Consider the following 72,089-nt stretch of genomic DNA (forward strand, 5'->3'; position numbering starts at 1 on the left):
ATGATAGCAACCTGATTGTTGACTGGTCTGTTTCCTCTTCAGAAATCACAATTCACTTTAAGACACACACTCGTTCTGATTTTCATTTTATTTCTGTATGTGTGTAAGTGCTCTTTCCATTCTCTTGTTCTCTGGCACACTTTGCTTAAAAGAAGCCATCCATACTTCCCTACCATTGTGTCTTCTGTAGCCTCACTCACCTTCTGAATCTTTTCTTCAGAAACAGCCCAGAATCCTTGAGGGACTCAGAAGATGAAGCCAGTTTAACCCCAGAGGACTTTGTTTTTGCTCAAGCATCTGGAAAATTCCATCTGCTATATAATAGTAGTTATAGAGACAAAATTCCATCATATTCAATACAAAACTATCTCAGCTAAGTAAGGGCATTTGCATTTATGGGCAGTATCTTAAGGTGTAGATTAGAATTGCACCTACCATTAATTGATTAACATGGCAGTTTTTGTTTTATTATATTATTCACTGACTTAAAGAATTATTACTAAGCACAGTCCCATAATTCCATGTCATTATTATATAATGAATTTTTCCCTTGTTTTTCGTTTTGTTCACAAATTTACTGTTAGTAATATCTTGCACTTTAATAGAATGTTTCATATTTTAAAACTAATACCTAATACAAAAAGTATTTCTTTTTCCTTAATACCACCTCATTCTGAGTCCCATTTGTAATGGCATTTAAGAAGTTAATGCTTGGGCTGGAGAGATGGCTTAGCGGTTAAGCGCTTGCCTGTGAGCCTAAGGACTCCGGTTCGAGGCTCGGTTCCCCAGGTCCCACGTTAGCCAGATGCACAAGGGGGCGCACGCGTCTGGAGTTCATTTGCAGAGGCAGGAAGCCCTGGTGTGCCCATTCTCTCTCTCTCTCCCTTTACCTGTCTTTCTCTCTGTGTCTGTCGCTCTCAAATAAATAAATAAAAAATTTAAAAAAAAAGAAGTTAATGCTTGAAATATCTTGAATATGCAAAGAATCTTCTCTTCACAATCCTGATATTTTAGTAACCTTGTAATATTTATTTTCCTTCCTAACAGATTGCTCATTCTAATAGATTCCATCATTCAGTTTACAACATGCATATACAAGTAATTGATAAAATGAAGTTAGACAATGCACAGATAAACTTGAGTAACAGTAATTGGAATAAGTTTTAGGACTGGAGAATTCTGAATCACAATTAAATACACTTAAGACAAGTTTTTTTCTGGCTGTGATAAACACATTTTTTGTTAATGGTAAAACCTCAAACTCTTGTTCCTGTTCCTTTCTGTTTAATATCTCAGGACTATCTTCTAGTTTTCTCTATTGTAACTGATTTCTGTTGCTGAATCACAAAATCTCCCTCTTGCTTCTTTCTATACTCAAGTCTCTGCTCTAATAAGTACTAAAGGTTTCCAACTGAAAATATCTCTCAGGCACTTCCAATCCTTGTTCTTACAGGGTGTGTTATGTGAAGGTAAATTATCCACCATAGCCTCATGTGTTTTGAGTGCTTGATCACCAGATGATGTCAATTTGGAAGGCAGAGCCATCCTGGAGAAGGTGTGTCACTGTGGTGGACATTCTGGTTCATTTTTTCATGCCTATGGTTGTACAGTATGTCTCTCCCTCCTGCTCAGATCTCCCAGCTGCTATGCTGAAACTTCCCTTTGAGACTGTGAACTGAAGCAGACACTCTACTTCCATACGCTTCGTTTGCCACGTGTTTTGTCAGAGAAAATAAAGATAACTTCTACCTGGAGAAACCTAACTTTCTATGTGCTTAACACTTGGGGCCATATTCCACATTTAGTTAATTTATGGATTACCTATTATCTGCTACTAGCAAAAAGTCACATTCTTGTATGACTTCCCAAAAAAGAATCAATTTTCCATTTAGAGAAGGAATTTCTTATATTTCCCATCGTGGTCTTGCCTTGTTCACCTTATTTAAATGGACATTTCTTGTTACTTAATATTCTTTACAGAAATGCTTTTAATGAATTAAATGATCATTGCATTGCCCATATCACAAATTTCTTCACATTTTTACCATTTGTCTCAACATGTGTTTAAATATAATAATAATAATAATAATAGTAATAAATAATAATGAAATCCTTGAAAATGTGCTATACATTTTAAAAAATAAGTATATGTAAAAATTAATAAATAAGTCTAACATAAAGCCTTCTACTTCATTGTTACCAAAATCATAGTATATAGGAAAATTGAAACATTATTATCCAAACTGCAATCAGCTATGATTTTTAATCGCTTAAAGAAATTGTATATCATACTTCTAATTGTCCTGGTGTTTTGAGAATTATCAGTAACATTAGAGACATCCCAGCATAACTGCATAAATCCATTTCTCAACTCCAAATGATAAAGAAAAAAAAACTAAGAGTTGTCAAATGGCATGAATAAAGTCACTTTTGTAAAAGACAAGTTTTATTTGCTACTCCATCTGTTGGATGGCCATTTTCATTATTGAAGAAGTCAGTTCCATAAATATTTAATAAGACAATTTGTCAAACTTTGCATAACATCTGGAAAGAAATTGTGTAAAATTGCTTGCAAGTACGTGAATTATCACTGAGTTTACGATTAGTCATGAATTCTTGCTTGTTGAGAAGAATATGACATTTTACATTTGTATATTGTAAAGTGTATAATCAAAGTATTTTAAGGAAATTCATTTTCAAACTTTTAAGAAACACTGGTGCAGGTAGTGGATATAACAATTCCTAAACAGATTCCTTAAAACAAAAGGTGTGTGTGTAACTGTTTTTAAATATATATATTTTACTGACTATATATATATATATATATATATATATATATATATATGGTATTATATATACATATTATATATACATATATATGGTAATATATTATGCATATTATATATAGTATATATACATGTACATATACTATATATATATACATATACTATATATAATATAATACATATATATGGCAATATAGCATAAGAACAACATTTCTCAAGTTGAAAACACTATTCTAAAACACTACATATTCAAAATTCTCTATGTTTATACCACTCAAAAATTTATAGACCATAGAAAATCCATTTTGATTTGAAAATGCAGAGTGGTCTGTCACCTTTTACTTGAAGTAACACAAGACAACAATAATAATTTAAAAATTGATTTTACATCAAATGAATAATTTCCATAACTGTTGAAAATAGTTATTTTTCCCATGGTTATTTAAAAATCATACTAAAATACCAGAGACTACTAGGTTTATATGTGACTGAATTTGTGGTTATTCTAAATACTGAAGATATATAATAGGTTAGTCAATATATTGTTATATGATTTTCCAATAAAACATGCCTCATCATTTTCAAGCGTCTACATGACAACACAGATGAATGGACCATACAACATCAATGGAAGCTAGGTCCTTCCAGTACCCTTCTATGAAATAAGAAGAAAATGGCTAACTTGGTGGAAGATATAAGAAAGTTCTTTTGTTGCCTTCACATGTCATTATATAAATCAGTAGGAAAAGTGATAAAATCAACATCAAATATTCTTGGAAAACATTCATACATATTCTCTTCAAACTGTTGGCTTTGTCAGAGAAATAAGTTAGTTCTCATGAATGATAACATATGCAAACACAGTTTCTTGAACATATATGTATATATTTGAGAAAAAATATATAATATATCATATATATATTGTTTCCTGGAAAAATATATGGAAATTTTTATATGTAAATATGTATGAAGTTATAGAGAAAGAGAGAAGGGGAAGATACATAGAGTCATAAAGGGAGGGAGAGTGTGTGACAAGGAATAAGCATGACAGAAGAAGAGGATTCCTGTGAAATCAATTTGTCATTAATAAAAATTTATTGAAAGAGTTAATTCAACCCAGCAGTTTGAAATAAGTAACAAATCAAACCTGGCTTAATAATTATCGATACATTTCGTATTGTAGACAAATAGACCATTTTCTACTTTAAAATGCATGGGAAGGAGTCAATGACCATGGAGCACAGCCTGTACTATGCAAGGTCCTTTGCTTTCATCTACAGCGTGTTCTCCACAAAGAAAGCACAGATTCAGGAATAATTTACTTTACTGAGATATAGCAAAGTATGAATAAAGTATCAAGTCAACTTCTTTTTTTTTTTTTTTTTTTTGGTTTTTCAAGGTAGGGTCTCACTTTACCCCAGGCTGACCTAGAATTCACTCTGTATTCTCAGGGTGACCTCAAACTCACGGTGATCCTCCTACCTCTGCCTCCTGAGGGCTGGGATTAAAGCCATGCACCACCACACCTGGCTCAAGCCAACTTCTTTAGAAGCATATTATGTGGTTATAAGTGAGATTCAGATCAAAGTGCATGAGGAATTCAGGTAAGAGCAGACACACAATCACTGGGATATGTGATGAGTTTAAGAATATCTCCAAAGATATTCAGATCTTAATTCTGTGATGTATAAATATTACCTTAAATGACAAAACAATGTGATTAAATTCCTAATCTTAGCATTGGTGGATAGCTCATCATGAGTTATCTTGTACTGTTTTAATTGTAATAGCAGAATCATTTTATAGTTTGGTAGAAAGAATCTGACAACAGAAGAAGAAGACGTAATGATGGCTATGATGGGAATAGAGGAAGTGAGATGATGGTGCATGAAACAATGCAGGAGGAAATCATTCAGGCACTAGAGAAGCAAGGAGACTGATTTACCCTGAGGGTATTTGGATTGGGTATCACTCTAGGAAGACCTTGATCCCAAGCCAGGGAAACTGATTTTACATTTTATTTGTTGTCTAAAACATTTTCACGTATGTATGTATGTATGTATGTATGTATGAATGTATGTATATGTATGTATTTATAGAGATAAAGTTACTTGAAAGGATGATGTTTGTATGTTCTGTGGAGGGCAGTAGAATTATAATTAAGGGGATGTGTCAGGATTTTCTTTGCATCTAAACATTTTGGATAAAATTCATACGCTTTTAAAAAAATAAATAAAATAACATAAAGCTTCCTAGACATTTTGTAACACATTGTAAAATGCAGATGGTTATATGATATTTTCTGTTTATTTTAATAATTTTCACCACTTTGAAATAAGAAAGTTTCCAAAAGTATGAAAAGTGACCTAAAAACTATAGCACAGTCATAAATAATATTTAAATTAGAAAAGAAAAGGTTAATAAATTTATTAATACTTGTTTTCAAGTGAATTATATTTGATTAAAAGAATCATGGTGACCATGTTTTTTTTTTCTTTTTTTAAATTTCTAAAGGTCACAAAATTTACTGCAATAGTGCTAATTAGGAACGGAAGAAGACATTTTTAGCCATGCTGATTATTAAAACAAGCCTTTCTAAGGATTCAGAATTCAGATTTGAGAAATAAAAACAGCATGTATGTAGTACAATAGAGTATTTACATTTTCAAACAAAACTCTTATACATACTAAGATATAGTTATACTTTATCAGAGGAAAAGAAAAATGAAAACTTTGTTATAGTAAGAGCTGTTTAAAAAAACTCGATGTCTTAATCAATAACATTATATAAAGTAATTTATATTGTAGAAATCATTAATTAAAGAACATAGAATATCTAAGACTATTTTCTATACAAATAAAAGAGACTAAAATATCACATGACTTTATATTAATCTATATATCTTTCTGTTCTCTCTCCCCACGTGTGTGTGTGTGTGTGTGTGTGTGTGTGTGTGTGTGTGTGTGTGTACATGCAAGCACCTTTTTTTGAGATAAGGTCTTGCTGTTGCCTATGCTGACCTGGAAGTCACCACATAGTCTCAGGCTGCTCTCAAACTCAAAGTCATCCTCCTACTTCTGCCTCTTGAGTGCTGGGATTAAAGACATGCATCACCACACCCACCTATCTTCTATATTTTTATATTTCTATGTGAAGTATCTTCCATGAATACAGAAACAATTTTTATCTTTAAATACAACTAAGAGTTTAGCACTCAACTTGGTACTGTTTTGCATATCTTAATATTCATATTCCAGAACTTAACAGCAGTTACTCAAGAAATTTACTCAGTGAAGAATGTTGTGGAAGGTCTATTAAAAAAGATGTTTTGGTCAAGAGAAGTAGATAATGCATTTGGGGGGTGGCACATGTCTTCAATCCCATACCCCAAGGAGACCTAGGATGAGGATCACTATGAGTTGGAGGCCAGCCTGAGACTACTTAGTGAAATCCAGGTCAGCTTGGGCTACAGGGAGACCCTACTTTGAAAAGAAACAACAACAAGCAGATAAAATGTAAAGGGTACTTTGAACTAAAAATTCTTAGAAAGAAACTGTACCTACAGTGAACATTCCTCAAAGGCTGATTGACTGACTAAACTGTAATGATTGTATGGAATTGGAATGCTCCACAATTGGAATCTATCTTAGCTCCTTTAATAGGAGCTAAAATATTAGGTAAATTCCTTTGTAATGTAGGAAAAGACCTCTAGCATCCACCAAGCCAAATGGTGAGAATGTCCTCAGAAAGCAGAAATGTCTCTATTTTGCCATTTATCCCCTGCCTGAAGTATCCCCCAATGTAGTTAGTTAGTTAGTTAGTTAGTTAGTTAGTTAGTTAGTTAGTTAGCTATTATGTGTTAGAGACAGAGAAAGAGGCAGGGTTATGATATACAGAGACATTTATCATACCAATAACTGTGGGCTAACTCCACAATGCATGACCCATATACCTCAACAAGGAGGGGCTAATGGGGAGGGGGTAGGTCACGGATGAGCCTAATAATGGTACCAAACTGCCTATACTTGCAGAATAGAAAACTAATAAAAATAAACTTTTTTAAAAAAAGGAGAGATAAAGAATGGGTGTGCCAGGTCCTCTACCCTCTGCAAATGAACTATGGATGCAGGAGTGACCTTGTGCATCTGGCTTACATGGGTACTGGGGATTCAAACATTGATCCTTAGGCTTCACAGGCAAGTGACTTAACAGTTAGGCCATCTCTCCACACAACCCCCCATTGTATTTTAAAAGAGTTTTGATTTATTTCTTTGCTGTGTTACTATAAAATCTTCATGAAACTGTGTTTACATTTGAACATCAAATTTGGTGTAATGAAAATTCGTGTGCTCAGGCTATGGTCACTAGTATTTAGCTCCACAATAAGCTCTCTCATGACCTTTGCGGTGAGAGCTGTGCTTCCTCGTGTTGATGATATGATTACCGCCATGAAAAGCTCACTAGTAAGAATTTAGGTCATTACATGTGAAACAGTACGTCATCTCTTCAGGACTGGGCAGGCAGGCAGCCCTTGCACAGCTTTGCAGATCTTCATTTATTTATTCTTTGGGTATAATTTATTTAACTTATGTACATTTCAAACATAAAACCTTGGCATCTGGAAAACTAAAATTTGATCAGTTCAGGAAGACTGAAAAAGTGTAAATGTATAGACTATGTATGAACATGAGGTGATTTCAGCATGTGCTCATCACAACTTCAGGTCACCAAGGAGTATGGCTAACAAGAAAGAGTGTGCCAATTTTTGGCAAGGTGAAAGAACCAATGATGAATGAATACAAAGTGTTACCTTGTATAAAAATGATTTCATTGAACCAATACTTATTATTGTATGAGAGGTGAATGAATCTAACATTTGTATACATAAAATCTTGTTCACACTGATCAGGACGTTCATTATAATAAAGTGCACAAAATTTACATCACCTAAAAGATCATCATGCACAAAACAATTTTAAGACTTGAATCAATTTCACTTTATTTTAAACCAACTACTTATATTTATAAAGCATTTTACCAGCAGTATAGAAGAGTGTTATGTCTCAAATTGTTATTTATGGATTTACTTCCAATCTTTTTTTTTAAATTTTTTTTGTTCATTTTTTATTTATTTATTTGAGAGCAACAGACACAGAAAGAAAGACAGATAGAGGGAGAGAGAGAATGGGCGCGCCAGGGCTTCCAGCCACTGCAAACGAACTCCAGACGTGTGAGCCCACTTGTGCATCTGACTAACGTGGGACCTGGGGAACCGAGCCTCGAACCGGGGTGCATAGGCTTCACAGGTGAGCGCTTAACCACTAAGCCATCTCTCCAGCCCCCAATCTTATGTAAATATCTCTGGGTAAGATAATTTCTCACATCTTCTAAGTTTCTCACAGAATGCCCCTTCCTATATACAAACGTCAGCCTCTCTAAATGTTTTGTATGTAATCTAATAGTATACCCCTTAAGATGTACACTATTCAAGATCCAATCATTACAGAATCTATATTTCCAGTTTAAACATAAAATGTGCAAATAAAACAAAAGGTCTAAGTGAGAAAAATTGACTCTTAACTAAAATGTATATACTATTTGGCTAGAAACTGGGTGCCCTCACTTCACCTACTAAAATATAATGTTTTCTTTTAAATGAAAATGTTGGGGGTTACACACAAAGACATCATTAATTATTTTAAAATTGTCAGTTAAGATCTCAGCAGGTATTAATTAACAATCCAAAACAAAAACAGATTCCAAACTCTATGCTTAGAGTAAAATGAGGTGTTCTACAAAAAGGAAAAGTCACCTTTTACTGAAAGAATGAGAAACCATGAAGTATTCACTTCAAAAATTTGATGAGGGTAGTTGCTGCTATAGTGGTGAGCATAGCTGACTTCCAAAAATATGATGAGGAATTATTCAGCTACTTAATTATGCCATTCAGGGCTTGATAAGAAATATTTCTTTTCTTCTCTTATTTAGGTGATTCTTAACCTAAATGCCGTTAGTATTATGAAACTCTGTTTAAATACATATATCTAATCTAATATATGATATATTGATTGCTATAAAAAGTTTGCATATGTAGATCCTTTCTCTCCCACCCCAGTTCTGCTCAGGGTTTTCAGTGGCATTATTGGTATTCGTTGTGGATACCAATAGGCCTCAGTCAGTTTCTGCAGGGATGGGGGAAATGTGTCAGGCTATTCCCACCCACCCTAGGGCTCTGACAGTCTTTCTGCCCCCTTTTCTCTGATGCTCCCTGAGCCATGGTAGGCAAGATAGAGGTCTGATTAAGTGTTACTTTCTCTATTCACTATGGATCTCTGTGTTGATGAAGTTTTAGTGACCACAGGGTCTGTTGCCATTTCCCTGGACTGGTTTTCAGACTAGCTGTGGGAGCAGTATTCATGTCACCACTTCCCCTATAATGACTTCCAGGTGTCTAATAATACCAAGAAAGATTCAAGGCTAAGCCAAGTCAGACCTTGAGTAAATATTACTTGGAGGTCTATACCAGCAGAAGAGTCAGGTAATGGTATCTGGATAATTTATACTTGGTTAGCTGGGGTGTGAATGAAGCTGTGGTTAGATAAAGAAAAACGAACATATGAGCAGAAGAAGAAATGCTGTGCAATAAAGCCAACAGGATCAGATATCATTTAGGGAAGTAACATGGCCTACATATTCCAGAGCTTCCCTAGGCCTGCCTATAGCTGTGTGTGTGTCGAATAAATGCAGCGGGAAGAGCATGTAAACGTGGGTGAAGGCCATCATAAAGTGTATTACCTTGAGATAAAGGAGATGAAATACTCCTATTATTATTTTCTTCTTCCTGACAGTTTCATGACCTTGGGCAAGTTATATAGCATTCACACAGACCTCAGGACTGCATCTATCTGCACTAGTGTCCAGGACTAGGATGGACACTGGGGACACAAAAATGAATAAGGCATAGACATAATAATATGGCACATGCCTGAAGGAAGCAAAGTATACCAAAAGAAATTGTGAATTTCCTTTACACTAATAATGTGAGAAATTCAATAAACACATCTTTTCCTTACTGTTTTCTATACATTTGGTTTGGCTTGTAGAAAACTTATCACAATAAATTAGAAACATTCTATTACCTAGCAAATCAACTAAGAAAGGGTATTTATATTTCTCTATCCCATGTAATAATTTCCTAAAATTCACTTTTTTAAAGTTAAAATTAATACTAGGTAATAAATGATTCCTTAATAGGAGTCCAGGATAGGAAAAAAAAAACATATTCTATTTCGATTTTGAAATTATTGGGTGTAATGTTTTTTGTCAGTTATAATTCACGTCTTATAGAAAGAAAATTTATATTTTTAGCCATGTTTACATTATTAAGCTTTATTCACTAGACTTAGAAACAAGGTCCTTATATGTTATTATCATTAAAACCTGTTATCGTTGCTCTCTATGTGTTTTATTTCCTGCAATTCCCTTCTGGCTGAGTGACTGTCATCTCCCAAGTTGGTTCCATTCATTGTCATCAATTCTTCAAAGAGAAAAAAAAAAAAAAATGGGAGGAAAAAAGAAAATAAGAGAAAAAAAATGGAGATTTGCTCTAACAAAATCCAAGTATTATCATCTCACATTAAGGCTGAAAACTTTTTAGCTCGTTCCTTTAAATTTTTGAAATACACAGAAATTTATACATGTGTGAAAAATTGACATTTTGGAGGACTGAGCATTTAACTCCATTGGCAAAAAGCTTGTCAATGTCCAGTGACAATGGGAAAATTCTGGTCATCCTGGCATTTCTGTACCACCAGCCAGGAAGGGAGAGATGAACTCACTGACTATCCAGGCTGACCTAATTGATGAACTATAGGCCAATAAGAGAACATGCCTCAAAGAAATTTAAATGGGACTTCTGAAGATGATACTGGAGGTTGTATTTGGACCTATACAAGCACACATGTGCCTCCCATATGCTTATACATGTGTTCATACACATACACGCATATAAAGAATGCTGTAAGGGATGGAGGGATGGCTTAATGGTTAAGGTGTTTGTCTGCAAAGCCAAAGGACCCAGGTTTGATTCCCCAGGACCCATGTAAGCCAGATGCACAAGGTGGGACATGCTTCTGGAGATCATTTGCAGTAGATGGAGGCCCTGGTGCACCCATTCTCATTCTCTCTGTCTAATAAGTATATATATATTATATAATTTATATTAATTTATATATATACTTATTATATAATCTAAATTTATATATACTTATTATATAATTTATATTAATTTATATATATATTCATATATATATATATATATATATATAAATGCTGCATAAGTTAATAAACTAAAATAAACTAAAAATATAACAATGACATGTTATCTATCTTCTTTATCCTTTGTAAAGTTGGTATTTGTGATTATCAATATTTATTGTGAACTTGACCAGAATTTTAATCACCTAGAAGGGACACTTCTGGGCATGCTGGTGAAGCAGTTTCTAGATTGGGTTAATTGAGGTAGGAAGACTCAGCCTTATATGGGCAGTGTTGTACTCAGTTTCCATGTTACTCGGATGAACATGCAAACCAGATACAGTTTAGGGCAGGAAGGGGTTCATTTCAAGCTTATAGGTCCATGGGGAGGATTCATCAGTGGTAGAAGAAGCTGGATTCATACATCCAAGCAGAGAGAAACAATCAAACAGCCAGCAACAAAACAAAAGCAGCAGCAGGGAACTGGCAACAGGTGCAGCCCAGGAAGAGCCTAATCTTCTCTGCATACCTTTGGGCTGAAAATCAGATCTGTCCCCACCACACCTTAAGGCTAGACCCCAGGATTTGCCCTCAGTGACACTGCCTCCAGCCAGGTGGCTGGAGACCCAAATTATAAGCTTAAATAGAACATTTGAGTCTAATGAGGACATAAATTCCAACTGCTACCTTCTGCCCTTGGCCCCCCAATCGACTCATGATTATTTTACACTGTAAATTGAATTCAGCCCAACTTTAAAGGTCCCCATAGTCTTTACCAACACTAATACTATTCTAAATTTCAAGTCTCATCTGAGATTTAAGACTGTCTCTTAACTGTAAGTCCTGTAAAATGAAAACAGGTTACATTACTTCCAACATATGATGGCACAGAATAAACATTTCAATTGCTATAAGACATAACAAAATGTAAAGTCAATAACCATCAGGTAAACATCAAACATCTGCAGTTCAAGTGTGATGTCCAAAACTAGTGGTGACCGTCTCTGGATTATCCAATTCTACCCCTCCAGCTGTGCTGAGTAACCAGGGAATGCCAAGCAAACAGTGCTCTATGATAGCTTCTGCACAGAGCTAGCAAGTCTAAATCATCTTTGAGTCTCCACTGAAAATGGTGATCAATCTTACAATGGCCTCACTAGTCTCTCAGGCATATTGTGCCCTGTCTCATTTTCCATGTCTCAGCAGTGGCTCCTGGAACCATGTGAATTTAATTACCCACTTCCATGCATTTTTTATGCTTCCAAAATCAATACCAGGTGTGCAGCCATACAGACATATTTAATTCAGTGTGGAATAAATCCTAACCTTGAAGAGCAGGTTTTATTTTCCTTTCAAAAGAGTTTGCATTTCTACCACTCAGTCCTTCCTGTATGGAATCATCTCAGGCATAATTTTCCATGTTTTTAGTTTAAGCACCTTAATGACAGTAAACTGCTTGACAATAGCAGCTTCAATCACCTAAATCCTATCTCTGTGCCTATAATCTTAAACATCTTTGAAAATTTTCAACTTTAAATCAGGTATCATTCAGTTCTATATCTTCTGCCAAGCACATTAATCCATTAGTTTCAAATTTAATCATGACCAAACTCTCTGAGCCTGGGCAGCAGAATGTAACCAGCCTTTATACCAGTAACCCAGTTCCAACAAAGTTCTCACATGTCTCTCTTTCCCCTTTGATACTTCATAAGCAAAGCCTCCAAATGCACTTGTCTCTTCATTTAGCATTTTCAAACCCTCACCGAAGTAGCCCATAAATTTTGTCTTATACACTATAAGCTTCTGGAATCAAAAGTTCCAAGCCCATGTACATTCCTCCTCCAGCATATGAGTTCCAAAAGACAAAAACGTATCCACATCTCAGATTAATCTCAGCAAAACCCCACTTCTCTGGTACCAAATTTCTCTTGCAGACATTACTGACATGAACATTCAGACTAGGCAGGCACAGTTTAGAGAAGGAATGGGTTTATTTCAAGCTTTCAGGTCAGGGGGGAAGATCTGTCTGTGGTGAAGAAGCTGCGTGCATGTGGCCAGGCAGGAAGAACAATGAAGCAGCCAGCAAAAACCTAAAGCAGAAAAAAGAAATAAAACAGCTGCATCCAGGGATCCCTGCACAGTCAGGCTGCTCCTTCCATGTATTAGGGCTGGAAATCAGAACCATCCCCAAAACAGCACACCATCAGGCTGGATTCCAAGCTCTGCCCCTGAGTGATACTTCCTCAAGCCAGGCAGAAAAGCATTCAAATTACCAAAAACAAAAAAGTACTTTTTTTCTTTTATTATAATACTGTAAAATGCCTAGCTTCTAAAATAATTTTTATTATGACCCCTCTATTGTAATTTAAGTCCCATAAACTACAAACAATACCAACTATTGTTTTCACAGGCTTTTTGACTGTTACCCACATACTTTAGTGCATCAGAAACATTATATTCAGAAGTAATAAATAGAAACTATTGGTTAAATGTCTTGTCCCTCTATACCTTTAACATTACCTGCATCCCTAAACACAATTTAGTTAATACTGAAGACTAAGAGCACAGATATTGTACAGTATAAAAGGAGCCCCAAAGTGTGTGGATTTTTTTTTTTTTTTTTTTTTTGGCTGAGAAATGTGTTCTTGAGAATGTGTTCTTATCTCTTTCTTTCCTGGATAATTAAATACTTCAAGAGAGACTCCAAGAGAATTCCTCAGTTCTGAGATAACACCCTTTTCCTACAAAATTTGTCGTCTTACATGATGAATGGTCCTTATCTAGTGGTGTGGAGAGCCTGGATTTTCCTTCCCTAAAGGAAGTCTCCCTCCCACCACAACCACAGTCAGAGTCTTCCATTGGGTTCTCCTCTTCATTTCTGGGAACACCTTGTCCGGACAGGACATTTTCCCATTCTCTTCTGCTCTATAATAAAATCTTCCTACATTTAACCCTCTTCTGGTCTGTGAAATTCATTCCTAGAATTCATAAGTCAAGAACTTGAAGACCACTAATTCACTGGAAGATTTGTTCAGCCCTCTAGCTCTTGAGTTCTTGCCCACTCAAGAGCCAAGAAAGGCTCTGATGATCTCAATTACTGTATAAACACTAACAACATTTCACATGTAACTGGTACTTATTGTTAATTACCTACTTTTGGTGAATAATATAAGCAAGTACAGATGGAAGACCAGAAAATATCCAGTGATATTTTACATTCCACAGTTTAATATATATTTTAAATTTGCTGATAGGTTTTTTTTTAATAATGTTTTATTTTATTTTTATTTGTGTGGGGGTGGTGGCAGATATAGAGAATGGCTATGCCAGGGCCTTCAACTGCTGCAAGTGTACCCCAGATGTATGTACCAACTTGTGCATGTGACTTACATGGGTCAAGAGAAATCAAACCTGGGTCCTTTGGTTCACAGGAAAAGTCCTTAATTGCTAAGCCATCTCTCCAGCCCTGCTGACAGGTTTTTTGTTTTGTTTTGTTTTGTTTTTGTTTTTGTTTTCTCAAGGCAGGGTTTCACTCTAGCCCAGGCTGTCCTGGAATTCACTATGTAGTCTCAGGGTGGCCTTGAACTCATGGTGATCCTCCTACCTCTGCCTCCCAAGTGCTGGGAGTAAAGGCATGTGCCACCACACCTTTCTCTTCTGATAGTTTATAATTAGTTGTTTGTTTTTTTCTCTTTTTTTCAAATGGCAAGGAAGAATATTGAATTGTAATTGAATGCATCCAATTTAAGACTATACATTTCAAAAGTAAGACAGTGAATAAAACAAAGAGAGGACAAAACAAAGAATGAGAAGGTGAGTGAAAAAGAGAGAGCATGGAAGGAGAAAGAACATTAAGAATTAAAGCATTTTAAAAATATATAATTTATTATATAAGACCCAAGTGAAGCCAGGGGAAGAGATTGAGTAAAGGAAAGGGGGTGGTGGTAAGGCTAATCAAAATCTAAGAAGATATAAATATGTCATATGGTAACCTACTGGTTTGAACAATGGAACACTCAGGAGCCATAGATTGTTACTAAACATATTCTCAGTGTCAGGGATGGGATACCTTCCAGTGAGTTGTTGGCCAGGAAGGTCAGTGATACCCCCAAAACATTACAGGCCATTGCCAAGGCCCTTGGTTTCCCACTAGGAATAGATGGTAAGATCCTATTGCTGAAGACTCCACATACTTGGGCTGCAATGTCACTGAGAAATATTGCAGCAACTGAGCTGAAAATCTCTTCCTTGTAAACCAGCTGGCAGAAAGCTGGAAAAGGCCACATTACATGCAGTTCAGTGGGGGAGAAAGAGAAATCGCCAGTGAAGATACTCTACAGTGGACACTGCAAGCCTTAGATTTGGCCAGCTAGGCCAAATGAGCCAACAGATGCAATAGTGGCAAATCTGTCATGGTGGAAATAAGCTGCCCTCTAATTTGACTGGAGGCTGGCTCCATGGGAGAGAATACATCCCTGAAACTGAAAACTTAATACACAGGTAGTCATGAGCCCTAGGGGTATAATGTCTGCTGCTGTCTGCTAAATATATATACCATGCTCACCAAACTGCCCAGTAAGCACTTCTCTTAATGTTCATACCCATATATTAATGCTAATCTCATTTTGGTTAGAGAACCTTCTCTTTTCAGATTGTGGTGACCTTGGGATGACTCAGAAGGCACCATGGTGGTGAGAAGAAGTAACAGAGTTATTCTCAGCACTGAAATGTCTCTAACACACCTTCCATGGCTCAAGGTCCATTGCAGAAGAGGTGGCGGAAAGAATGTAAGAGCATTGAAGAGGTGGGAAACATTAATCTGGACCTGAACGGCAATGGTGCCATAAAATTCTACTTCCTAAAAGGCAGACCAAATGGCTGAACCTTCACTAGACCCTTGCAGGAAACACCTGAACCACAAGACACTGGAGAGGGTAGGATCAAGTCTAACCTAAATCTTTTACATCTTTGCTCCCTCCCTCTCCCTTTCCCTCTCCCTCTCTCTCCTCTCTAACTCTTATATATCAGTTATTTTTTTCCTCATTTTCTTAGTGGGCACTGACCTGTAACCCCCACTACCAGCATGGAGCTATCATCCACAATGAGCTTTTGATCAGAGAAACCTACTAGGTTTCCTAAAAGAATGACATATTTCTGTTAGAGTACTTGATGACCCAACAAAGGTCAGTGGTAAGACCCTATTGCTGAAGACTCCATATGCAACTGACACTAAAATGGAAAGGCATGGCTGGAAGCCAGGAGAGTGTCAGTCCCCAAACAGTCAGCGTGTCTAGTGCCAGAAGGTGCTACATGGTCAACTGGGGGAAATGACCAATATCTGTCCAAGCCCCTCATGGTCTAACCTACTTAGCAACAAATAACCTGGTGTGATACCCACACAAGTGCTATAGTGGCACACAGCCATGGTGGGGAACCAGTTGCTCTTGATTTGGCTAACTGATCCCCTCAGTGGTATGGGACCCATAGCTGGAGCTGGGAAACAAGTCAGAACCATATCCACACATAAGCCCATTCTCCAATATCAAGCTACCATCAATCATGGGCTACAAGATGGCCTACACCTATTAAACTTAAAAAAGTAAGTTTTATCTCAATTTTCTGGGTGCTAATTTACTCTCCGTTGGAGAATCTGCTTCTCTTTTTCATATAGATGCAGATCCTAAGGAGAGAGCTGCCCCATCATACCTCAAAAGGGGCCCGACTGAAACTAAGGAAAATTGGTGAAACAAACAAGGGTGCTGTTTTCCTGATGAACAGGATACCAGCACAAAAGGGAAGGAGACCAATGCAGAGAAAAATCAACTCCTACCAAATCAGAGAGCCAGAGCCTCAGAGGCCCCCAGCACCTCATCACTGAAGCAGACCAAAAATGAACCCAACATGGCTCAGGGAAATTTTGCGGAAGAGGGGGCAGAAAGAATGTCAGAATCATATGTTGGGTTATGATATGCAGAGACATTTATAGTACCAAGAACTGTGGGCTAACTCCACAATGCACGAACCATTTACATCAAGTAGGGGCCATTGGGAGGGGGTAGGTCATGGATGAGCCTAAACAATTGTACCAAATTGCCTGTATTTGCTGAAAAGAATCTAATAAATTAAAAAAAAAAAAAAAGAATGTAAGAGCCAAAGGAAAGGTAGGACTCCTTATAACATGCTCCTCCATACACAAAATGGTCTGAATATCCAAGACATCACAGTGCCTGACACTACCTATACAAGACCATCATAATAGGAAGAAAAGATCATGACATCAAAATAAAAGATAGACTGATTGAGAGGGGGAGGGGATATGATGGAGAGTTGAGCTTCAAAGGGGAAAGTGAGGGGAGGGAGAGAATTACCATGGGATATTATCTAAAATCATGGAAGTTGTCAATAAAAATAAATAAAAAATAAAAAGTTATATATATACATACTTATTTATTGATTAGAAAGAGAGAGCAAATGAGCCCTCCAGGACCTCTTACCACTACAAAAAAACTCCAAATGCATATGCCACTTAGTGTATATAGCTTTATGTGGATACTGGGGAATTGAACACAGTTCATCAGGATTTTCAAGTAATGCCTTTAACCACTGAGGCATCTCTGGAGCCCTGACACATTCCAATTTCTTGAGTTTTAATTCCAAATATTTTCTGGCATACATCTCTATTCATACAATATGTGCTATAAATTTCATGCCAAACTAAAACATATTAACTTTGAGTCATACATAAGTGCCAGTTTTTAGCCAAAGAACATAGAATTTTTTCACAAAGTTTACCCTGATGGATTAAAGTTTAATGCTATCTCTATAAAATCTTATTATAAAATCACTTGAGTGAACCATAACATTTACAAAGCTGTAGAAGTATATGGAAAATAGAACCCTTTATTGTGATCATTTTTTCATCTTTCACTTTTTCTAAGGAAGGAAGGAAGACCTGCTGCTAAGAGGAAAAGCGATTTGGTTGTAATGTTTAAGGCTCAAACCAATGACTCACTTCTTCCAGGACATCTTTACTTCCTAGAATTCCAAAGCTTTCACAAATAGTGCCACTTACTGAAGACTAAGTGTTCAAATACATGAGCAAATAAGGACTTCTCATACTAAAATACAACATTCCACAACTGTACCCTGGAGGCTTATGGCTGTCTCATGATGCAAAATGAATTTAGTCAAACTTCAAAAGTTCCTATAGGTAATAGTTCAAACTCTGTTCAAAGGTCTCAGATATCTTCTGTGACTCAAGGAAATTTCTTAGCTGTGACTCTTTATGACACATTGCATACCATGAATGTGCAATGGCAAAAAACAAACATTCCCATTCCAAAAGTGAGGAATGGAGGGTATTGGAAGGAATGAGAACGAAAGGAGAAGGAAACCCAGAAGGGCAATCCAAAAATATTAGAGCTTCACATTGTGTATCTAGAGCTCACTATGGCAACATCTGGGCTCCAAAGGGCTTAGATACGTCTTCCCTTCCAGCTCTGCTGCCTACAGTAACATAGTCTCTCTCTCTGTCTCTCCGTCTGTCTGTCTCTCTGTCCCTCTCTCTCTCTCTCTCTTGAACTGGGTCAAGTGTAACACTAGTACTTTTCACCGTGCATGTTTCATCATCTCCATCTCATCTCATTCTCTATTTTACACCCTACGAAACAGGCAAACTCCTAACATTGTGAAACCTCTTCCATATCCTAGTAATCCATTTCCTTGAACTCTTACCATTTTCTTCAACTTTGTTTAATATGCCTCAGTAATAAGAAATCTTACATGACCTATAATTAACATAGTGCCTTGAATATTATGCCAGGTCAATAATATTATAGGAATAAGTAGCACAAAAATTGACACTATTATTATTATTTAAAATACAAAGTATTAGCAAGCTTTGTTATAAATTAAAACATAAGTGGAAAAGCCAGTAGTTACAATATTCACTAAGAGGAAATAAACATGTTTAAGGAACATAGAAATGACATTTTCCTGGATGTAAATGCAAAGAGAAAAATCAATATGCAAATTTTGTTAAAGGACCTAATGGATATGCCTTCCATCTCAGTGTCAGTCTTTTCTGCCTTTTCATCTAGTTGTTTCTTGTATCTATCCACAAGCAGCAAACATAGATACAGAAGCAATTTTCTATGAGGAAATATCTGTATGATTAAAATTATATTGTATCATACATTTGAAAGTCCTTGTAGTACAAAAAGGACCATTGGATATTTTCATTATTAATGGCAGAGCTCAACAATGAGAAGAGATGGTGACTGTAGAGAGTTGGATAGGTGATAGGCACTGAAAAAACAAGAGTATTAAAATTTAACTATATGAAAACATGAAACCTGGCATATAGCTCAAACCTTGTCTAAAAAATAAACTAGAATAAAATATAAACCACAAAACAAACAAAAAAATATCTAAATTGTCACATGATTATACTTGTATTTGGGCATGACATGGACCAGTAATACCAATATCTCCACTTTTGTATATTGGAGATAATAAAAGCTATTTTTTTCCAAGGACATCTACAGAAGCAATGCTTATTTTGAAACCAAATGAGAACAAAGTCTAATTAGAAAGTAGTTATGTACTATGTCCATATTAAAACATACTATATGATGCTGAAAGAGGAAGGGGATTTATGTGTACAGAGAACAGTCTACAAATCTAAAACAGGACAAGTTTTAACACTGTGCTCTTGTCCCAGAGTATAGAGACTTGGAAATGGGCTAATACTGCGTTGCCAAAAAGAACCAGATTAAGCTGAGAGTCACAGTTTTTATCCAATCCTTCAGAAATCAGAATTTTCAGAGTAAGCAATTGGCTAAGACTCTAGTCTATATGTCTATTGAGAAGGTATAAATGAGTACAGTTGGAAAGCTGACATATTTGTGAAGGCTGTGTGTGGGATTTCATAACCTCTGGATATTTCAGAACATTCTAGACACATATTTTCACAGTGCGTCCTGCGGTAGAATTTTGGTGTGAGAAGCAGAAGTCACTGGAGAAAGGCAACAATCTCTCCCAGTAATTTCTTCCCTCATCTTCACAAAAGAAACCTAAAGTATAGGGAGAATCTCTAAGTTTTCTTCTTTTAAAAAAATAAAACCAAAGTACTTTAAGATTATGACTGTACCCTTATAATCTCATTTTACCTTAATCATGTCCTCATACCAAATTTATTCCATAATGCTCAGACTCTTTTGAAAGAAATTTCCATTGCACTGAGAAGAACTTTCAGGTAACATGACCATTGGAACCAGTAATAACATACATGGGCATTAATAATAGACATGGAAATTATAGTGGTACAGATCATTTTTCACTCTAAGAAAAATTAAACCCATGTACTTGTATCACAGGTTTTGTGTTTAACACTCTATCTGCAAGTGAGATGTCATTCAATTATCTGTCTCTTTTTTAATGTTTATGATAATGTACTTGTGTCACTCAGAGCCTTCTTTATGTGAATAATGAACTCTTTGGGATAATCAGTAGCTGTGCTTTTTCCTGATTAGCACTGATTCATCCAATTCTAAATTTGCAGGGCCTTTGGAAGGTAGAGAAACTACAAAGTATATTAAAGATAAAGGATATTCCAAATAATTTAGTGGGAAGGATAAGGTTAACCAAGGTTAATTTGTAGTAATTTGCACTTAACAAACCATCAAAGAGCAAATGATATAATCGTAATAGATCTAATGTAATTGCCACATCTCTATTCATAATCATTCAAAACTAACTCTCTAAATTTGATATGTAGTCGTGAGTTGCCTACAAATACTTAACAGTTTTGTATTTTTCCTCTTAAAATAATTCCACTGATAGTGATACATGCAGGCATAAGCTGTATGACAACATTTCTGCCAATGTTGGTGTTTGCATAAGGTTATATTACCTACTGACTTGCCAGGTGACTTGGTTTGTAAACTTACATTATATGATGTTCAGACAGTTATAAATTTGCCCAAGAGTTTATTTTTCTGAACTTATCCACATCACTGATAAGTATGACTGTATAAATAAAGAATTATGAGGACATTTATTGATTATTATTTTATTATTAAATATTATATTTATTATATAATAAAAATGCATTATTTAAATAAATAACATACATTATTTATATTTTATTATTATTTTATTAATTCATCTGTTCTTGGTTTTGCCCTGTATTTAAGGTACCTGTGATTATACATGGTCTAAAATATTAAATGGGAAATCCAATTGTTATAGTACATTATAATAATTGTTATATTTTAGTTTTAGTTATTAGTGGCAATGTATTTCTATGCCCAGTTTATTCATTATTCTTTGTCATAATTATGCACTTATAGGAAAAAAAGCTGAATATAAAATTTAGATTAAGTACTATATAACTTTTCTCCTTGCTTTGAACCAATTCCCAATCAAAGCAACTTCTTGAAGAAAAAGGCTTAATAGAGTTTATAGTTATGGTGGGAAAGGCATGACAGACTGTGAGAACAGAGATAGTTTTTCTTACCAGAGTCAGAAAGCAGAAAGCTAACAAAAGTGGGGCCTGCACACAAAACCTCAAGGCCAGCCCCAAGTGAGCTACTTTCTGTATGGCAAGGTTCTACTTCCTAATGACCCACAAACAACATGCTTATTAACTGGAGCAAGTATTCACACACACGATTCTATCTCCTATGAAGGAGATATTTTATATTAAAACTACAAGTATTGTCAGCATTCATTGATGGGTATGAATTTTATCTTACACAGATAATGGGTGATAATAGTGTTGACAAATAGTATAAGAGGTAAAAAAATATATAAAAGCAGAATAGCTATGAAATAGTTCAAGAACATGCATATCAGTTTGCTCTGGAGGAAAGAGCCTATAATATATTTTATATATTTATAGACATGATAAATATAACAATGTATGTATATGGGGTATAAAATATTCTATTAAGTTTCATTTTTACTTAAATATCTAAGTATTTTATATATACATAGTTACATGTAGTACACACACTTATGTGTTTGGTAACCATAGATATTCACAGAGGAAGTGCCATTTTGAAATAGAGCTTGAAATGTCTGTAATGTAAGCATTATATTTCTATAGTCTATATTTTCTCTCATACCAATGCAGTATAAAATTTCATACTGGGGTTTGATGTTATAAAAATTAAAAGTAACCTGTATTAATAAAGGCATTGTATTCATCCTCACAGCATACATGTTTTATGTTATATTTTGGGGGAAATTGAGTTTACACAAATGCAACTTCTCATTTTCTTTCTCTTTTTAAAATATTCAAAGCTCATTTGTGTGATTTCTTTTTTAAAGATTGAATCTTCTCCACAAGTGTTCTCTTTAAAATTGAGAAGGTTATAGTTTTTTTTAGAAATCTTGTGTATGTGAAGAAAGCAATAGACATGCAATCAGTTTTGCAAGGGATTTTGAAGCCAAAGCTGCCAGTGTAATATAAATGGAGCCATCCTCCACTCCTCCGCATTTTCAATAATTCTTTGTACCTCTTGGCTGTAGCTGAGCTTAGTCCTGAGTGTCCATTTGATAATCTGCTTTTCATTTGCCTTTTTCTGATCTAGAGGCAGTGAACTTTGCAAAGGAAAATACACCGTTGAACACAGATGGTCAGTTTATGGACTTTAATATTTGGAACACTTGTTTCTGAAATATTACCTTAAACAATTTTTTAAAATTTATTTTGACAGAAAAATGGGGGGAAGATAATGGGTGCACCAGGACCTCCAGCCACTGCAAACAAACTCCAGACACATACGCCCCATTGTGTATCTGGCTAATGTGCATCCTGGGGAATTGAACGTGGATCCTTTGGCTTTGCAGGGAAACACCTTAACTGCTAAGCCATCCCTCCAGCCCTTACTACAATTTTTAACTGACTTTGAATTTGGTAACATGTTTGAGGACCTATATTCAATCCTCAGACACTTCAAAATAAAGTAACAATAATACAACAAAATAAATGAATTGGTTAAGTCAATAAAAAAAAACCTTAAAATCAGAATGGCTATTATATCAACTAATTCAAATATAGCAAATGGCTATTATATCAACTAATTCAGTGAGTTCATTTATTTCATCTCACTTTTAATTAAGAATGAATGTAGATGGTGAGAAAGACATATATGTTTATATTGCTTCCAAGATACTACATTTCTTTCAAAACCAAGCTTAAATGAACATAGACAATATAAGGTTGATTTTCTTGTGAAGTCAATCTATATGTAAGAAGATAGCAGTTCACCATATAGAAATAATAATCTCAAATTTCAGATTCTTTTTTGTTTGTTTGTTTGTTTTGTTTTTCAAGGTAGTGTCCTACTCTAGCCCAAGCTGACCAGAAATTCACTATGTTGTCTCATGGTGGTCTTGAACTCACCGCCTTCCTCCTACCTCAGCCTCTGGCAAGCTAGGTTAAAGGCATATGCCACCATGCCCCGCTTCAAATTTCAGATTCTCACAGGTGACCTAAAACCCCTTTTAAAATGTATATTTAGGACTGGAGAGATGGCTTAGCGGTTAAGCGCTTGCCTGTGAAGCCTAAGGACCCCGGTTCGAGGCTCGTTTCCCCAGGTCCCACGTTAGCCAGATGCACAAGGGGGTGCACGCGTCTGGAGTTCGTTTGCAGAGGCTGGAAGCCCTGGCGCGCCCATTCTCTCTCTCTCCCTCTACCTGTCTTTCTCTCTGTGTCTGTCACTCTCAGATAAATAAATAAAAAAATGAACAAAAAAATATTTAAAATAAATAAATAAATAAAATGTATATTTAGTACATTGCTACAAATATAATATCATTTCAAATGTTACATTATTTTAAATTATTGGCAAAATTATTATGGCCCCCAAATAAATAATTTTGCTATAAATCATACCAGCAAAGTGCTAGGAACTTCTTTTTAGTGCTCAATTTACTTTTAGTAGTAAGATTAAAATACTCTAAGGGAAATAATATATGCCTAACAAATAAGCAATGGATATCAATCAATAGCACCAGCCTAAGGTAGTTCAAAGTAATACTCAGCAGAGCAAAACCTAATAATTAATTTCTGGCCATCACTCTACCAGAGGACAATGCTTAGAATTTACTAAAGTTTTTTCTAAATAAAAATAAGCATATATGCCATATATATATATATATATGTGTGTGTGTATATATATGTATATGTATATGTATATGTATATGTATATGTATATGTATATATAACATAAACTATACCTTTCCCAACATTGTACACATTGAACAGAAAAATAATACTTTAAAAATAGTAAGTTTTAATCTACATATTAATGTTATATAATATTCCAACTTAACACACAACAAAAGAATCCTAATAAAATTAGGATGCTATAAAATTTCTGCCAGTATTTTATACCTAGAATCACAAGTATTTAATGTCTTACAGGATTAAAACATAGACATGTGCCTCTCCAAGCAAAGAATATGGTTTTGTAGCCTGCTTATGAAGTTGGAAATATTGTATTCCTATATATTTGATCTCTTTCCTAGTACACTAGATAGAATATAGATTGATAGTTAAATTGATAGATATGCTTCTCAAATAAATTCTATTTTGTGAAACATTAACACTGTCTAATAAATATATTTTTGATTAATTCAAGTAGGTTCTGGAAGGCATTTGCTTCAACAACAGACATTTTCAATGTAAGAAAAATATAGAGAGTGACTTGGCAACTATGACATCAGTGCTTATAAATTCAAAATAGTTACTGCTTAAGAAAAGAGAAAGTGGGCTGGAGAGATGGCTTAGCGGTTAAGCGCTTGCCTGTGAAGCCTAAGGACCCCGGTTCGAGGCTCGGTTCCCCAGGTCCCACGTTAGCCAGATGCACAAGGGGTCGCACGCGTCTGGAGTTCTTTTGCAGAGGCTGGAAGCCCTGGCACGCCCATTCTCTCTCTCTCTCCCTCTATCTGTCTTTCTCTCTGTGTCTGTCGCTCTCAAATAAATAAATTAATTAATTAATTTAAAAAAAAAGAAAAGAGAAAGTTTGTTGCTCATGCAGCCACTGACAAAACGACTATTTCAAGTGAAGGGCAAAAATTATTTAGGTTTTCAACATTAAAAAACATAAAAGGTTGATTTTAGGAAAGTTTCAGGTTTATACATGTTATAAGGCACAAAACATGACATTCTACTGTGCTCTTCAACCATTTTCCACTGATATTAAGGCTTTATATTACCATTAGTACCTCTGTAAAATTAAGAAACATTACATAGTAATAAAAGAACTATAGCCTTGCTTTAGTTTTCGCTGATTTAGGTTTTCACACACTAATTTCAATTGAGGGCATCAGATGCAATGAAGGTTATCACACTGCAATTCGTATTCATGTGGACTGTCTGTGTCTGTGAAAATTCTACATTCTTTCCTTGTTCCCAATGACCTTCATGATTATGATAATTTGTAGAATATCATGAATTTGACTTTATCTGATATTTTCCTTGGATTTATTTGTTTATATCATAACCTCAAAGATCTAGTACCATTCTATGTTAAAAATATAAAATGCTGTTCTCAGTGTGGCTCTAGTCTACTTTCTTTTTATTTTTAATTTTTATTTATTTATTTTTTCTCAATTTTTATTAACATTTTCCATGATTATAAAAAATACCCCATGGTAACTGGAGAGATGGCTTAGTGGTTAAGTGCTTGCCTGTGAAGCCTAAGGACCTCAGTTTGAGGTTCCATTCCCCAGGACCCACGTTAGCCAGATGCACAAGGGGCACATGCATCTGGAGTTCCTTTGCAGTGGCTGAAGGCCCTGGCATGCCATTCTCTCTCTCTCTTTGCCTCTTTCTCTGTCTGTCACTCTCAAATAAATAAATAAATAAATATAAACCAAAAAATATCCCATGGTAATACTCTCCCTCCCCCCCCCCCCACATTCCCCTTTGAAATTCCATTCTCCATCATATACCCTTTCCATCTTAATCAGTCTCTCATTTATTTTGATATCATGATCTTTTCCTCCTCTTATGATGGTCTTGTGTAGGTAGTGTCAGGCACGGTGAGGTCATGGATATCCAGGCCGTTTTCTGTCTGGAGGACCATGTTGTAAGGAGTCTTACCCTTCCTTTGGCTCTTACATTCTTTCTGCCACCTCTTCCTCATTAGACCCTGAGCCTTGGAAGTTGTGATCAAGATGTTACTCAGTACTCCAGTCACTTCTTTCCAGCACTATGAAACCTTCTGAGTCATCCCAAGGTCATTGCCATCTGAAAAGAGAAGATTCTCTACCCAAAGTGAGAGTAGCGTTAATATAAGGATATGAATATTAAGAAAAGTTTTTACGGGACAGTTTGGTAATCATAGTATATACATTTTTCCAGACATCAGCAGATGTTACACCCCTAGTGTTCATGACTACTCCTGTTTTATGTTATCAGTATCAGGGATGTATTCCCTTCCATGAAGCAGGCCTCCAGTACAATTGGAGGGCAGCTTTGTTTCCACTATAACAGACATACCAGTATTGCACCATTGGTTCATTTGGCCTGGCTAGCCAATTATAAGGCTTGTAGTTTCCACTGTTGAGTATCTTCACTGATGGTATCTCTTTCTCCAATTGAACTACAAGTAGAATGGCTTCTTCCAGCCTTCTGTCAGCTGGTCTACATGGAGGAGGTTATCAGCTCAGTTCCAGCTGGATTTCTCAGTGGCCTTGCAGTCCAAGTATGTGGAGTCTTCAGCAATAGGGTCTTACCATCTATTCCTGGTAGGAAACCAAGGGCCTTGGCAATGGCCTATAAAGTTTTGGGGGTATCAGGGACATCCCTGGCCAACAACTCACTGCTGGTATCCCAACCCTGGCACTGAGAATTTTCTCACAATGATCTATGGCTCCTGAGTATTCCATTGTCTGAAACCAGAGGATTCCATATGATTTATTTGCATCCTCTTAGATTTTAATTAGCCCACCCTCCACCTTTTCTTTACTCAATCTCTTCCCCTGACCTCACTTTGGGCCTTTTCACACCCATTAATCTATTCTTCTACTTATATATATACAATATCATTTCCAAAACACAAGACCTCATTGCAAACTCAATGGCCTTCTCTTTCCTGCATTTCTTATGCTCAACAATACCAGGTGGGGTGCCAATTTGTTAATCCAGGGGGGGAATAAAGCAGACTTTGAAGAACAGGACACTTCTTGAGCACTCAAGCCCCTTCAAAAGAGTCTACATTCTTCCTGTTGCCCCAACACAGGTCAGCTGACCCAATCTCAAAGGTTGTAATCTCTCAATTGCAGCTGAATGGGCAGTAGCTCACCCAAATTTTTCATTCTGTTCCATATCCCTCTGCTCACACCAGTTCATTTCTATGCAAAGCAACCCGGCACAACTTCTCAGAACCCCAGACATAACCACAAACTTCCCACACAAACTGCTAGCCCAGTCCAGGCAATGTTCTTTCTCACCCTCATAAGCCAAACTTCACAGTCCATACTTCTTACTGGATTCAGTTCTGTCAACTCTCACCAAAATAGTCCATAAAGCTGTACTTACAGAAGTGCAAGGCATCTCTAAGGCCAAGGATTCAAATCCTCCCACATTCCTTTTGAAAATCAGCTCCAAAAGACCGAAGCCACATAATCAGGTGTCTAGCAGTAACCATACTCCTGGTACCACTTTACTGTTGCAGTCAGGTTCACATTGCTGGCAGAAATCACACACCCAAGAGCAGCTTGTGGGGAAAAAAAAAAAAAAGGTTCATTTTGGCTTACAGTTTTGAGGGGGAGGCTCCATGATGGCAGGGAGAACGATAGCATGAGCAGAGGGTGGGCATCATCCCCTGGCCAAATAAGGTGGAAGATAGCAACAAGAAAGTGTGCCAAACACTGGCATGGGGAAACTGGCTATAATACCCATAAGCCTGCCCCCATCAATACACTGCCTCCAGGAGGCTATAATTTCTAATAGCCATCAGCTGGGGACCTAGCATCCAGATCACCTGTTTATGGGGGATAGCTTAATCAAACCACCACTTCTCTCTCTCTAGAAGATTTGCATAAAGTATTTGTAGACAGATTCCTCAGGACACATTAATCTACAACATCAAAAAAAAAAAAAAAAGATTATAGCTAAAAAGTCTTTTTTTTTTTTTTCAGGCAAATATACAATAAACAGAGCCAATAAATTACCTACAGAATGGGAGAAAATTATTGCCAGCTCTACAACTAACAGAAGCCTAATTTCTAGAATCTACAAAGAACTTAAAAACCTGTACAATAAAAATACAAACAACCCACTCACAAAATGGGGCAGGTAACTGTACAGGGAGTTCTCAGAGGAGGAAATACAAATGGCAAACACATACTTAAGAAAATGTTCATCATCCCTAATCATCATGGAAATGCAAATTAAAACAACTATGAGATTCTACCTTACCCCAGTAATTCTAGAAAACATTAAAAAAATCAAATGAAAACAAATTTTGGTGAGGATGTGGAGAAGTAGAAACCCTCATTCACTTTTTATAGGACTATAAGATGGCACAGCCACTATTGAAAGCAATATAGAGACTCCTGAAAAGTTTGACTATAGAGTTACCAATACACCTAGTTATTCCCTTACTAGGCATTTACCTCCATCCTTCAAATCAGAGAGATTTTCTCAACCCTATTTCTAGCTACTCAGTTCATAATAGCTAAGAGCTGAAATAATCCCAGATGTCCATCATTAGATGAATGGATAACCAAGACATGGCATATCTACATGATGGATTTCTACCATCAGTAAAGAAAAATAACACAATGAAATTTGAAGGAAAATGGTTAACTTGGAACAGATCATTCTCAGTGAACTCACTCAATCACAAAATGATATTCATTGCATGGTCTCACTCATCTGTGGCTCCTAACCTGAATCTGCCTAAGATGCTGACATACCTAACAATCATCTGCAGATTGGACAACAGGGAGATTAGAGTGGGAAGGGTGGGTAAGAATGGAGGGGAAACAAAACTCGACCTAAATGGCAATGGTGCCTTAAAATTCTATATCCTTCAAGACAAGACACAATAAATGTTAGAACCTTCATCAGGTCCTTAGAGGGGACACCTGAATCACAGGGTCCTGGAGAGTGTATGATGAAGACTAACCTTAATCTGCTCCTGTTTCTCTCTCTCTCTCTCCCTCTTCTCTCTTTCTCTCTTATATTACCTATCTTTTTCTTCCTTCTTTTCCTTTGGCTCTGGCCTGTAACTTCCAGTACCAGCATGCAGTTAATATCCACAATAGCTGCTCATCAGAGAGACCTACAAGGTTTCCCCAAAGAAGAAAGATCTCTGTCAGAGTACTTGATGACCCACCAATTGTAAGACCCTACTGCTGAAGACACCATATATTTTTGGTACTGAACATGGAGTGACCTGGATGGATCTGGAAGAGAGTCAGTCCTCAGCCAGGTAGCTCATCTAGTGTCAGAAGGTGCTACACGAGTGACTAGGGGAAAATGACCAACATCTGTCCAAGCAATTCATGGTCTAAGCAATTCAGCAGCAAACAACCTGATATGATGCTCACATAAGTGCAATAGTGGTGCACAGTCATAGTGGCTAACTGACTGCTCTTGATTTAGCTAATGGATCCACTTAGTGGAACAGAGTTTATAGCTGGAGCTTGAAAACAAGTCAGAACCATGTCCAAAAACGAGCACACTTTCCATTATCAAGCTCCCACCAATTGTGGGCTGCAAGAGGACCTACACTTACTAAATTCTCTCTAAATTAATAATGGTTATCCCATTTATCTGATGCTGACTTCCCTATCCATTGGAGAATTTGCTTCTCTGTTTCAAATGGACACAGATCCTGATGAGAGTATCAGCCCATCATACCTCACCAGAGCCCCAGCTGAAACCATAGAGTAATTAAGGAAATGACGAAGACTGCTGCTCTCTTGGTGACCCTAGTACCAGCACAGGGGTGAAGAAGATAGAGAACGAGAACACTCAGCTCCTACCAAGCCAGATATCCAGAGACACAGAGGCTCCCAAGACCACTTCACTCAAGTAGAACTAAAAGAAACCTAACATGGCTCAGGAAAATTCATGGAAGAAGAGGTGGAAAGATTGTTAGAGCCACATGTTGGAACTTTATGCACAAAGACATTGACTCCTCCCCATAACTGATGGCTAATCCCACAATGCATGACCCACATTCACCAGGAGGGTCCCTTTGGATGGGGGAGGACTGGGAGGAGGATGCTAACGATGGCACCAACATGGCTGTATCCATACTGTGTACATAACTAATAAAACAAACAAACAAGAATCCTTCAAAAAAAACCTCACTCAACATGTCTCAGGGAATTGCCCCCTGCCAATAACTGACTGCTGCTCTCCCAACACATAACCCACAATCCCTTGGGGAATACCAGCAATGCCACTGAGGAGGGCTCCCAGCACAAAGGGGGCAGGGAGGAGGAAAGGAACGTACCAAACCATGATGTATCTATACTAAGTATGTCCATAATAAAATAAAAATAAATAATATTGTTTCCACTAATTCATAACACTCCTAATAACTAAAACACAAAAGGAAACAGAAGAGAGAATAAATTATTGTCATTTTATAAATGAAGAGTTTAATCACAGGTATTACTTCATGATTTTCTCCAGGATCATTTCTTCTCTTGAGTCTACCAGTAAAAATTCAGCATGCTGACATATTTGCTCTAATTTGTTTCATCATTGTGTAGATTTATCTAGGTGGCTACTGAGAATTCAATTGACTTGCTACTTGTTGAAATACCTCAGTATTAAATTGTATGGTTAGTTTAAATATCTTCAGATTCAATATTAGTTATTTAGCTTTTAGCCTTATTAATACACAATAACAATGAATTATTAGATATCCTCTTAAGTCTAAGAATTCACTTTTGATTCAAAATTATAGGTGAGATTATTACAATACTGAACACATTTTTAAAATATTTTTTCCATATATTTATTTGAGAGAGAGATAGGACAGAGACAGAGGCAAACAGAATGGGCACATCAGGGCCTCCAGCTACTGCAAGCAAACTCCAGACACATGTACCTCCCTTGTGCATCTGGTTAACATGGGTCTTGGGGAGTTGAACCTGGGTCCTTTGGCTTTTCAAGCAAATGCCCTAAACACTAAACCATCTCTCCAGCCCCTGAACACATTTTTATGGGCTATAACAGGTGGCACCTGATACATAACTCTTAGGTGACAGTAGAATAGAAAAGACCACTGTGAAACCAATGAGCTACATTTATTTTATCCAGATGAAAATCAAATAGCATGTGACTTTTATATGTATCTTATGTATATATTATTTACTTATATATTTATTTATTGTATTTTTATATTTTTTCAAAGTTTTACATTTCAACTTTTATATCCTAAAGATATTTTTGAAAATACATGCTTTCCATCAGGGTGAGGAGCCATATATATATATATGATTTATTTTCAAGCAGTCAGGAAGAGATAAAAGGAAGAAAGAGACAGCAAGATAATATGAATCAGTAAGACCTCCAGATGTATCTTTCTTTCTTTGAGTTTCAGTTGAATGCAAAGGAATCTTAAGTCTGTTGTGGGGGATGAGTATAAGCATGTGATGAAAACCTCCAAGGTATATAGGAATCCTTCCAAAATGTATTTCAATTTCATTCAACAAGGTGAGTGTGCTTCCTTCAATACTGACCTACACCGTCTATGCTAATAGCATGAGTGTCTTAGAAAGGGGAAAAGTAAAAGCAAGAAAAGTTTTGCCTTTGTAATGAAACAGAAAATACACCATGACCTTCCAGGAAGTATGTTCTCTCCAGGACTCAACAACATACTGAACTTTAATTATTTTTTAAATATTTCTTTGCTTATTTATTTGCATATGTGAGCACCCATATACCTGGAGGCTCCAGGGATTGTGGCCATGGCAAATGAACATCCACCCAGAAAGATACAAGTTGGGCTGGAGAGATGGCTTTGCAGTTAAAGATGTTTGCGTACAAATCCTGATGGCCTGGGTTCTGTTCCCCAGTTCCCATGTAAAGCCGCATGCACAGAAATGCATGCATCGGGAGGTCTTACTGATTCATATTATCTTGCTGTCTCTTTCTTCCTTTTCTCTCTTCCTGACTGCTTGAAAATAAATTATATATATATTTATATAGCTCCTCACCCTGATGGAAAGCATGTATTTTCAAAAATATCTTTAGGATATAAAAGTTGAAATGTAAAACTTTGAAAAAATATAAAAATACAATAAATAAATATATAAGTAAATAATATATATATAAGATACATATAAAAGTCACATGCTATTTGATTTTCATCTGGATAAAATAAATGTAGCTCATTGGTTTCACAGTGGGTGGCTGGCCCATTGAATCCTGAATCAGCTGGCTTTGCCAGCAAGCACTTTTATCTGCTGAGGCCTCTCCTTAGCATCTCCAAGACATTTTTGGATGGATATTTTAGTTAATTTTTGGAATAATTTGTTTCATTACTATAATCCATCCATCATAGAGTAACCACCACAGATACTAAATTTTAGGATCTGATGTGGTTTCAAGGCTCTTCCAAGCCAGTTGCCACTATGTATATCCTAGAACAAGAAGAGAAATGTACTTGGATCATCAAAACTAATTAACATATTTGACAGAATGAAAAATAACTTTGTATGGATATTCATGAAGAAGAACATCTTGAAGAAAGTAAAGGCCAATATTGATTTAAGATACACTCCAGACTCCATCATTTATTTATTTATTTATTTATGAGAGGGCAAGAGGCAGAGAGGGAGAGAGAATGGGCACACCAGGGCCTCCAGCCACTGCAAACAAACTCCAGACACATGTGCCCCCTTGTTCAACTGGCTTGTATGGGTACTGGGAATTGAACTGAGGTCCTTTATCAAACAAGCATCTTAATAGCAAAGCCATCTCTCCAGCCTCACATTCCCTTTTTAATCCTATAACAATATATGTGAGAACAGGTAATTTATTTAAAAAAATAGAAATGTTGCCGTAGGAAGACTTATGCAATAATAGTAGTAATAATAATAATAATAAAAACCTTGAAGCTGGGCGTGGTGGCACATGCCTTTAATCCCAGCACTCGGGAGGCAGAGGTAGGAGGATCTCCATGAGTTCAAGGCCACCCTAACTACACAGTGAATTCCAGGTCAGCCTGAGCTTGAGTGAGACCCTACCTTGAAAAACCAAAAAAAAAAAAAAAAAAAAAACCTTGAGCCCAGTATTGACTATATAATGTTATCCTGAACAAATAAGCCATAAGCAAACAAATTAACAAAAAAGAGAAATTAATTCATTCACTCTTCTCAGGGCTGACAGTTTGAGATCAGTGTCCTTGAGTTCCATTGTTTAGTGTGTTTCTTCTTTCTTCTTCCAAGATGGTATTTTCGTGTTTGGACAGTGTGGTGGTTTGATTCAGGTGTCCCCCATAAACTTAGGTGTTCTGATGCTAGCTCCCCAGCTGATGGATATTTGGGAATTAATGCCTCCTGGAGGGAGTGTATTGTTGGGGGTGGGCTTATGGTCTTTATAGCCAATTTCCCCATGCCAGTGTTTGGTACACCCTCCTGTTGCTGTGTTCCACCTTATGTTGGCCAGGGGGTGATGTCCACCCTCTGCTCATGCCATCGTTTTTCCCTGCCATCGTGGAGCTTCCCCTCGAGCCTGTAAGCCAAATAAACCTCTTTCTCCCAGAAGCTGCTCTTGGTTGGGTGATTTCTACCAGCAATGTGAACCGGACTGCAACAGACAGAAACAGAATACCCCCACACAATCAGAAGTCAAGGGGCAAAATATATGAATGGTTCCTGAAAGGGTTTTGTTGGGAGGAAAGTGATTCAATGAGAGAAGATCACTCATGGTCCATTCTACTCTAAAAGCTTTCATCTGTTAGCACTCTCATTGTCAAAACCTGAATTTTGGCAGGGATATATTAAAACCATGGCATTAAGATATTAATGAAGAGGAGAATATATCAATTTATGTGATATACAGAAGTAGCTTAGAAGAATAAGAAAAAAACAGACATCAGTCATAGGTTTATTGTCAAAGATTATTAATTCAAAAAAATTATTTCACTTTTTTTTATTTGGCCCTGAATAATGATATATGTATACATAGGCAGGATTAGAGTGAAATAAATACTGTATAAAAAAGATTTGCGGGCTGGAGAGATGGCTTAGCGGTTAGGCGCTTGCCTGTGAAGCCTAAGGACCCCGGTTCAAGGCTCGGTTCCCCAGGTCCCACGTTAGCCAGATGCACAAGGGGGCGCACGCGTCTGGAGTTCGTTTGCAGAGGCTGGAAGCCCTGGCGCGCCCATTCTCTCTCTCTCCCTCTGTCTGTCTCTCTGTGTCTGTCGCTCTCAAATAAATAAGAGGTGTGTTTGTTTGCTAAAAAAAAAAAAAAAAAAAAAAAAAGATTTGCAAGCCGGGCGTGGTGGCGCACGCCTTTAATCCCAGCACTCGGGAGGCAGAGGTAGGAGGATCGCCGTGAGTTCAAGGCCACCCTGAGACTCCATAGTGAATTCCAGGTCAGCCTGGGCTAGAGTGAGACCCTACCTCGAAAAACCAAAAAAAAAAAAAAAAAAAAAAAATTTGCAAATATTATATGTAGAAAATAATTTCTGTAAATACAATGACCTCCAGAAATAAAGGGGCCACAACAAATCAAAGGGCTTTGGGGACAGAAACAAATACAGGTAGCTGCATGAAGTATATTTGAAAATGAAGAGATTGATCAGTTTACTTTGGTCTTTGCCTCAAGAATGTAAAAATAACAGCAAATTTAGCTAATGACTAATGATATATGCAAAAGATGACTATTGCAGTTACCTTCTTGTTGCTTGGACAAACATTCCACCAGGAGCAGCTTATCGGGTGAAAGCATTTATTTTAGCTTACAGGTTCCAGGGGAAGCTTCATCAAAGGAAAGTAAGCTTGCTCACTTAATGATACATCCATAGTAGAGGGAGAAAAGCAAACATCCAGGTTTCAAGCTGGCTCAGAGCACACCTTGGGGCTGCACTCCACCCCAAGGTCTGCCCAGGCTGACACACTTCACCCAGCAGGATTCCACCTTCCAAAAGCTCTACTAGGTCAGGGTTAAGTAGGAAACTTAATCACAAACACTTGATGCTATGTGAGGACATTACATTCAAAACCACCACAGTGATGTATTCCAGGTTATGTGTGTTGCATTTTAAATATTCATGCTAATTACTGTTGAACTATTGGGAGGGGGAGGAATGATGTATAATGTTCTAATTAGGTGTTTTTCTGATAAAGAAATGTGACTCATTTAAATTAGTTCACACTCAAAAGAATATCTAGGAATGTTCCTGAATGTAAAATTATATAATACAAATGCCAAGGGTCATTTTAGATTCAAGCCCCTCCAGGGACTTCAATAACAGCTGGCCATGTATGTGAAGTCTTGTCCAATCAGATGGCATTCATAATATGGTGTGATATGCTCCCGGGACCATGTGCTTCTAGGATTTTCATCCTGGAAATCTAGATGGGATAGTGCAAGAAAGAAAGGAATTGATGAGTTAATAGGTAGAAGCAGAGGAAATTCTATGCAATCACTGAGCATGTTTTCATTTTCATCCTGGACACTTAGCTCTGCTATAGTTCACCACATTTGATTGAATACAGAGCCATGAATTTTTTATTGCAAAGTTGTTTGCCATTTCTAATCCTGATGTCTTAAGGATCTTATATAATCCCCTTCAGTTTTGCTCCCTCCATCTGTTAACAGGCTACAGCCAGGAGAGTCATAATATCACATATTGAACGCATGAAACAAGTCAGATTTCTGAGTGACCATTTGATAAACTGTTGGGCTCCAGTGATTTATTAAATTTTTCAACATATGTCTGAAAAAGGAAAGAACTTTGCTATACAAAATCACTAAGATTTATATTTATACAATAAGTAATATTTCATCAATACACTTACATAAATTAAGATGGAGTAAAGTGGTTTCAAATTTAAGTTAAATGAGAAAGCAACATTTTTGTGAAAAAAATACCTACACTAAAGAGGAAATTTTGTTTAGGTTAAACTAGTTAGTAATCTCTGATCTCTATATATCACATAATCATAAAACAAATGTTTTAAAGTATATCTCCTATGAGATTCTAATGAACATGAGTTTAATGAGGCCATAGAGTTTTACCTGAGGTTTGGAATGACTTTGTTCTTAGAAATCGGGCCTTTGTGTTTTGTTTGTTTGTTTTTTTATGTTTTTTGTTTGTTTGTTTGTTTGTTTTGCTGTTAGTCTTGTGTTACAGAACATTTAGACAACTAACATTCAGAATTCTCACAAAGGGTTTTTCTAGTTACAAAATTACAGATGACTTTTGTGGTCATTTGAATAAATGTCTCCCTCCCCAGTAGATTCAGGAGTTTATTAAAATTTCTTGGATTTCCAGCCAGGTGGCTGGAGGAGTCATCATTGGGTGGTCCAGCCCTAAAGTGTGGTAGTGGATTTGACATTCCAATCTAAGATATGCAAAGTACCTAGTTCCCCCTGGAGTTTCTGAAGTGTGCTATGTGGTGTGGCTTTTGGCTTGTGGCTTTCTCTCTCTCTCTCTTGTTGGTCCTGTGAAGGCAGGCCAGCTTCTCCTTCCATTATGGAAACTTCCCCAGGATCTGTAAGCTTCTATAAATATCCCTTCTTCCATAACTGTGCCTGTGTGGGTTCCTGGATTTTTGATTCCAGGGCTGGTTGTGGCCCCCCAAAGCCACCCAGGCAACTTGGGTGGGTGAGCATGTGACAAGAGAAAGAATCACTCCCTGAAGATAGGAACATCTCTGTAAATTTATTGTCAGGGAATAAGCATCTGAGGGTGGAGGGGAGGGTCCTAAAGGGATTGGAGGTTCCTATGGGGACATTCATTCCAACATGTAGGCAATGGTGGGGTGGGGGGAGGGGTCAGGTGGCCTACACTCTCAAGTGGATGGGCTGTATGAAGGCTGATAAGGAGTTTTCTAGGCAACTGGCCAAAGGTCACAGGGCTGTGGGCAAAGCCTAAATTTAGGTGTGCTGGGCTTGGTGAGGAAGTGGCTTCCTGTAGCCTAGGGGTCCTTAGCAGTGCCTAGCAGCTCAGACCCCTCTCCTGAAAGCTTCAGCCTGTGCCTGGCAATGCCTGACATACCTGGTCTGGAATTTTATCTCAGGGACCTGAAGTTGTCTGCTACAGAAGGGGTATTAGGGTGATTGGACCCCTAAAGGTAAAAAGGGCAGGAAAGATTACAGTTGCCAGAAATCCAAGATGACCTGACTTCTTATCTTTTGCCTAGCTCCTTAGAACTGTTTTTCCATAAACAATCAGGACCCCTCCTAGGAGGGAACTCTTTCATAGGACTTAAATATTGTGGTTGGTCAAGTTTAGCACCAGCCCCTCACCAGAGCTAATCCTCTCCTGAGACACCCCCTAGCTCTAACCAACCAGCTGGCCCAGCTGGGAGGGGCTCAGGCAAGGGTGGGATGGTCCCCTAGCCCTTACTCTCCACATGGGTTCTTTATCCTCTCCAGCTCCCCACATGGCAGGAGCTCCTTGAACTTTCTTTTCTCTTTTCATTCCATGCTTTTTCCCCAGGTCCCTATCAGGTCACATGGACTCCTGATCTACATGTGGCCCACATGGCATTTGGGGCTCCACATGGTGTATTTCTATTCTCCCCAGTTTATCTCCCCTTATCTGGAGCCTTCATGCTTATTCAGCAGTTACATTTATTATTATTATTTATTATTATTGTTATTATTATTAACATATTTCCTATGGAAACACCATGTATTGGTACCTTCTTTTCCTTCATCCTTGCCCCTGTTCTAACAGGGACCCTCTTCAATGGGGATGCAGGTATTCCCTATGTATTTGTGGGGGTAGCCATCAGTTTTGCAGGGAGGAAATGCCCTTGATCATATCTCAACCTATGGCTCTTAAAATCTTTCTGACCCCTCCTTTGCAAAATTCCCAGGCCTGGTGGGTGAGTTTTAAGTATACTTCAGTGATGAACTCTTATGAGCCTCTGGATGTCTGCTTTGGTAAGTGTTGAGTATCTTCAGGGCCTGTCTCCTTCACCCTGGCAGTTTATCAAGTTAACCATGGAAAGAGCACTCTTGCTCATCTCCCCAATTCCTCTGTGGTTTCAGCTGTGGCTTGGCTGAAGTGTGAGGGGTAGTTTATCTCCTTAGGTCTCACTAACTGCTGAAAAGGAAAAACAGATTCTCCAATGGAGAATGAAGTCAGCATAGTTTATGTGGGATAAGCATTATTAATTTAGAGAGAATTTAGTGTATGTCACCCCTCTTTAGCCAGACTAGTGGCAGCTTGACAAACTTTGTCTTCACATGATTCCAAGCTGGTCCCCAATTCCAGATACAGGTTCATTTACACTGAGTGGATATCTTAGCCAATCAAAAAGCCACTTTTGCACTGGCATGTACATCTTGTCTGGCTATTTGCTTCTGAGTAGATTAGTTGTTTGATTGCTCAGACCATTGTTTGCCACTCCCCCCCCCACACACACACACCACCACCATAGCTCCTGTAGTGCTTTCCAGCAGTAGATGGGCTCTCTGGGGACTGTCTCTCTTCCGATTCCAGCCAGGTCTCTCCATGATCTGTGTCAGCAGTGTATGGTGTCTTCAGGAATAGGGTCTTACTTTTTGCCACAGGCAGGTAAACAAGTGCTTTGACAGAAGTGTGTCTTGTTTTGGAGACCTCATAGGTATCTTCAATCAATGGCTCACTGCAGGTAGCAACCAATTTCTGGTACTGGGAGTTAAAGGCCAAGGGAGTTGGGGGGGGGGTGGATTAAGGGTATACCTCATCCCATGCTCTCCAGTCCCCTTTTTCCAGGTGCTCCTCCCTCCCCCCTCCCAACTTGTGTTGAATGTCATATATTTTAGTCCATCTTCAAGGATAAAGGTTTCTATGGTACCAGTTCATTTTGGATTTTGTTTTGTACTTGTTATCTCCCACCTTCTTCTTTCCCTCCCCCAAATCCTTACAATCCTTACATCCTTATTATCTGGGCCTTGAGTTGCCTGGCAGTATGTTAACACTTATACTTTGGATCCCTCAAATTCATCTGTTTCTTACTCAGTAGTTCCATTCAAACTAGAAAAAATTACAAATTCTTGTTAATGATTTGAGAGATTTATACAGTAGATTCCACTTAGACATAGTATGTATGTGTGAACATTGCTAATAAAAAGATATATTTTATATTTGAACTATTTAATTTCTGAAAATCAGTCAAGGACTTGCATGTGGATATATGTTGTACTGCATGACCTCACAGCCATGCATGCTGTTAGCAGTCATTCCATCAGTCAAAGAGCCTCATCTTTGGGCTCATGGCCTAGTGTCACTCCCTGGATGATTTTGCTTTGGTCTTAATACTAGGCTGTCAATGTTTCTATGACAAAAACACCTGCTTTTATATTTTTGTCCCCCTGGAATGGTCCTATATCCATGGGTCCTATTGTGGTTTGAATATAAATTATCCTTCTAAGATCAGTTTCTGTAATATTCAGGGGTTTTTAAAATTAATTAATTAATTTTATTATTGAAAAATTCCATAATTATAGACAATAAACCATAATTTGCTACCCCAACTTTTCCCTTCGCAAATTTCCATCATATCCTTTCTCCCTTTCAATCACCCTCTCTTTTATTTTGATGTCATCATCTTTTCCTCCTATTTTAATGGTGTTATATAGGTAGTTCCAGACACTGCAAAGTCATGGATATCCCGGCCATTTTGTGGAAGAGTGCATTGTAAGGAGTCCTACAGTTCCTTTGGCTCTTACATTTTTTCTTCTACCTCTTCTGAAATGGACCCTGAGCCTTGGAAAGTGTGATAGAGATGTTTCAGGGATGAGAACTCATCTGTCTCTTCTCAGCACTATTGGTGCCTTTTAAGTCATGTCCAAGGTCACCATGATCTGTTATTTATCTCCACTGGTAACTTCTCCCTCTCTCATCAAGCTGCATGCAGTGTAGCTTTTTCCAGATTTCTGTCAGATGGTCAGAGTAGGTTTTAAGCTCAGCTCCTGCAATATTTCTCAGTGACCTTCCAGCCCAAGCATGTGGAGTCTTCAACAATAGGGTCTCACCATCTATTCTTAGTGGAAAAGCAAGAGCCTTTGCAATAGCCTGTAATGTTTTGGGGACATCAGGGACCTCCCTGGCCTACAACTCACTGGAGAGTATCCCGTTCCTGACACTGAAAATGTTCTAGTAACAATCTATGGCTTCTTGATTCACCATTGTACAACAAAGTAGGTTTCCATATGACTTATTCATACCCTGTTAGATATTGAATAACCCTCCTCCCATCCTTTCTTTATTCAATCTCTTCCCCTGACCTCAGTTAGGCTTTTCTACTCCCAGTAATTTGTTATTCTGCTTACATATATAGAGTGCCATCCCCTTAGGAGATTCAGGGTTATTTTACCCAGAGCTGCTCTCCTACTTCTTGTTGTTTAAAAGCAATATATTTCTCATATCAGGTAAATTAATAAGCTTCACTACCCCATTCAGGGGACAGTATTGATTAGAATTTCATTGCTGGTCACACCTATATTGGAGCTACCCTGACAAAAGGTCTGAGACAAAGACAAGTATTCATGTAGTTGATTTGGGAGGAGATCCCAAGATGTGTTAGTGAAGGACTGGGGAACATGAGACAGAAAAGGAACAAACAATCGAGTCTGTTAATTTTGTCTTGATTACTGCTCTTTATCAATGGACTTTATTGCTGTCTGAGGTACCCATAGAATGTCTCAGAACTGCTATTCTGAAAGGCCAGAGACTATGGCATATATATACTGATTCTTGTTTTAATAATAAATATTACCTCTGTATTAATAATTTTTTGTTGATTATAGTCTCTTAGAAATTAAATGATTATGGACTTAATTCTCATAGCTTGTGCAGGTTCCAAACTTGGGAAAAGACCAGCAAAAGTGGAGAAATAAAGTATTAGTAAGAGGGTAAGAAATAAAAGGGGAGTTAGTCAAGTGGACATATGTGGTTCAAAATGGATAAGTGGGAGAAAGAAAAATTATACCATGGAAATGTTTTTACTCAACGTGCACTTAGCAAAAGGGAAAACAGAACTGTAACTATGCAGAATATGCCAAAATGAAGTATCATGTTTTTGCAGAGGTGGCTAGAGAAGTTTAAAATTGACTTCAAATTGGCTATTGAGACTTATGGAAAACAAGGTTTCCCTATTAGTTTATACTCTGGATTAAATTTAATCACAAACCACTTCATAGAGAGAAAGTTTTTACTAAAGGGAAAATTTGGTTTGTTGGGCATTATCATGAATTGAGTGGCAATAATCTGTGGTTACTCTGTGGAACTGAAGCCTCAAACAAAAGCCTAGTTTTATGTGTGCATAAAGGTAAGGGGTATTGTCCTCCTCACACTCCGGTGGATGGATAGGCATATCTCATCCTTGCTGATGGGTCAATCTGAAATTTCAAAGGATGCACTTACAGTGTATAACTGAAAAAGTGGTGATTTTAATGCCTCCTAGTTAAATTTGAGGCAAGTCACTTGGAAACAGGAATTGTGACCTTGTAAGAAAGCTGATGTTTATGCATGAAGCTACTATATGCTATTTTTCTTTCAAAACCATAAGTAGACTGACGAAATTTGCTTTGAGTCAACTTTTGCACAATTTATAAACTATCTTGTACATTTATACACTGAATAATGGGAGAAACATAATGGGAAAAAATTAATTTATTAAAGTATTTAAGTCATTTGAGTTCTAGAAAGAAGTCCTAGGAAAACTAAGAAGGAGTTAGAACACGAGTTTTATAACTACTCTGTTAGAAAGAATTCATGTGGGAACCAAAAGTATTTCTACAATAGGACACATTTGTTACAGTGCTGCTTCATGTCTTGCAGTATCATGCTATAGTCTGTTACAAACAGGAGGCTTTTGAGTATTACAAAATTAGAGAGAGTAACTGCAGAACAAAATGTTGCTCTCACCAGATCTCCTTTATACCTTTTTCCTCCATCTCCAGAAACTGGGTTATTCCATTCATCAGAGAATTGCTGGAAATGTCTGCTGCTTTTTCCCAAGTCTAACTCTCATAAGAAAAAGTGTGCTCCAGAATCAGAATCCCCTCCAGATCAGATACAATAAAGAATTCAGCTGAGAATGAACATTTGCTTAACATTTTCTGTACTAGTGCTTTATCAATTATCCCTTTTGAGGACCATTCCCCTGTCCCCCACCCAAAATGCACACAGTGGATTATTTTGCCATGAATATTTATCTCTGGATTTATGTTTAGGAAATTCAAATTGAAGCCTATAGCATGGCCAGCCAGAAGCCTATAGCTGGTACAGAAAGAGCTCTGTGCATAGTGTAAGGTTCTGATTTCATTGTTTTAAACTTCATGTTTGAACAAGAGGTTCTTAATATTAATTTTTCCATTGAATATTAGACTATGAAACTCAAGACTCTGAAAATTATTGTGAATGCCTCTATGTGCAACAAACCAAGATAACAACTGAGAATAAAGGAATTATATTTTCATTTTTACTGTTAATATTAGACCTGAACATAAACAAAATTCCCTCTGCTCAGTCCTTTCCAAAGCCCAGTGAAAGCTCTAATATTTCAATAAGTTAGGCATGTTGATAACTTATATATAATTACCACAACATGCAAGTCTAGGACTATTAAGCTCAATATAAAAGTATGAGATTTTTACTACCCGCTCACTGAATTAAAAGGAAATAACAACCCAACCAGGCAGGCTATCATGAGTGTTAGAGATAATTCAAGCATCATGCTGGCTCATTTCTGATGCATGCCCATTCTATAATTAAAAGAAACTCAGATCCTTATACCCAGAAAATTAAGTTTGAAAACCTCAGTATTTTTTCTTCAAGGACATGCTTTCTTTGATGAATGATTTGTTCAAGATTATAAGAAATTTTGTAAGGATTGCACACACATACACACACATGCACACACACGCACACACACACACACACACACACACACACACACAAAACCATTTGGTATTATATTTATTAACTCAGTTTAAAGAGCCATATAAATTGTACTGGGATTAACCTGAAAAGAATATTTCTATATTTTGATTATCAATTGTTGGGAGCTATGAGCCTAACCTCGGCCATGTTGACAAAAACCACCATACAGCAAGTTAAGTTTCTATCTCCTCATCTAAATGCTCAGTTACCAGAAATGAAGAAAGAAATTGTACACTTGGGTAATACCCCCCACCCCCCGCACCACTGTGCTTCCACTAACTGATGAAGAAACAGAGGCATTGCGGTTTAGCCAGTAACTCTGTGATCTTTGGCCTGATTACGTCCCCTTTCCCCTACAACCCTATCTAAACCTACATGTAAAAATAAAATCTTGTGGCCTTGACCAGAAACATGGCTTGGTCTCCTTCCTTGTGTCTGTTTGCCTCTTCCCAATCAGGGTAACTTCCCCTTGGGTCCTTGTTTGACTCCCCGGTGGCCAGGGCATGTGGTGCCCGAACGTGGGGCTCGAGGTACGAAGAAAAACCTGAACGTCACTTGAGTGAACGGCCGTTCCTCTCCCTGAATCTCCACCTCATTGGCGAGTTAAGATTTGCACAGCAATCACCACAGCAGCCTGACTGTAATACAGATCCATCCAGTAATCACCACAGAAGCCCACCTGTGAAACAGATCTGATTAAGGTAAGAAGAGCAATGCAAACTTCTAGACAAACCATTTAAATAAAGACTATTCAGTCAGATTTGCAAGACACAGGAACTGCAGGATATCTTTGTTGGTCTTTGTAAACTTCTTTTCGTTCTTTTACTTGCGGTTGGCATGATCATGTGGAGTTGCAACATAGTGACAGGGCAACTAAAGCTTCTTCGCTAGGGCTACCCTCTGGCATTGGCTGAATCCCCTAGCTCCCTTTGAGAATCCTGACAGCCCATTCGGGCATTTGCAAAGACCTCCTATCTAGCCTCTCTTCCAACCACCGAAACTAGTAGCACAACGGCCAGTAGATGCCCTTAGGGTGATGCTGGATTCTTAAACTTGTGGACAAGCTTGCATCAGGCCCATTGGGGAACTCCCCCATGCCAGTGAATCCCCCCATGCTGGTTCTCCAACCAGGAACATTGCCCTCTGGTCTTGCTGTTTCTACTCTTTCCTTTCTATGATGAGACAGACCCTAAGTAAACAGGAACTTTTCATCCAGGGACTTAAAGACTCCCTCAAGACTCATGGGGCAAAAGTTAAGAAAAAAGATCTTGTTCACTTCTTCTTCTTCTTAGAAGACTTATGTCCATGGTTTCCCCAGGAAGGCACCATCAATGAAAAACATTGGGGGAGAGTGGGAGATTGTTTAAAGGATTACTATAGGACTTTTGGTCCTAAGAAGGTCTCGGTTCAGATCGTCTCCTATTGGAACTTAATAACTGATATCCTCCAGGTCCACTGGTGCCAACCAGACATTTCAAAAGTTGTTAGGGATGGAGAAGCCTTTCTTAAAAATAGTCTTGGTCTTCTGGTTAAGATGGCAGCATAGGTACCATGCTGAAGCAGCCTAGGGGGGAAAAGACCAAAAAAACTCAGCAAAATACACACTTTTACTAAAAAGTGAGGTGTATATGAAATTGCAATGGCAGCAGAGAAGTAGAAGAGATCCAGAGCATCCAGAGACTGCACAGGCTAGCAGAAGTGGCCCCAGAAGGTCTGCCGACCACGGCAGCAGTAGCACACCAGAAAGCAAACAGGCTCGGCTCAAGCCGCAGGAAAAGCTAGGGGAGGGGAGCTTCTGCTCACATCGGAGCTTTCCAAAAACTCAAGAAACATGAAGGGAAATTAGCAGTGAACAACAGAGTCGCAGATCACAAGGTAGAAAAACACATGGAACAGTGAGAGAACTAGAGTAGCATCCGCTCCCTCCCCTCCCCCACTGCCTGTGCCCAGAGAACTGAGCAGCAGTCCCGGAACCCCACCATGCCAACTTGAGCTGACAGCAGGACCCAAGCAGGAACAGAGTCCGGCAGCAACATCAGTGGCTCCAGCACAGGTAACAGCAGACCCAGAGGCAGGAGATCCAGCAGTGGCAGATCCAACCACAGCAGTTACACAGGCAGCAGTGGCAGTTCCAGCAGTGGCAGCTTCAGAGGCAGCAGTGGCCGATCAAGCAGTGGAAACTACAGCAACAGCAGCAGTGGCAGCAGCAGTGGCAGATCCAGCACTGGCAGCTTTAGCAGCAGTGGCCACGGATCCAGCAGCAGCAGCTTCAGCAGCAGCAGTAGCGGTTCCAGCAGCTGGTGTGCCATTCTGCAGGGCCACAGTTGCCAGGCTCCGTTTGCCATGCAAGAAAAGCCAGTGCACAGCTCCAGAAATCAGAGCAGTGACCCAAAGACCCAGACAGCAACTTGACTGAAACCAAAATCATCCAAAAATGTAAGTGGGATTGCACCAGGAAGGGGTCTCAATTGGTCACAAGCTGATGTGGATACCTCAACAGACCAGAAATATTAACCTCTTTGTTGATAGAGGATCTGGTTGTTATAATACCTCTGTTACATGCATACTCGGTGCTGTTTTTGATTAAATGTGAACAGTGTTTAGTTAAACTTTAGAATCTACCTATATTATATTCCACTCAGCCTACTTGAATAATCCCATATCAGGCAAACCCAACCCCTAGGGACACTTTTCTAGATACTCTGAAAGTGTTAAGAACCACACCTAACATCTTAAGACCCTACCCTGAAGATATATAACATCTGATCAATTGATACAGCAAAGAATACCCAGCTAGCTAGAAAATCCAAGCATTAACTTAATCCAAGATGCAAAAATATATACATTATAACACAAGAAACACTAAAAAGCAAAAGAACATAAATCCGCCTAAAAGTATTAATGCATCAGAAATGAACACCAGTGAAAATGAGTTAGAGGAAATGCCTGAGAAAGATTTCAAAAGAATGATTGTAAATAATTTTCAAAGAAATCAAAGAACAAATCAAAGGAGTCAAAGAGGAACTGGAAGAGAAAATCAAAGAATCAAAGAAGATGCAAGACACCAATTTCATGAAATAAAGAAGGCAATACATGACATAAATATGGAAATAGAAATAATAAAGAAAAATCAGTCAGAATTACTAGCAAAGAAGAACACAGTTAATGAAATAAAAAAAACTCTGTAGAAAATCTCACCAGTATAATGGATGAAGGAGAGGACAGAATATCTAAGCTAGAAGACCAGGTGGCAGATCTAATACAGTCCAACAAAGAGAATGACAAACTTATAGAAAAGTATGACTGGGAACTTCAAGATATTCGGGACACTATTAAAAGATCAAATATAAGAATTCAGGGCATAGTAGAAGGACATGAATTGCACTCCAAAGGCATAGTAGGCATCTTCATCAAAATCATAGAAGAAAACTCCCCCCAAATAGGGAAAGCGGTGCCAATGCAGATACAGGAAGCTTTTAGAACCCCAGCCAGACAAAACCTGGAAAGAACCTCCCTTGCCATATTATAATCAAACTACCAAACACACAAACCAAAGAAAAAATATTGAAAGCAGTTAGAGAGAAAAATCAAGTTACCTACAAAGGCAAGCCCATCAGGATTACAGCATATTATTTAACAAAAACTTTAAAAACCAGAAGGGCTTGGAGTGATATATTCCAAGTTCTGAAAGATAACAACTGTCAACCAAGGTTACTTTATCCTGCAAAGTTATCCATTCAAATAGACGGAGAAATCAGGACATTCCATGACAAAAGCAGGTTAAAGGAGTATTTGAAGAAAAAAACCAGCTCTACAGAAAATGCTTGATAGAATCCTCCATGCTGAAGAAAAGGAAAAGCACACATATAAGGAACCTGAAAAAACAAGCAATACTTGAATACTAGTTAACACAAGAGAGCAAAGGTAGAACTGGAACCACACACAAAAAAATGGCAAACATAAATACACACCTTTCAATAATATCTCTTAATATCAATGGCCTCAATGCCCCAACCAAAAGACATAGGTGTCGGGAACCATAGAGCAAAACCCTCTCCATTTTGCCTGGGCCTGCTCATAAGCTGACTCATTACTCAGAAAGCTGGTCCATCCAGCTTTCTGTTAGGTACTTCTGGAAAGTCCATCAGCAGACTGCTTACAGAATCTTATCTTTTGCAAAAGGCCAGTTTATGGTCAGGATGTGAAGCCTAGTGCAGTCAGGATGTTAAGCCATTGAGGCAAGATTAGATGAACTCCTAATTATATTCCCTCTAGGTTTCCTGACAATTCCAAAGCCCTAAGTCATATCAGCCAGGTTATCTCCCCCCCCCTTTCTCCCCCTATACAACCACTGTGTAAAAAATAAAGACTCTGAGGCCTTGACAAACATCTAGCATGGTCTCCTTATTGTGTCTGTTTGCCTTCTCTCATTCAGGTTAATTTCTCCATGAATCCTTCTTCAATTCTCCACTGGCCGGGGCACAGAGGTTTGCAGACTGGGTTAAAAAGCAGGATCCTACAAATTGTTGTCTCCAAGAAACTCACCTTTCTACAAAGGATAGACATTATCTTAGGGTGAAAGGTTGGAAAACAGTGTTTCAAACAAATGGGCATAGAAAACAAGCAGGGGTTGCTATCATAATATCTGACAATGTAGACTTCAGTCCAACATTAGTCAAGAAAGATAAGGAAGGTCACTTTATATTGATTAAGGGCACACTCCAACAGGAGGACATTACAATCCTAAACATATATGCACCTAACATGGGGGCTCCCAAATTCATCAAACAAACACTATTAGAACTAAGGTCACAGATAACACCAAACATAGTGGTGGTGGGTGACTTTAACACCCCACTCTCATCCTGGGAAAAAATAAACAGATAGGCATCTGGACTAAATGAGGTCATAGAAGGAATGGACCTAACAGATATATACAGGACATTTCATTCAAAGGCTGCAGAATATACAGAATATCTGACCACAATGGAATTAAACTACAAATCAGTAGCAAGAAAGGCCATAGAGCATACACAAAATCATGGAAACTAAACAATACACTACTAAATGATGAATTGGTCAATGAAGAATTCAAGAAGGAAATTTAAAAATTTTTAGAGTCAAATGATAATGAGAACACAACATACTAAATTCTCTGGGACACAATGAAGGCAATCCTAAGAGGTAAATTTATAGCTTTAAGTGCCTATGTTAAGCAATTTGAAAGGTCGCAAGTAAACGACCTAATGCTTCACCTTAAAGCCTTGGAAAAAGAAGAACAATGCAAAACAAAAGTAAGTAGATGGGAAGAAATAATAAAGATTGGGGCAGAGATTAATGAAATAAAAACAAAAAAAATCCAAAAAATTAATGTAACAAAGAGTTGGTTCTTTGAAAGCATAAACAAGACTGATAAACCCTTAGCAAATCTGACCAAAACAAAGATAGAAGAGACACAAATTAATAAAATTAGAGATAAAAAAGTAACATCACAACAGATTCCAGAGAAATTCAAAAAATCATAGGGACATACTATAAAAGCATATATTCCACAAAGTATGAAAATGTGAAAGAAATGGGTGATTTCCTGGATTTATATGACCTACCTGTTGCAGTCTGGGTCGCATTGCTGTTAGAAATCACCCAACCAAGAGCAGCTTCTGGGAAAAAGAGATTTATTTTGGCTTACAGGCTCGAGGGGAAGCTCCACGATGGCAGGGGAAAACGATGGCATGAGCAGAGGGTGGACATCACCCCCTGGCCAATATAAGATGGACCACAGCAACAGGAGGGTGTGCCAAACACTGGCATGGGGAAACTGTCTATAAAGCCCATAAGCCCGCCCCCAACAATACACTCCCTCCAGGAGGCATTAATTCCCAAATATCCATCAGCTGGGAACCTAGCATTCAGAACACCTATGTTTATGGGGGACACCTGAATCAAACCACCACACTACCTAAATTAAATCAAGATGAGATTAATCACTTAAATAGACCTATAACAAGCATGGAGATCCAAACAGTTATCAATAATCTCCCAACTAAAAAAAAGCCCAGGCCCAGATGAATTCACTGCTAAATTTTACTAGACCTTCAAGAAAGAGCTAACACCATTGCTTCTTAAGCTTTTCCAGGAAATAGAAAAAGAAGGAATTCTACCAAATTCCTTCTATGAAGCCACCATCACCTTGATACGAAAACCAGGCAAAGATAAAACAAAAACAGAAAATTACAGACCAATCTCCCTCATGAACATAGATGCAAAAATTCTCAACAAAATATTGGCAAACAAAATATAAGAAGATATCAGAAAGACTATTCACCCTGACCAAGTAGGCTTTATCCCAGAGATGCAGGGATGGTTCAATATATACGAGTCTATAAATATAATACATTATATAAATGGGTTGAAGGACAAAAATCACATGATCATCTCATTAGATGCAGAGAAAGTGTTCAACAAAATCCAACAACCCTTCATGAAAAAAGTCCTACAGAGACTGGAACTAGATAGAACAGATCTCAATATTATAAAAGCTATTTATGACAAGCCTACAGCCAACATATTACTAAATGGGGAAAAACTGGAAGCTTTTCCACTAAAATCAGGAACAAGACAAGGGTGTCTACGGTCCCCACTTTTATTTAATATAGTTCTGGAAGTCTTAGCCATAGCAATAAGGCAAGAGTCATACATAAAATGATACAAATTGGAAAAGAAGAGATCAAGTTATCATTATTTGCAGACGACACTATTCTATACATAAAGAGCCCTAAAGATGCTACTTGCAAACTGTAACAGCTGATAAAAACCTACAGCCATGTAGCATGATACAAAATAAATACACAGAAATCAGTAGCCTTCATGTATGCTAACAAAAAAGCACACAAAGGATGAAATCAGAGAATCACTCCCATTCACAATTGCATTAAAAAAATAAAGTACCTTGGAATAAACCTAACCAAGGAAGTAAAGAATCTCTACAATGAGAACTTCAAAACTCTCAAATGAGAAATTGCAGAAGACACTAGAAAGTGGAGAAGCATCCCTTGTTCCTGGATTGAAAGACTCAATATTGTGAAAATGGAAATATTACCAAAGCAATCTACACATTTAATGCAATCCCTATCAAAATTCCAAACACATTGTTCATGGAAATAGAAAAATCATTCCAAAAATTCATTTGGAATCACAGAAATCCTTGAATATCTAAAATAATACTGATCCACAGAAATAAGGCTGGTGGTATCACCATACCTGATTTTAACCTATACTACAGAGCCATAGTAAAAAAAAAAAAAAAAAAAAAAAAACAGCATGGAACTGGCACAAAAACAGACATGTAGATCAGTGGAACAGAATGGAGGACCCAGATATAGGCCCAGGTAGCTATAGCCACCTAATATTTGATAAAAATGCCAAAAATACTCATTGGAGAAAAGACAGCCTCTTCTGCAATTGGTGTTGGGAAAACTGGATATATATCTGCAGAAGGATGAAAATAGATTCTTCTTTCTTGCCATGCACAAGAATTAAGTCCAAATGGATTAAAGACCTTAACATCAGACCTGAAACTCTGAAACTGCTAGAGGAAAAAGTAGGGGAAACCCTTCAACATATTGGTCTTGGCAAAGACTTTCTGAATACAACCCCAATTGCTCAAGCTATAAAACCACAGATTATTCACTGGGACTTCATGAAATTACAAAGATCTTACACTGCAAAGGACACAGTGAAAAAAGCAAAGAGGCAACCTACAGAATGGGAAAAAATCTTCTCCAGCTATACATCTAATAGAGGATTAATATCTAGGACATACAAAGAACTCATAAAGTTAAATAATAGGAAATCAAATAAGACAATCAAAAAATGGTCTATGGAGCTAGAGTATTTTCAAAGGAAGAAATATGAATGGCATATAAGCATCTAAAAAATGTTCTACATCACTAGTCATCAGGGAAATGCAGATTAAAACTACATTGAGATTCCATATCTCTCCTGTCAGATTAGCTACCATCATGAAAACAGATGATCATAAATGTTGGCAGGGATGTGGGAAAAGAAGAACCCTTCTACACTGCTGGTGGGAATGCAATCTGGTCCAGCCATTGTGGAAATCAGTGTGGCGGTTCCTAAAACAGCTAAAGAGTGATCTACCATATGACCCAGCTATAGCACTCCTAGGAATATATCCTAAGGACTCATCTCATTTCCTTAGAAGTACGTGCTCAACCATGTTTATTGCTGCTCAATTTATAATAGCTGGGAAATGGAACCAGCCTAGATGTCTGTCAACTGATGAGTGGATAATGAAGATGTTGCACATTTGTACAATGGAGTTCTACACAGCGGTAAAGAAAAATGAAGTTATGAAATTTGCAGAAAAATGGATGGACCCCGAAAGGATTATACTAAGTGACGTAACCCAGGCCCAGAAAGCCAAGTGCCACATGTTCTCTCTCATATGTGGATCCTAGCTGCAGATGATTGGGCTTCTGCATGAGAAGCCAATAAATTAAAAAGGAGATATAAAGGGAATATAAAGGAAGGGAAGAGTGTACTTAATAGGTTGGTATTGTATATATGTGTAAGTAGATTGATTGTGATGGGGAGGTAATATGATGTAGAATTGAATTTGAAAGGGGAAAGTGCGGAGGGGGGAGGGTATTTCCATGAGTTATTTTTTATAATCATGGAAAATGTTAATAAAAATTGTGAAAAGATGTAAAAATAAATTAAATTAAAAAAAATAGTCTTAAACCTAGCCAGACCCCTCCCACTCAGGAAATAACTTCCCGCCATCAGGATCCTCACGTGGTGGCTGCAGCTGCGGCTCTGATGTCGTTTTCCTTTCTGAGCTGCTCAGTCCTCCAGATGAGCACCACAGCGGAGGCGGCCCCAGGCAGAATGATCCCCCTTCACAGTGCCCCTCTGTCATTGTTCCTATGCCTGAGGATGACCTAGTCTCCCATACTCCTAAAAGCCCCCCTAACTTCGCTATGTCTATCTAACCTGTGCTGTCAGAAATTACCAGAAAACCCCCAGTGAGCCTTTTTTTTCCTGCTGAGGAGACATCATTGGAGGATGAGGCCACTAAATATTGGCCCCCTTGCACTACACCTGTGGAAGACCCTCCACCCTATCTGCCGATGCCTAGGCCACACACCTTTTGTACCCCTGTAGCTCTCTTGGGTGTGAACTCCCACTGTAATTTGGAGGAAGTCACATGGCAAGTGATTCGCCAACTTTCCCAGTTGGCCCAATCATTAAAAACCCTCCTTGCAGGAACTTCCAGCCAAGAATATGACCGCCTACCTGCGCTGCAAATACTTGGAAAGAAAGGCAAAAACTTAGGCATTATCAGGGTCTTCATGTCAGTGGGAGGGCACAGAGGGGGGAAAAACAGGGAATCGTGGATCCCCTCTTGAGTGGGTAGTCTACCGCCCCATACAGCCACCACACCCTGCTCCCCAAGCGGCTGTGCTCTGATTGTGCACCCGCCAGCCTGCTGTGCTGTGCTCTGATCACACACCCGCGGGGACCTATGCCTCTGTGCTCCCTTTGCACACACTCGGGGATCTCCACACCCGCAGGGACCTCCACAGTTGTTCTCCGATTGGGCGGCCTCCAGACCCAGTGCAGCTATGCTCTAATCCTGGCCTGCTGGCCAGCCTCTGCTGTGCTCTGATCCCATGCCCGCTGCAGCTGCCTCTGCACTACAATTACACATGCAGCAGGACCAGTCTCACAGCAAGGGCCAAACAAGCCCACACTGAGTCACTAGTGCCAGCTCAGGTGCCATCCCCTACCTGTCCATCGCCACCCATCCCCCACTCCCCTGTGGTGGGGGAGTGCAGACTTTTTGCAGATCCCAGTGTTCCCAGCCAGAGTTATGGCAGCTTCAGGGCTTGCTACCTCAGTCCCCTTTCAAGCTGGAAGGCAGGTAGCTTTGCTGAATAACTGGGTGAGAATTCAGGCAACTTTGGCGCCCCTGTCAGGCAGTAGATAGGCGGCTTTGAATAGTGAGAGCCAAAATCCAGGCTGCTTAGCAACTGCCACAGGCTGTCTTGGATTCCCATTGAGCTAGAGCCCAGGCTGATCCACCCACCTACCTGACCATACACTGTCATGGGTAGACCACAGGGCAAAAGAAATAACATGAAAAATAAAATGCAAGAAAATCCAGATAGATCACCCAGTCCAACAAGGATTACATCTAACCAAAACATAAAAGAGTTGCTAGGATCAGAACATCAAGTGGAAGCTATGAGCAATGCAACCCTGACCAACCTACTGGTAGAACTTGCAGGAAAGCAACAAAGGACAGATAATCGTGTGGATGCTACCATCACTAAGCTAGAGCAATATGATAAGACACTGGAAGGAATTCAAAGAGAGCTAAGAGAGTTGAGGGAGAGTGAAAAAAAAAGGGGGGGACCTTAAAAATCAGCTGGCCACAATAAATGAAAACATAAAGAAATGCAAGGAACAATTCCAAGAATAATCATGAAAATCAGAAAAAGAGGTGAAAAGGGAGCTGGACAAAGCGATGGAAGTGATATATAGGAAAGTAGTAGAAAATGCAAACATAATTGAACAAGTCCAAAACTCTCTAGAAGCTCTCAGGAATAGACTCAGAAAGGTGGAGGATAGAAATTCTGATCTGGAAGACAGGATGGAAGAAACAGTTCAAGATTTCAAAAATTTCAGTAAGTTCAAAAGTTCCTGTGAACAGAACATGAGGGTATTGTGGGATACAATTAACGTCCTAATATCAGAATCATTGGAAAACCAGAAGGAGAAGAATTTCAGACCAAGGTCATGGAGAACTTCTTTTACAAAATAATTGAAGAAAATTTCCTGACTCTTTTAAAAGAAAGGCCCATCAACACAAAAACAGACATGTAGATCAGTGGAACAGAATGGAGGACCCAGATGTAAGCTCAAGTAGCTATAGCCACCTGATATTCGATAAAAATGCCAAAAATACTCATTGGAGAAGAGACAACCTCTTCAGCAAATGGTGTTTTGAAAACTGGATATATATCTGTAGAAGGATGAAAATAGATTCTTCTCTCTCGCCATGCACAAGAAATAAGTCCAAATGGATTAAAGACCTTAACATCAGACCTGAAACTCTGAAACTGCTAGAGGAAAAAGTAGGGGAAACCCTTCAACATATTGGTCTTGGCAAAGACTTTCTGAATACAACCCCAATTGCTCAGGCAATAAAACCACAGATTAATTACTGGAACCTCATGAAATTACAAAGATTTTTTTAAAAATTTTTTATTTACTTATTTGAGAGCGACAGACACAGAGAGAAAGACAGATAGAGGGAGAGAGAGAGAATGGGCACGCCAGGGCTTCCAGCCTCTGCAAACGAACTCCAGACGCGTGTGCCCCCTTGTGCATCTGGCTAACGTGGGACCTGGGGAACCGAGCCTCAAACCGGGGTCCTTAGGCTTCACAGGCAAGCGCTTAACTGCTAAGCCATCTCTCCAGCCCGAAATTACAAAGATTTTGCACTGCAAAGGACACAGTGAAAAAAGCAAAGAAACAACCTACAGAATGGGAAAACATCTTCGCCAGCTATATATCTGATAGAGGATTAATATCTAGGATATACAAAGAACTCAAAATGTTAAATAATAAGGAATCAAACAAGCCAATCAAAAAAATGGACTATGGAGCTAAATAGAGAGTTCTCAAAGGAAGAAATACGAATGGCATATAAGCATCTAAAAAAAGGTTCTACGTCACTAGTCATCAGGGAAATGCAGATTAAAACTACATTGAGATTCCATCTCACTCCTGTCGGATTGGCCACCATCATGAAAACAAATGATCATAAATATTGGCGGGGATGTGGAAAAAGAAGAAGCCTTCTACACTGCTGGTGGGAATGCAATCTGGTCCAGCCATTGTGGAAAACAGTGTGGAGGTTCCTCAATCAGCTAAAGAGTGATCTACCATATGACCCAGCTATAGCACTCCTAGGCATATATCCAAAGGACTCATCTCATTTCCTTACAAGTGTATGCTCAACCATGTTTATTGCTGCTCAATTTATAATAGCTGGGAAATGGAACCAGCCTAGATGTCCCTCAACAGATGAGTGGATAATGAAGATGTGGCACATTTATACAATGGAGTTCTACTCAGTGGTAAAGAAAAATGAAGTTATGAAATTTGCAGAAAAATGGATGGACCCCGAAAGGATTATACTAAGTGAGGTAACCCAGGCCCAGAAAGTCAAGTGCCACATGTTCTCCCTCATATGTGGATCCTAGCTATAGATGATTGGGCTTGTGCGTGAGAATGAAAATACTTAGTAGCAGAGGCCAGTAAGTTAAAAAGGAGACATAAAGGGAAGAGAAAGGAAGGGAGGAGGATACTTAATAGGTTGATATTTTATATATGTAATTACAATGATTATAATGGGGAGGTAATATGATGGAGAATGGAATTTCAAATGGGAAAGTGTGGGGGTGGGGAGGGAGGGAATTACCATGGGGTATATTTTATAATCATGGAAAATGTTAATAAAAATTTAAATAAATAAATAAAAATAAAAATAAAATAAATAAAAACAAAAAGAAAAGTGTAAAAAAAAGACAAAAAAAAGAAATGAGCAAATAAAGCAGTGGACTGCATTTTGACATTAAATAAATAAATAAATGCCCATCAAGATACAAGATGCGAACAGAACACCAAAGAGACTGGACCAAAGGAGAAACTCTCCAATACATATTGACATTAAAACAGAAATAACCACCAACACCATCATAGCTGGGGCCTTCAACACACCATTATCAGTAATAGACAGATCATCCAAACAGAAACTCAACAGAGAAGTAAGACAGATCAACAAAACCGTAGAACACTTAGACCTAATGGATACCTACAGAACTTTCCATTCCAAATCCACAGACTACACATTCTTCTCAGCAGCCCATGGAACATTCTCTAAAATAGACCATATACTGGGTCACAAAGACTGCCTCCACATATTTAGGAAAATTGACATAATTCCCTAAATGATATCAGATCACAATGCTCTATTGCTAGAAATCAAAAGACCCACCAAAATTCAAAATGAAAAAGGAGAGATCACAACAGACATAGGTGAAATTGGGAGAATCATCAGGACTTATTTCAAAAACCTCTACTCCACAAAACTGAAAAAAAGTGGAGGGGATGGATAAATACCTGGATGCATACCACCTACCAAAGCTAAACTCAGAGCAGATTAATCACCTCAATGAACCCATCACACTCATGGAGATTGAAAAAGTAATAAAAAACCTCCCCAAAAGTCCAGGTCCTGATGGATTCTCAGCCGAATTTTATCAAACCTTTATGGAAGAACACAAACCAATCTTCCCAAAACTGTGCCACACAATTGAAGAACAGGGAAAGCTACCCAACTCCTTCTATGAAGCTAGTATCACCATAATCCAAAAACCACGCAGATATGCCACAAGAAAAGAAAACCACCAGCCTATTTCCCTAATTAACATAGATACAAAAATCCTGAACAAAATACTCACAAACTGAATCCAACAATACATCAAAACCATTATCCACCTTGACCAAGTGGGATTTATCCCAGGAACACAAGTGTGGTTCAACATATGAAAATCTGTCAATGTAATACAACACATAAACAAGCTTAAACATAAAAACCACATGATCATTTCAATAGATGCAGAAAAGGCCTTTGACAAGAAACAGCATCACTTCATGATCAAAATATTGGAGAGGGCTGGAGAGATGGCTAAGCGGTTAAGCGCTTACCTGTGAAGCCTAAGGACCCCGGTTCGAGGCTCGGTTCCCCAGGTCCCACGTTAGCCAGATGCACAAGGGGGCGCACGCGTCTGGAGTTCGTTTGCAGTGGCTGGAAGCCCTGGTGCGCCCATTCTCTCTCTCTCCCTCTATCTGTCTTTCTCTCTGTGTCTGTCACTCTCAAATAAATAAGTAAAAAATTAAAAAAAAAAAAAAACATTGGAGAGAATTGGCATGGTTGGTTCACATCTTAACATAATCAAGGCAATATACAAAGCTCCAAAGCCCAAGTAATACTTAATGGAGAGAGACTGAAGGAATTACCATTAAGATCAGGAACAACACAGGGATGACCTCTCTCACTTCTGCTTTTCAATATAGTTCTGGAAGTACTAGCTCAAGCAATAGACAGGAAAAGGAAATAAAAGGGATACAATTTGGAAAGGAAGAAGTTAAGTTAGCTCTATTCACTGATGACATGATTTTATATGGAAGAGACCCGAGAAACTCCATCCCAAAACTCCTGAAGGTGATTAACTCCTATAGCAAAGTTGAGGATACAAAATCAATGCACAAAAATAGGTAGCATTTCTGTATGCAAATGAGAAATATACAGAAAAAGAAATAAGGGACATAGTCCCATTTTCAATAGCAAAAAACCAAAACAAAACAAAACAAAAAAACAGAACAAAAAAAAAACCTTGGAATAACGTTAACCAAGGAAGTGAAAGATCTATACAATGAAAATTTAAAAAACACTCAAAAAAGAAATTGAGGAGGACTTGAGAAGATGGAAAGACCTCCCATGCTACTGGATAGGCAGAATTAACATTGTGAAGATTACAATCCTACCAAAGGCAATGTGTAGATTAAACACAATTCCAATTAAAATCCCTACAGTGTTCTTCAGAGATATAGAAAAACTGATCTGAAATTTCATATGAAAAAGCAGAAAGCCACGCATATCTAAACATATCCTCAGCAAAAAAACACCTTTGGTGGCATCATCATACCTGATATAAAGCTATGCTACAAAGCCCTAGTAATAAAAACAGCATGGTACTGGCATAAAAACAGGAGTATAGACCAATAGAATAGACTTGAGGACCCGGATTTTGGGTCAAGTAACTATAACTACTTGATATTCGACAAAGGCCTGAAAAACATAGGCTGGAAAAAAAAAAAAAAATAGCGTCTTCAACAAATGGTGCTGGACAAACTGGATAACCACATGCAGGAAACTGAAACTGGTTCCACCTATTTCACCACGCACTACACTCAAATTCAAATGGATCAGAAACCTCAATATAAGACCAGAAACTCACATAGTACTGGAAGAAAATTTAGGAAGTACTTTCCATGATATAGGAATGGAAAAAGACTTCCTGAACAAAACTCCAGTGGCTCCCGATCTTAAAATGTCACTCAACCAATGGGATCATATGAAGCTGAAGAGTTTCTTCATAGACAAGCATATAATAAGCAAAGCCAATAGATTACCCACAGAATGGGAGAAAATATTTGCAGGATATCCAACGGATAGAGGCATAATCTCTAGAATCTACAAAGAACTCAAACATCTAAACAATAAGAAGACCATCACCCCATTCATAAAATGGAGCAAAGAGATGAGCAGGCAGTACACAGAGGAAGAAATACAAATGGCAAACACACACTTAAGAAAATGTTCATCATCCCTAATCATCAGAGAAATGCAAATTAAAACAACTATGAGTTTCCACCTTACCCCAACAAGGATAGCAAACATCAAAAAATCAAATGAAAATAAATGCTGGCGAGGGTGTGGAGAAGCAGGAACACTCATTCACTGTTGGTGGGTGCCCCGACCCGCGGGACCTAGTTATTCGTGAGGGCACCAGGAGGACCTTAGCCTGTGAAGAAAATGGGCGAGAGAGGGGAATGGACTCAGGCAAACCAATGCTTGTCGAGAGTCGTTTATTTAGCCAGAAGGCTCATCTTTTAAAGTCAGTTTTAGGTAGGGAGGGGTAAGAGGAGTAGAGGGTGAGACAGTACAGAATCTTCTTGCACAAGGCATGAATCATATGGAAGACATGAATCATATGGAAGGGGGTCAGGGTGACCTAGGTGGTGGAAGGTTACAAACTCTTCTTGGCCTCAGGCCAGAGACATTGTGGTTATTCTGGGACGTCATAACTCAGGGGCCTTGGTACTGCAGGCGCAGAGCAGGATGGTTGTTCTTTAGCCAGAATGCAGCGGGGGTGGAGGAGGGGGTAAGGAAAAGATGAAGGATTTCTTTAAGGGTGGTCCCCAACATTTCCCCTTCTCTTATGTAAAAAATGAGGTAAGTGAGGCAGTCATTGCGATCCCTTTGGTCACATGTTAACAACATTTAGGTTTTAGTGTCAATTGTTTGTCACGTTCAGTGGGTCCCAGGGTAGCCCTGAGGATGTTAAACAGGGAGGCAAGCATCCCCCAGGGATCGGACAAAGCCATTATATCATTTTGGAAGGATGTTTCTGTGGCCAGAGTGTCTAGAGTGATCCCAACAGTAGGGGCACAAACGGGACCTGAGCCTGTTAGAAAGGCGATACTAGACCCTTACCCGTCATTGGGTCGGTCTCCTCTCAGCGAGGTCGCCCTGTCTTAGGTGGGCCAAGACTTAGTCACCTGTTCCGTCACTGACTTACCAGGTCACTCACTTTGTGGCAGCGCAACGTACCTCTCCCTCAGAATAAGCGTATAGGGTCCTCCCGGGAACCCAAAGGACGAACCTTGTATGTTAAAAAGATGACCTTAAGCATTTGAAGTTCTTTTTGTAGCCAATAGTGGGAGGGGGATCGCAGAGACTTGAACCATCACATAGAGGGACGGGACCAGAATTTCCACTGAAAGGAGGGTTTTTGCAGGGTGGTAAAGTCTAAGGTTGAGGGGGAGGGCCGGCAGATTCTTTGGCTGCATATGTGGCGGAGACTTCTTCAGTTGCCAGGCGATGGTAGTGGACTTCCACTGGCTTGATGGCGGCGTCCACCTGATTCTTAATGAAACTGTTTAGTCGTCTGAAGGCCCAGGGGCCAAAGGAGATAAGCAAAAGGAATCCAAAAAAAGGGCCTAAAAGACTAGGAAGCAAAGTAGTTAGCCAGGGAGATGTAGAGAACCAACTTTTGTACCATGACTCTTGTTGTTCTCGGGCTCTCTTTCTGTCCTCTAGATTTTTTTTTTTATTTTGTTAAGACTGTTTTGCACCAAGCCAGTCCCATCAGAGTAGAAACAACATTTCTCCTTTAGAGCCACACAAAGTCCACCTTCCTTTAGGAACACCAAATTTAGCCCCCTGCAGTTTTGGAATACAACCTCAGAGAGTGAGGCCAAAGAGTTTTTGAGATCTTGTATCCCCTCATGAATGAGGTTAAGATCTCTGTCCACTAAGGCACTGAGTTGTGTAAAATGTTGTTGGGAGGTTACCAGCAAGGCAATGCCTGTTCCCGCTCCCACAACACCAAGTCCCAGGAGCACAGTCAGGGTGAGGGCAGTTAAAGGCTCTTTTTTTGGTCTAATGGTAATGCCTTGATCTATAGTAGTTGTAAAACTTTCAGAATCATGAATGAAAAATTGTGGCAAAACTATAACTACAACACAATAGTCCTTAGTCTGTAAAAAGTCCTTGTTGACAATAAAGGGAGTCAGCCCCGTGAAACAAGCAAGATAGGAGTTACTAGGGGCTTTAGTATATATAAAGGAGTCATTGATAATAGCAGTTTGGTTGCATACCGGTTCAAGAGTCAGAGGAGGGAGCATATCAGGGCCTACTAGACACAGTCTGAGGCCGAAAATGGATGTAAGAGTAATACCCACCTCTGGGGCAGAGTGCCAGAATAATCCCTCTGCATTGTTAGTAGACACAGGAGATGTAAGGATGGCAATTCCCTCATAAAAGGGAGGTATTGGAGAGAAACAAATCCAACATTCCTGGTAGGCAGGATTACTAGTATTATGGATAGCCTCTAAGGAGGCATTGACCAAGGAAACAATAAGATCAGCAGAGCTTGGGGGTCCTTTAGGAATGGTGGGACAAAACAAGGTATGTGTAGACAGTCTATTCCCCTTTTATTTTTTCCTCTCATGAGAAGACACTCCAACTGCTTTAGGGGACTGGGTCGAAGACATCAGATCATTTACTACTTCCTGCTGAATGGGACACGAAGTGGAGACTTGTTGCAGTTAGAGAATCTCTCCCAGAGAGGGGAACTATTTTAATGTACCACAGAGTGTAGGAAGATAATCTTGAAAGAGAACTTTGGAAAGAAAGAATAAAAGTAAGGAGTTACTGAGAAGTGAGCACACAGCACACTGGTCTTTTTGTAGGTTGAGGGAATCCAGGTAGACAGGCTTGGATCATCTCAGGACCATCTGAGGATGAGTTGGCTGAGATTTTCTTTCAGAACTGTTCATTAAATGGCACAGTAGTATTTAATATGGCTTGTAAAACAGATGAGATGTTAGCAGAGTTATCAGAAACATATACATAACATTTAATCTTGATAATAAAGAGCTATTGGGTGCCATTAAAGGCTATATAAATATATGTATATATATATTGGCCTCAGAAATTATTTATATATTTTAGATTTGAAAATAACCCTTTGAACATCTATAGTTATTTTTCTTTATTATAGAATTAGAACTGTGGGGAAAAGATATCTTAATGTTTGTTTGTTTCCCCTCTTGAATAGCTCTTGTATTACTTAATAGGCCATTCATATATTTAAGGTATTTTTAATCTTTGGTTATACATTTCTCTCTGAGTGTTTAAGACCACGCAGATAGCCAAAAGTTAATTAAGGATTAATTTTGGAGGTCATTAGTGGCTCTCCAAAGAGACTTTAGGGACACAGGAGTAGCCCCATAGCTTATTGGTGTCTTTTGCCTGTTAGTATGAGTCAGGGCCATGCTGGCCAAATAGTTTTCCCTTCTTTGGGAAGTCAGGAGGACCGATTGATCCTCAATTGTGACTCTCCTGTTTTACATTGCATACCAGTTTTGTTTGGGTCTCCATATCCTCCCTGCTCAGGAAGACAGGTGACTTACCAGGGGGCCAGTGTAGAAGTGTTCCATCATCTCCAGTGGCCTCATGACATGGGAGCACAGGCCAAAATATTGACACTTTTTACTCTGATGATTCCAATTGGCTTTGGCTTCTACATAGGTGATTAACACACTTAGAAAGGAAGTTACACCAGCCTGGATGTACATACATATAGAGCACATTTAATTACTGAAATAGATAACTAAAGAATGGCACAGGGCTTCTAAAATTATTTTGTCCTAACTTTAAAATTTTTGTTGTATTGTGGTAGCATAAGCCATATATCTGAGGTATAGAAAGTAGGCACATCTCATATTTTAAATATCTAACATTTGTAAATATAGGCAGAACCTGTTACCAGTCTTAAAAACAGTACCAATTGATTTAAAAACTTAACTCATTTAACCTAGAAAACAAGTAAGACAATATAAGGTTTTAGCACCTGTGTAAAAACATGTTTGATTAGTTCAAATACCTGTGTGGGTACAAATTACCCAGAGAACACTGGAAACAGAACCATGGAGTTTAAATTTTTTTTTTTCTTTTTTCTCAGATGAGGACCATTGTTTGAGCATGAGGCTGTGCCCTAAAGTAGGGAATATGTCTTAAGGGTTAATTTTGTTATAAGCATTGGACTTAAGATGTCAAAATTGAGACATTTACTTTATATACAACAAAGTAGAATCTGGTCTTTTCTGAACCCAAACAGCTAGCTAAATATTAATATAACCCTTGATAAATCTTCTTGAAAGAAAAAACATTATTTGACAACCAATGATTTTGGCTTAAACTTGATAGCTGTTGATTTCATGTACCACAGAAATTTTTATTAACATAAAACAATTTTATGTTTTACCCATGACTTAAATTTGATAAAGCTCAAGCAAACTATCCCAACATACTTCACCCTGAAAATTTCTTTCTTTTTTACATCCATACACCTTCATCTTTATATTTTAACATTCTGATCTAAGTACCACTCAAGAGGCATTTTTAACAAGCACTCTATGTCCCAACATTGAAAAATTCCTTCCCAGTTTTCTTTTGGGGGCATTCACGAACCCAACATCTTCTTTCCTTGCAATACGTACATTGATCCTTCTCAAGGGGCTTCCTAAAGCCCTCAGGTTTCTTTCTCCTTGTTTGCCGGTTGCCCAGGTACCCTGGCTGTTTAAGTCTTCCTGATCCTGATGCTCTTTTTTTTTTTTTTTTTCTATCACTGCAGCCAATATCCTAAGTTCCTTTCTTGTCTCCTTTCCCATTTATCTTTTCTCTCTTCTGCTTCCTTTTTTTCTCTGTCTTTCTTCTCTTATTTTTTCTCTCTCTCTTATGATAAACCTTTTTAGCTTCCTTAATTATGTCTGTCAAAGCTAGATCTTGTAAACCCTCCAGGTGTTTTAATTTCTTTTTAGTGTCTGGAGCGGACTGCCCTATATATGTCATTGTTATTGTTGCCTGTTGACCTGGAGAAGTAGGGTCAAAAGGAGTATATCTCCAGTGAGCCTTTATCAAGCGTTCTAAAAACACAGAGGGAGGTTATTTTAACCAGATTCGTGGGGCGGCAGGTAGCCCCCCTGAGACCTGCCATCAGAGCCCAGTGGTAGACTGTCAGTCGCACCCTACCTTCTACTAAGTTGTAATTCCATTCAGGTCAGGTGAGAGGATATCCCACATCAATCTCATTTGGGAGCTGGGTAGGCTGTTCATTTGGGCCGGGGACATGCTAGCGAGGGTCAGGGAGAGGACCAAAGGCTCGTGGGGGCAGGGACATGGTGGAAACAGGTCTCTAGTCCCTGCAGCGGGCCCATCTCCTCCTCCCTCGGGCAAAGCTGGAGTAGGGAGAGCAGGGGGGGTGGGTGAGGTGGGGGAGATGGAATCGGGGCAGAGGGCCACTCAGGAGGGTCCTCTATTTCAGGATATATTTTGGGCTGAGCCGAGGGGTCTGGGGCCATTTGGCTTAGTTTTCTCATAGCTTGTTGGGCCACTGCTAGGACTTGGGAGCCTGACCGTGGCGGGTGGTGGATCCAGGGCTTGACCCACACAGGGGATCCGTCATTAGGCTCTCCCAGACCACGATGTATGGCTGTTGATCTGGGTGAGAATGTGGTCCCTTCTGAAAACCAATATTCTTAACAGCAGAAATAATGGTTAGATCAAATGCTCCCTCTGGCTGTCACTCAAAGGAGCAGAAAGTCTGCTATTTACCTTTTTTAATTTTTACAGATAAGTCATGAGCCCTACTTCTAACTTCAGAGAAATGAGATACCATCAGAGTCAGGGGGGTCATCACAGTCCATCCCATAATTAGAAACAAGAGTCCACAAACAAACACAAAATAGATACTGACAAAAAGAAACCAAAAACCGTGATGCCTCCGATGCGTCCAGAACAGAAAACCAAATGCAGTTTCAGATGGAAGATGCCTCCGTGGTTTCTCCTGAAGGAGAAAAACACAATCTTCCTTTACAAGATAGGAGACTGCCAGCCACCCTGACTCTCCTCAGATCCTGGGGTGTTCCCCAGGATTGCAGCCTGTGGTCCTGCCAACCACCGTTGTCAGGTCCTCACGGTCCCGAACAACAGCTGCCCAAACCGAAATTAAAACAGACCAGAGCAACAGAAATCACAGAAATCATTCAGACAAACACTGAGACAAGCAGCGCTGCAGACATTTACATTTTTTACCTCCAAGGGGGTCTCCGGAGTCCTGGGTAGACGTGCAAATCCCCGACGAGCCCCCAATTGAAAGACCAACAGAGGGAGACCTTCACTCAAGTCTCGAGATAGCACGCACCCAAAGACACAAGGGAGACCAAACTTGCTGCAAAAGCATGAGGCTTTATTCCGGAAACCAGAGCTCTGGGGTCGACACGTATCTCATGTAGGAGACAGAGGAGTTGACCCTGAGACCTATTGGGTGTTTCTTTTTATAGGGTTTTTAGCAAGGAAGGGAAAGGGGAAGGGGTTTCACAAGGGCATTTGCCAACCTTGTACAGTTATGTCTACATATCTTATTTGTGCATAATCAGAGTTTAAGTCCCTTTTCTTTACCTTAATTCCCCTTTCTCTGAGAGAAAACTTTAAGTCCTTAATAAAGGATGCCTAGACAAACAATAGCCCATTTTATGGGACGGAATGAGTGAACTTACCAGATCTAGCCGTCTCCTCAGGCAAAGAAGCGGTGATCACAAGAGAACTCCTCCGGAGGATCATCAATAAGGGGTCTCTGTCCGACTAGGTCTGTGCCTCAGCCCCACGTTTGGGCGCCACTTGCCCCGACCCACGGGACCTAGTTATTCGTGAGGGCACCAGGAGGACCTTAGCCTGTGAAGAAAATGGGCGAGAGAGGGGAATGGACTCAGGCAAACCAATGCTTGTCAAGAGTTGTTTATTTAGCCAGAAGGCTCATCTTTTAAAGTCAGTTTTAGGTAGGGAGGGGTAAGGGGAGTAGAGGGTGAGACAGTACAGAATCTTCTTGCACAAGGCATGAATCATATGGAAGACATGAATCATATGGAAGGGGGTCAGGGTGACCTAGGTGGTGGAAGGTTACAAACTCTTCTTGGCCTCAGGCCAGAGACATTGTGGTTGTTCTGGGCCGTCATAACTCAGGGGCCTTGATACTGCAGGTGCAGAGCAGGATGTTTGTTCTTTAGCCAGAATGCAGCGGGGGGTGGAGGAGGGGGTAAGGAAAAGATGGAGGATTTCTTTAAGGGTGGTCCTCAACAGGTGGGAATGTAGGATGGTACAACCACTTTGGAAAGCAATATGGAGACTCCTGAAAAAGTTGACTATAGAGATACCAACAGACCCAGTTATACCCTTGCAGGGCATCTACTCTAAAACCTTCAAACCACACCCAGAGAGATTGGCTCAACCATGTTTTTAGTGGCTCAGTTTGTAATATCCAAGAGATGGAATCAACCCAGATGTCCATCACTAGAAGAATGGATAACAAAGATGTGGTATATCTACACAATGAAATTCTATACAGCAGTAAGAAAAAATGACACAAAGAAATTTGAGGAAAAATGGTTGAACCTGGAACAGATCTTTCTCAATGAACTTACCCAATCACAGAAAAAAAAAAAAAAAAATCGACACATAGTCTCACTCATCTACAACACCTAACCTGAATCTACCCAAGATACTTTACATACACAGCAAGCATCTCATGGACTAGACACTAGGATGGATGGGGAGGGAGGGACGGGCATCAAAGGGGTGGGAAACATTAATCTGGACCTAAATGGGAATGGTACCATAAAATTCTACTTCCTAAAAGGCAGACCAAATGAGTGAACCTTCACTAGACCCTTACAGGAAACCACCTCAACCACAAGACAGTGGAGAGGGTAGGATCAAGTCTAACTTAAATCTTCTACATCTTCCCTCCCTCCCTCTCCCCCTAGCCCCCACCTCTCTAACTCTTGTATATTAGTTTTTTTTTTTTCCTCATTTTCTTAGTGGGCACTGACCTGTAACCCCCACTACCAGCATGGGGCTATTATCCACAATGAGCTTTTGATCACAGAAACCTACAAGGTTTCCTAAAAGAATGACAGACTTCTGTCAGAGTACTTGCTAACCCACCAAAGGCCAGTGGTAAGACCCTATTGCTGAAGACTCCGTACGCAACTGACACATAAAATGGAACAGCATGGCTGAAAGCCAGTAGAGAGTAAGTCCCCTGTCAGCGTGTCTAGTGCCAGAATGTGCTACATGGGCGACTGGGGGAAATGACCAATATCTTTCCAAGCAACTCATGGTCTAACCTATTTAGCAACAAATAACCTGGTGTGATGCCCACACAAGTGCAATAGTGGCACTCAGCCATGGTGGGGAACCAACTGCTCTTGGTTTGGCTAACTGATCCCCTCAGTAGGATGGGACACAAAGCTGGAGCTGGGAAACAAGTCAGAACCATATCCAAACATAAGCCCAGTCTTCAATATCAAGCTACCATCAATCATGGGGTACAAGAAGACCTATACCTATTAAACTCTCTATTAAAACAGTAAGTGTTATCTCAATTTTCCAGGTGCTAACTTACATTCCATTGGAGAATCTGCTTCTCTTTTTCAGATAGATGCAGATCCTAAGGAGAGAGCTGCCCCATCATACCTCAAAAAGGGCCCGACTGAAAATAAGGAAAATTGGCGAAACAAACAAGGGTGCTGCTTTCCTGATGAACCGGATACCCGCACAAAGGGGAAGGAGACCAACACAGAGAAAAATCAACTCCTAGCAAACCAGAGAACCAGAGCTTCAGAGGCTCCCAACACCTCATCACTGAAGCAGACCAAAAATGAATCCAACATGGCTCAGGGATATTTTAAGGTAGAGGGGGCAGAGTCACACGTTGAGTCATAATAAGCAGAGACATTTATTGTACCAAGAACTGTGGGCTAACTCCACAATGCACGACCCACTTACATCAACAAGGAGGGGGCATTGGGAGGGGGTAGGTCATGGATGAGCCTAAAAAATGGTACCAAACTGCCTGTATTTGCTGAAAAGAAAACTAATAATTAAAACAAGAACCCTCCTTGCAGTTAAAAAAGAAAAAGCCACTTTGCTTAAACAACGCCATGATTTAGACTTAGAAATCCGCTTTCCCTCCCCTGCCCACATGCGACATACCAAAACTAAAATATTCATGCATTTCCTGTAACACACGCCCAAGTGAAAGCAGGAGCCAATTCTTTAACCCATTCACCACCTGAGTCGAGTGGGGCAGAGACAGATTCAGGGGAGGAAGGCACTGAAGGAGATAAGCACTCTAAACAATCTACTGATTCAGATGATCGTGAGCCAAGCAGGAATAAAAGTATTATAATTAAGCCCCAGTAGTACCACCATTTAATATTTAAACATATCAAGGAATTAAAAGGTGCTGTTTCGGGCTGGAGAGATGGCTTAGCGGTTAAGCGCTTGCCTGTGAAGCCTAAGGACTGGTTCGAGGCTCGGTTCCCCAGGTCCCACGTTAGCCAGATGCACAAGGGGGCACACACATCTGGAGTTCGTTTGCAGAGGCTGGAAGCCCTGGCGTGCCCATTCTCTCTCTCCCTCTATCTGCCTTTCTCTCTGTGTCTGTCGCTCTCAAATAAATAAATAAATAATTTTTTAAAAAAGGTGCTGTTTCCTCTTATGGACCTACTGCTCCCTTTGCCATGTCTGTACTAGAGGCCTTTAGTGATGATTGGCTTTCAGTAAATGATTGGAAAATGCTTGCCAAAGGTACCCTGACATGAGGAGACTTTCTCGTTTGGCAGGCTGATTATACTGAGAGATGTTGAGATGCTGCCCATCTCAATGTGTCCACTGGATTCTCTGCTAAGTCCTGGTCACTAGAGAAACTTTTGGGCAGCACTCCTTATGATACTAATCAGGACCAGGCAAAATTCTCCCCTGGACTGCTCTCACAAATCCAACATGCTGCCCTTAATGCCTTGGAAAAATCTCCCATCTAAAGGATTGGCTGTAACTTCCTTGGCTAAGGTACATCAGGGACCAAATGAGCCTTACAGGGACTTCATTGCTCGCCTCACTGAAGCCACAGAACAACTTATGGGAAGGGAAGAAAAAGATAATGAATTCATAAGACATCTCGCTTTTTAAAAAAAATTGTTAACATTTTACAATTTTCCATGATTATAAAAAATATCTTATGGTAATTCCCTCCTCCCCCCCCTCTTTCCCCTTTGAGATTCCATTCTCCATCATATTACCTCCCCATCACAATCATTGTACTTACATATATACAATATCAACCTATTAAGTATTCTCCTCCCTTCCTTTCTCTTCCCTTTATGTCTCCTTTTTAACTTGCTGGCCTCTGCTACTAAGTATTTTCATTCTCATGCACAAGCCCAATCATCTATTGCTAGGATCCACATATGAGAGAGAACATGTGGCGCTTGGCTTTCTGAGCCTGGGTTACCTCACTTAGTATAATCCTTTCCAGGCCCATCCATTTTATATCTTGTTTTTGAAAACGCCAACTTGGACTGCCAGGTGGCCATTTGCCCCTTCCGCCGTGGCAAAAGTATCTCTGACTTTATCCAATTGTGTGTCAATGTGGACCCTGCCTCTTGCAACATTGGGATAGCCATAGGAGCTGCCCTAAATGGCTTCATACAGGAAAATAACAATAAAACTTGTTTTAATTGTAAAATGCCAGGTCATTTTTCCATAGAATGTACAGCCCCTAAGGCTGCACGCTCACCTTCTTCCTCCCTCTGTCCACATTGTAAGCATGGCAAACATTGGGCCTCTGAGTGTCATTCCAAAATGGATATCCAGGGAAATGCCTGACCACAAAACAGGGAAACTGAACACGGGTCATACCCCAAGGCCCCAGGATAATCCCCAGACAGAACCCTGGGTTTGTCAGGTTCGTCCCCCAGTCTACCCAAAATTCAACATCTCTGCCCTGTCCTGGACAACCACTGGCAGTGCAGGACTGGACCTCTGTCCCACCTCCAGATCAATACTAACTCCCGAGGTGGGGACTCAGGTCCTTGCCATAGGAGTTTTTGGTCCCCTGCCAAAACACACTTTTGTTCTTATCTTGGGACATGCCAGTTAAACCATTCAGGGCCTTGCCATTTCTCCAGGAGTCATTGATAATGCCTATACTGAGGAAATTAAACTTATGGCTACCACCCTTCAGGGGCCAGTAACATACTTGTTACTTAATTGTTAATTTGATTAATTATTATTGGAATTATTAGCAGTGACAAAACAAAGACTTGGTACATTTGGCTGGGGAGATAACTCAGTCAGTAAAGGGATTTCCAGGCCAATGAGAGAGGCTGCTCGACAGAGGTTGATGGCAGCCCTGAGAATGACACCTAAGGTTGTCTTCTGCCTTCAAAACATATGCCTACATGTATACATGTGTATCATCAAATTCCTGTGTGCTCACTCATATAAGGACATGCACATGTACACCATGCACACATTTTAAAAAAGAATATAACAAATAGTTGGATTAGGACAATGAAGTAAGACTTTCCATCCAGGTTACTTTGGACACATAATTAATAATCTTTATTCAAAGAAGACTAGGCCTATATTATGAATTCTTGCCAATACAAGTGGATACTTTTATTCACTCTATTTTGTCCCCTTATATTTAGACCATATGTGATTAACTTCATGACTTGTAAAACAAATGGTATATTTTTAATTGTTGTTTTTTGTTTCTTCCCAGCCACAAGCATATGATACAGCAATAACAGAATTTTCTTTCACAATGGTGATAGTCCTGATACGATATTTAGTACAGGCCTCTGTTAGTGCTATACTCTAATAAATATGAATATTTTTGCTGGATACTGTCTTCTGTTTATTTACCCTAGTTTGAAAGGAAACTGAGGTTGAACTTAGTTTATTCATAAGTCTTATAATAACCTTTGGGCAAATGATGCTCCCTGTGGGCCACATGAAAACACCAGCCTCACAATGTTTTGGTCAGGTTCCCTGTGAACACACACACACACACACACACACACACACACACACACCAGTTATCTTCTGTAACATACATGGTGAAATGCTTCAATAAAATCCTTCAACAAAGCATTGTGAATGTATATTATTGCCTCAATTTTTTATTTTTTTAATTTTACATATATTTATTTTTTCTCAAATTTTATTAATGTCTTCATTGATTATAGAAAATATCACATGGTAGTACACTCCCTTCCCCCACTTTCCCCGTTGAAATTTCATTCTCCATCATATTCCCTCCCCATCTCAATCAGTCACTCTTTTATTTTGATGTTAAGATCTTTTCCTCCTCTTATGATGGTCTTGTGTAGGTAATGTCAGACACTGTGAAGTTATGGGTATCCAGGCCATTTTATGTCTGGAAGGAGCATGTTGTAAGCAATCCTACCTTTCCTTTGGTTCTTACATTCTTTCCAACACCTCTTCCACATTAGACCCTGAGCCTTGGAAGGTGTGATCAAGATATTAGTATTCCAGTCACTTCTTTCTAGCACCATGATATGTTCTGAGTAGTTCCAGGGTAACTGCCATCTGAAAAGAGAAGATTCTCTACCCAAAGTGAGAGGGAAATTAATATAAGGGTATGAATATTAAGATAAGTGCTTACTGGGCAGTTTGATAAGCGTAGTATATACATTTAGCCAGACATCAGCAGAAGTTACATCCCTAGGGCTCATGACTACCTCTGTTTTAAGTTTTCAGTATCAGGGATGTATACCATCCCATGAAGTAACCTCCAGTCCAATTAGAGGGCAGTTTGTTTCCATCATGATAGATGTGCCACTATTGTACCTATTGGCTCACTGGGCTTGGCTAGCCAATTATAAGGCTTGTAGTGTCCACTGTTGAGTTTCATCACTGGTGGTATCTCTTTATTCCATTAAACTGCATGCAGAATGGCTTCTCCCAGCTTTCTGTCAGCTGGTCTACATGGGGGAGTTTACCAGCTCAGTTCCAGCAGGATTTCTCAGTGGCATTTCAACCCAAGTATATGGGGTCTTCAGCAATAGAGTCTTACCATCTATTCCTAGTGGGAAACCAAGGGCCTTGGCAATGGTCTATAATGTTTTGGGGGGCATCAGGGAACTTCATGGCCAACAACTCAGTGGAAGTTATCCCATCCCTGGCACTGAAAATTTTCTAGCAACAATCTATGGCTCCTGAGTGTTCTATTGTCAAAAACCAGACGATTCCATATGACTTATTTATATCCTCTTAGATTTTGGTGAGCCCTCCCTCTACCTTTCTTTTACTCAATCACTTCCCCTGACCTCACCTTGGGTCTTTTTACCCCTGTTAATCTATTCTTCTACTTACATATATACTATACTATCCCATTAAGAACCTTCCTCCCTTCCTTTCTCTTCCTTTTATATCTCTTTTTTAACTTACTGGCCTCTGCTACTGAGTTTTTTCCTTCTCACACGGAAGCCCAATCATCTGTAGCTAGGATCCACATATGAGAGAGAACATGCAGTGATTGGCTTTCTGGGCCTGGATTAAATCACTTAGTATAATCCTTTCCAGATCCATCCATTTTCTTTCAAATTTCAAAACTTCATTTTTCTTTA

Source organism: Jaculus jaculus, chromosome 4, assembly GCF_020740685.1.
Source record: "Jaculus jaculus isolate mJacJac1 chromosome 4, mJacJac1.mat.Y.cur, whole genome shotgun sequence".
Taxonomy (NCBI): domain Eukaryota; kingdom Metazoa; phylum Chordata; class Mammalia; order Rodentia; family Dipodidae; genus Jaculus; species Jaculus jaculus.